Source organism: Erythrolamprus reginae, chromosome 2 (genome assembly GCF_031021105.1).
Source record: "Erythrolamprus reginae isolate rEryReg1 chromosome 2, rEryReg1.hap1, whole genome shotgun sequence".
NCBI classification, from domain to species: Eukaryota; Metazoa; Chordata; class Lepidosauria; order Squamata; family Dipsadidae; genus Erythrolamprus; species Erythrolamprus reginae.
Window position 1 is genome coordinate 223,519,404 of NC_091951.1, and position 72,089 is coordinate 223,591,492.

The window sequence follows — 72,089 nt, forward strand, 5'->3', positions numbered from 1 at the left end:
CATCCTTCAACTGAATTCTTTCCCTGACCTTAATGTTTTTGATTCAGGACATGGACTGGAATAAGGAAAAGGGGAGTATAGACACTTTTCTAGGGCTATAGTTTTGTTGGAGATCTCTCTCTTGCTCCCTTCTTTCCCCCTCTTCCCCCTCTCCAAATTTGCTTCCCCCAAAATAGATAGCAATCCCATTCACCATCTATCAAGCAAGCAGACACGAATTTGAGAATTGCAACATGAACAGCTCATAATCAAACATCTTAAAGGTTAATTTTAAAACGCTGCCTTCAATCTACTGGCTGGTCTTCATTACTATTGCTATCAGTAATATTTGGTCAGGAGCTCTGCCGGATCAGGCCTAGGAAGCATTCAGTCTCACACAACAGCCCACCAAATGGATCGCAGGAGCCTGTAAACAGAAGATGGAGAACAACCTCCTTTCGCATTGCTACTTGTGTGTCCCTGATTGGAATCATGCAGGCAATAACTTCTCCTCTTGTATTACCCGGATCAATAACTTTTCCAATCATTATGGGCCCAGCATCACACCATTATTTTCAAGTGTCATTAAGGTCTATATTTAGCTTGGGTAGCCCATGCATCTGCTATTCACGTGCAATGCCAATAAAGATATGGGTTATCTTTAGTTCTAGGGCTATTTTGCACAGTCTTCCAAAACAGCAAAGCTTCAATAAAATACAGGTTGACAATTTGGTGCTGACGTTTCCTACAACTTGGCCAAAAATTTGTTACATGCTCTAGTTCTCCTGCCTTTTCCACCTTCGTGCATGGGATATGGTTGCTGCCTGGTTTCCAGCAAGCCTTCTGCCGGCAGATTACCCACCCCGTGCTTCCTGTTAAATGCCACCTCCCACTATCCTCCCCGTTATTTCCAGATGGGAACTTTTTTGTGACTAGGGAAACAAGTCGCTCACAGGCTCCTGACTGAAGGGGGGAAGATGCAGGAAAACGAGGGGGGGGGGGGCAAGTCACAGAAATGGGGAAAGTGGGAGATGAACAAGGGAGCTTAATAAGGTTAATGAGGCCCTGCTTGCTCCTCTTCCTCGCCAAGTCTTAGGAAAAGGAAGGCAGTCAAAAAAAAAATGAAATTAAATGAAAAGGTTCCTCCCTTCGATCTCCTATTCCCCCAATGCCTTAGCCTTTGATCTCACCCTTCAAACAAAGTGCAACTGCCACTGGCCTCCAAGAAGTTGCTATGGCACAAGGCCTGGGCAGAGGGAGGTCTGAACTGAGAGAAAATTGAAAATTTGGGGTCCCGGTCCCCACCACCCCCTTTCTTCTTTTTCTTTTTGCGCTTTCCTGCAAAGAAGGGAGCAAAACCAGAGCAACAAGGAGGAAGGTTAAGTTAGGGACAGGAGAGGTTCGGGTCCTCATGGCAGACAGCCGGCTTCCTCGTTAGGGCTGGAGACAGGACCAAGTCCAAGAGGTGCCCCATCCCCAGCTTGGGCAGAAGGAAAGGGGGAGCCGCGAAGCACCCAAGAAGGCAAGAGACGAGCGGCAGGAAACAGTCGCCATGCACAGACCGCCGCGCCGGTCAAGGCCATCCCGCCGCCGCCGTCAGCCGCCCGTTCCCGCGCTCGGCGAGGCTGCCAAGGAAGCAGGCAGCCGAGAGCGAAGGGACCCATCTTACCTCTTGCCGTTGCCGCTGCCATGGCGACCGGAGCATCCTTGGCTGCTTTCTCCTGCCTGGAGCAACCTCGCTCGCTTTCTCCGTTCGCTCTGCGCGCCGCCTGCCGCTGACCGCCTCCCGCCCCGAAGCGACGGCGGACACGTCAGGGGCCGGGCGAGCGGTGGCCCGCGGCAGCCGGCGGGAGGACAAGCGGCGGGCGAGCAAAGGCAGCTGGGACTCTGCCCCCTCCTCCCACCCCTCAGCGACGGAGACGGGGAAAGGGCGCTCCTCCACCGGCGACGGCTTTAATGGCTGCGGCCCGGCCCCGCCGCCTCTGCCGGTGCGTGCGTGCGCCTGTCCCCGCTTCCTTCGCCTCCCTCCTCCCCACTGTCTCCCTCAGGAGGTGGCAGCTTTCCTGCTGTCCGTGGGCTGCTCGGGGATTTGGTCCCTCCGGGAAGAGCGGGAAAGGCAGCATCCCAGGCTGGGCCTGGCTCCTCCGTGGGGCCGACCCGGGCGGGCCAACAGGTGGTTCGCAACCTGCAGGTGGAAGAGGAAAAACGGGGAGGCTCGTGGGCATAGTTAAAAAGACTCGGGCTGGCTGCTGCACCTTGCCTGGAGTCTGCGGTAAAGAGCCCTGGTGTAAAGTTAGTGGGGATCCACGTGCTCTCTCTCTCTCTCTGCATCGTGATCTCAGTTCAGGCTTTATTTACCCCGTGTGGGGGGACGAAAGTAGCTGGGGAGGGGGAAACCGAAACACTTTTGGTTTGGAAGGGCTGCTTTTGGAAGTGTTTTTAATAGGAAAGTGAACCCAAGAACAAGGGGACACATTTGAGGTTAGTTGGGGGAAAGATCAGAAGCAACGTGAGAAAATATTATTTTACTGAAAGAGTAGTAGATGCTTGGAACAAACTTCCAGCAGACGTGGTTGGTAAATCCACAGTACAGTAACTGAATTTAAACATGCCTGGGATAAACATACTGTATATCCATCCTAAGATAAAATACAGGAAGTCGTATAAGGGCAGATTAGATGAATTATGAGGTCGTTTTCTGTGGTCAATCTTCTGTGTTTCCAGTCTTAGTTGCCTGCCTGTCCTCCTCCTTCGGTCCCAGGTGTTTTATTTTATTTATTTACTTTATCATATCTATATGCTGTTTTTCAGCTCTTCAGGACACTGTTATATGTCTCCTCAGAGTGTAAGCAAAAAAGCAGGAGACTTCTAGTAGGACAGGGGTCTCCAACCTTGGCAACTTTAAGTCTTGTGGACTTCAACTCCTAGAGTTCCTCAGCCAGCATTGCTGTGTTGAAGTCCACAAGTCTTAAAGTTGCCAAGGTTGGGGAGCCCTGCTCTAGGACATACATACTACTCAGCTAATCAAGATCTGTCTAGTTGTAGAACCGGAAATTGATAAAACTGGATTTCCTGTAGCGTAATACAAAGAATGGATCTTGCGTAGATTTGTGTGGCAATGATGTTTTGGAAAGTTCTAACTTTGTGGCCATCGACAGATAGAAGACAGATAGACTTCGCTTTCTTATGGTTAACTGAGATGGGTGACTGAAACGCAAGACTTAAGGAGCTATGCAGTGCATTGCTACAAGAGGAAGTGAGCATCTTCGTTAGGATGGTGTTTATAGGAATCTAAAATTTCATGCATACGTCCTGGGACTGCAATGAAATGTAGTCCATAAGAAAAGGCTTTAGGTGAATTATGGTTTTCAAATCATTCCAAGATTTATTTGCATCTGGAGCAGGCAGACACTTGTGGCATCCTATTGATAACCTGTTGCTCATCCTTCTAGCCCTTTTATTGTGATTGGAGTTTAATGCAGTTTACTATGGTAGTACAGTGGTACCCCTACCTAAGAATGCCTCTACTTACAACTTTTCTAGATAAGAACCGGGTGTTCAAGGTTTTTTTTTGCCTCTTCTCAAGAACCATTTTCTGCTTACAAACCCAAGCCTCCGAAACTGTAACCGGAAAAAGCAGGGAAAAGCCTCCGTGGGGTCTCTCTAGGAATCTCCTGGGAGGAAACAGGGCTGGAAAAGGTGGGGAGAAGCCTCTGTGGGGCCTCTCTAGGAATCTCCTGGAAGGAAACAGGGCTGGAAAAGGCGGGGAGAAGCCTCCGTGGGGCCTCTCTAGGAATCTCCTGGGAGGAAACAGGGCCTCCACCGTCCCTATGGTTTCCCCAATCGCACACATTATTTGCTTTTACATTGATTCTTATGGGAAAAATTGCTTCTTACAACCTGGTCACGGAATGAATTAAGTTCATAAGTTCATAAGTAGAGGTACCACTGTATTATGTTTAGGCAAAAATAAATAGCAAAATACATGACTGAAGCATTCAAAGTGCTTCATATATTTTATTTAAAGGGAGGAGTTGGGGACAATGATAAAAGATGGCCTTTCTTCAGTTGACTCATTCTATCATCTTCGTTTTTCCTGAGGTTCTTGGATGTGAAACCCCCCCCCCCCCAACCCATTTGGATGGGATAATCTCTAAAGATGTACTGTAATGACTTTTTTTCAAGGATTTGTTAACCAATTATAATGTTTCTGAACATTCTGGCATGTTACAGATCAGATTTGATAGAGCGATGCCACGCCTATCTTTCTCAGGACTTGAACTCTAGTCAGGCAGATTTCAGCTTGAACTATATACAGTAACCCTAATTTAGCCCTGAGTAATAAGCAGAGGCAATGAACAGATTCCAGTATTTTTATTTCCACTACAACGAAGTGGTACACCTAACAAATATTTGCACACATAATTCAGCTGATACAGTACAATAGCTATGTATAGTCTAATTTACAATTAAATGTAAACCTATATATATAACATTCAGTTATTTGGCCAACATGTCAATTTATAACTAGAAAATTAGCTAGAAAGTTACACGAAAGTGCAGATGTACATCTGTGCATAATAAGGAGTGATATGGGTGAATTCAGAGAAATTAAAGAAGCAGCTATAGAAAGTGCCCAAGCGGTAATAGTTTTAGGTTGGAAGGTTGCAACAAAATAGACAATACAAAATTGGTACCGGTACATGGTGGAACACATCCAGTTTGAAATTGTGCATACAAAGACGAATATGATTAATGAAAATAAAGTGAAAGAATTGATGGGAAGATGGGACAGGGTTAGAGGTTTTATGGTTAGTAGAATTCGAGACCAAGGTATAAAGAATAAACTGAAACTTCCCACAACATTGAAACTTCTGGTGGTTTTTATATTACAGTTGGCTCAGGTCCTGGTCTACAATAAATATTTCCATATTTTAACAGCACTTTTTATGTAGTGACAGGGCTGGCAGAGGATTTCTGCCTCATTGCTATTCTTTTGATCATTTATCTTCCACTGGCAGCCAAGGTGATTTGGTCTCCTCTCTCCCTTGCTATTCCTGGCAGCTCTGTGCTGCAGCTTCACCATTAACCTCCTTAGGTTTGTTTAGATGTTGTTCATTCTGCTTCCAGATTACAGATACACCAAAATAGAGACTGGGGATGAGAATGGATGGGATTAGGTGGAGGTGGGGAATTATCTGTCTACCATTATTTGAGCTTCCCCGTTGACCTGCCATAAAAGGTCTGGTCGGCTCAAATGGGGACCATTTAGGGCACATCTGTAACATTTAGGGCAGGGGGTCCCCAAACTTGGCAACTTTAAGACTTGTGGACTTCAATTTATTTATTTATTTATTTATTTATTTATTTATTTATTTAGTTAGTTAGTTAGTTAGTTAGTTAGCTAGCTAGCTAGTTAGTTAGTTAGTTAGTTAGTTAGTTAGTCCAATACACAATGAGAGTTTTAGTGGGTGTATATGTACTAGGGATTGGATGCTGTAGCCTAGAGCAGTGTTTCCTAACCTTGGCAACTTGAAGATATTTGGACTTCAACTCCCAGAATTCCCCAGCCAGCGAATGCTGGCTGGGGACTTCTGGGAGTTGAAGTCCAGATATCTTCAAGTTGCCAAGGTTGGGAAACACTGGCCTAGAGGATAATTCTCTGCCTTACAAGGGCAAAGGTTGCAGGTTCAAGTCACAGTGGGTATGGCTAGCTGATGAGGCCAAAATAAGGCTGAAATAGATCTATCCTAGTCTCCCTTAATTTTCAAATTCAGCAAAAAAACATGTGATATATATACACACACACACACACACACACACACACATATATACATACATACATACACACATAGTAAAATACATGATGAAGGTTATAGAGGAGGTACTCATAGTAAAATATATCTATGAAAGAATAGAAAAGAAGATATAGTAATAGAACATATCAATGAAAGAATAGAAGAAGAGATATAGGAATAGAGGAAAGGAATAGGAGATATGTGAGAGCAATAGGACAGGGGACGGAATTCTGGGAGTTGGAAGTCCACAAGCCTTAAAATTGCCAAGTTTGAAGGCCTCTGATTTAGGTACTGATGGTGTCTCAAAATATGTGACTTGGGAGGATGAAGTAGAGGTGCTCCCTAATTATATTTACTTGTCCCACCGGGAGGGGCATTTTGCCAATCCTGTCAGCCAGGGATTGTCTTTGGGTGGAACTCAAGAAAGGAACCTTTTCCGCCTTGACATTATCCCTCTGGAGATCTGATTCTCCCAATCCTGCTGACTTGTTGCAAAACCCTGAAGATAACAGTTTTGTCAGTGGGGCCTGGAGACATGGAATTGTGATGGAGCTGATAAGTAACTTTACAGATTGTTTTGATTAATGGGATTATGGCCTGCGAGTTTCATACTTTTGGTATGTTGTGGTTAGGTCTGGCCCAGCTCCTGCCCCAAGGAATGTGGAGGTGGAGGTGGGGGAGACATTCACATGCCGCAGACCTGTTTTGCTCCCAGTAGAATCTGCCGACGAAGTCTTCTCTGACCAAGGAAGCGTGAGTGACAGGGAAGAGGGGAGTTTGGCAGACAGCCCAGGAGGAGATCAGTCATCTGTATCATCCCTGGATTCTGAACAAGAATTAATGACACATCCACGCATGTGTAGAGTGATGCATAGGAGACAACAACTGAAGGATTATTACAAGAGAAAATGAGGCCACCTATGGTTGGGTGGGGCTGCTGAAATTAGTGCTACAGATAAAAGTGCAGCCTGGTGTTTTAGCCTCATGGCAGTTTATCTGATTCATTGTTTCGTCAAGATCGTGGTTTTTGCTGTTCAGGATTGTGTGTGTGAACTGTCTGGACTTTAGAATTGGACTCAATTTCCCAGTTATTGGGTGAGCAATTGGACTGCATTTAACCTGTGCTTTGTGTGTACCAGAAAATCCCTTTGACATTTAAAAAGGGAGCTGTTTCTGTTTTTCTGTTTATAAAAACTTTTGGGTTTTCCTTTTATTGTGTGGTGTGTGTCTTCCTGGACTAATTACCCCCTAATTATGGGTGGTTGAGACACGCGGCAGAACATTATAAATGCTTCCGTATCATTTTTTTAAAAAATTGTTTCATTGTCCTCTTTTTTGTTTGTATGTATATTTTGTATTGCAGGAATTTGCTCCTGACCAACTCAAGGTTGACTGAACCTTCCATCCTTCCAAGGTGGGTAAAATGAGGACTCATTGTTGGGAACAATATGCTGACTGAAAACTGCTTAGAGAGAGAGCTGTGAAGCACTGAGAAGCTGTGTATAAGGCTAGGTTTTAATGCTATATTTGTTTTAATTGTTTGTAAGCTTCCTAGAGTCATACATATGAGATGGGCATTTATATCAATTTGAAATAATAACTATATAAAGAAAGAAAGAAAAATTCAGTTTTGGAAGTGCCTGCAAGACTATAAAAAAAAAATAAAAGCATCTTTTTGGAAACAGAAATTTTCAATATTTTAATGTTAATGTTCCTTCTGGATTGTGAACTCAGTCTCCTATATTAATGCATCTATTTGCATGTAATGCCATGCCTAAATGGCAATGCTCTGTAACAAGGAAACTGTTTTTTGGCAGTGATTCCAAATTTATTTAGGGATCCTGACCATTAGAAGGAGAGATATATTTATGCAGCAAAATGCAGTTCTGGTTCCTTACTGCATCCCAGAGAACATTTGATCCACAAGTACATGGAAGTTCTCCATTGCTACTATTTGAATTTATATTAAAAATGGGCTGTAACAAGGAATTGCCACAGCTGTGACAAGTAAAGTTCTGCATCTGAAACTATTTAAGGAAATATATTGGCTTGGATCCAAGTAACAATTGAACAGAATTGGCGTTTCTCTTTCTTTTTAAAGAAGGGATGCTAGTCAACAGTCAGTTGCTTCTGGTTCGGCCCAGTTCTGTGAACCAATAGTGTTGGTGATGGGAGGCTCCACCCACCCACCCAGGATGCTCCACCCACCTGCCTGTGATGCTTCTGCGTTTGCATATGTGCTGAAGCATCACTCGCACGAGCATGGGGGCGAACCTGTAGCCAAGGGTTTTAGAACCCACTGCTGATGCTAATGTCTTATCCCAAACCACCTTTGAAACTTTCCTCACTATGAAATACATGCCAAATTTAAAAAAAACCACCTAGTAAACAAAAGTAACAGTAATAGAATCAGATTGGAAGGAGCCATTCATCCCTGATCAGTGCAGGAATTCCTGTTGAAGCCTCCAGATTAGGAAGGCAGCCTAGTCTTCCCCTGATCATAGTGGTAGTGATTTCTGACAGTCTCAAAATGGGTGAGCAGTGTGGTCGGGCGGTAGGAAAAGCAAGCAGGATGCTTGGCTGCATAGCTAGAGGTATAACAAGCAGGAAGAGGGAGATTGTGATCCCGCTATATAGAGCGCTGGTGAGACCACATTTGGAATACTGTATTCAGTTCTGGAGACCTCACCTACAAAAAGATATTGACAAAATTGAACGGGTTCAAAGACGGGCTACAAGAATGGTGGAAGGTCTTAAGCATAAAACGTATCAGGAAAGACTTAATGAACTCAATCTGTATAGTCTGGAGGACAGAAGGAAAAGGGGGGACATGATCGAAACATTTAAATACGTTAAAGGGTTAAATAAGGTTCAGGAGGGAAGTGCTTTTAATAGGAAAGTGAACACAACAACAAGGGGACACAATCTGAAGTTAGTTGGGGAAAAGATCAAAAGCAACATGAAAAAATATTATTTTACTGAAAGGGTAGTAGATGCTTGGAACAAACTTCCAGCAGACGTGGTTGGTAAATCCACAGTAACTGAATTTAAACATGCCTGGGATAAACATCTATCCATTGTAAGATAAAATACAGAAAATAGTATAAGGGCAGACTAGATGGACCATGAGGTCTTTTTCTGCGGTCAGTCTTCTATGTTTCTATGTTTCTATCATGGTCTGTGAAGGGGAGCCTGCTGTCTCTCTGCATAATTCGTGATTCTTTGGATATTGGTTTGCTTCTCCATGAAAATCCCACTTAAATAATTTTGGAGGGGAATCTGGCTAATTCTGATTTCTTGCTATTGGCTGAATATAAACAAATTCTGCAAGAAGCTATTCACTCTCCTTTCACCGGTACAGGAAAAGCATTTTGTATGGGAATGAAATGAGTTAGATTGAAAGGGAAGTCACATCTCATGTTCACAACTCATTACTGCAAACAAGAGGAGCAAATAGCCTTAAATGAAAGATGAGAAATATAAATAGCGGTACTTATGAGTCATTGGGGAAACAAGCATAAAAGGAGGAGCAAGATGGGCAGATGCCTCTTTTGCTGACAATTTAGACGATCTCATCACATATGTAAAGTGTATTTGTGCTGACTGCTGGGACGCCAAACAGCTCCCGGAATAAATGTTGGAATAAATGTGGGTTTATATCCCCAACACGTTGCACAGTGGATCTATTCATCTGGGGACGTTTAAATTTATTTCCTTGTTGATCTTGCTGCTTGGCTTTAAGCAAATCTTTCTCAGTCTCAATTCACTCTGCACTGAATAAGTTCCTAATGAGTCATTTTGCAAGGTTATTCTGAGTTTGCAAGAGAGGAGCACTGCGAAGTACTGTTCACAAAAAAGGTGCAATTAAAATGAATAATAATAATATTCTAATTATGCCCCAAGATTTCTTCCTGAATTTAAATGGTAAATGCATGTCACGAGCGGTTTTCACATTACTTGATTTAAACCCAAGAAACCGAGGATAATAAAATCAAATGAATGTAAACAAGCATTAACATCAATAGTAAACATATCGAAACAAGGGGGTGGAAGGTTGCTTGAGACCATAATGAATTGGCTTCTTAGGCTGAATTAAGGTTTGGGACTGGAGGTTTCTTTGTCCTTATGTGAACGGGTCTTAAGTTTACTATAAGGTTAGGAGTTAACTAAATCATCCCCTTGGTACAGCATCCATGAACATTTCTATCACTGTTTATGAATATTCTGCTAATATCTGTGTTTTACTTTACTTTCTAAAATTTGATTTAGGAAATATGTTTCCAAAGTGAGAAATACTGCTCCTTCCAGTCACCCCATATCCCAGTGTTTCCTAACCTTGGCAACTTGAAGATATTTGGACTTCAATTCCCAGAATTCCCCAGCCAGCGAATGCTGGCTGGGGAATTCTGGGAGTTGAAGTCCAGATGTCTTCAAGTTGCCAAGGTTGGGAAACACAGCCCTATCCTAATTTAACAGATTTAACAGAGTTAAAGGGGACTTGGAGCTTTTCTAGTCCAATAACTTACTCAGCCAGGAGACCCTATACCAGTGATGCTGAACCTTTTTCCCCTCGGATGCCGAAAGAGCATGGGCACGCTCTATCGCACATGTGCTAGTGCCCACACCCATAATTCAATGCCTGGTGAGGGCGAAAACAGCTTCCCCGGTCCCACAGAGGCCCTCTAGAGGCCAGAAATGGCCTGTTTCCCAAATTCTAATGGGCCCAGTAGGCTTGTCCTTCGCCCTCCCCGAGCTCCAAAGGCTTTCCTGGAGCCAGGGGAGGGTAAAACCATCCTCCCCCATCCCCCTGGAGGCTCTCTGGAGGCCAAAATCTCCCTCTCGGAGCCTCTGTGCGAGTCCAAAATTGGCTGACCAGCACGCACATGCACATTGGAGCTCAGCTAGAACAACAGCTCACGTGCCAGCAGATATGGCTTTGCCTGCCACCTGTGGCACCTGTGCCATAGGTTCGCCACCAGTGCTCTATACCATTCCAGACAAGTAGCTGCCTAGTCTTTTTTTTTAAGTCTATAGTATAGAGTGCCAACAACTTCTGAAGGCAAGCCTTTCCACTGGTTAATTGTTTCCACTTAATCCTAGGTTGCTTCTCTCCTTGATTAGTTTCCACCCTTTGTTTCTTGTTTTCTTGTCTTGCCTTTTGGTGCTTTGGAAAGTAGATTGATACACCCAGCCACCCCTTTGCATGTAAATCCCACATTGACGTAAAGGTGTCCTCAAGTTGAGCTCAAATTGTAATGACTCCATAGATACATCCATGAAGTTCATTTGGCTGAAGTGATTGGTGGCCACTTCCTTCCAGGTTCATTCTTTTTCCAGCTTCAAGCACATTCTTTAATGATTTCTCATTTGAGTATTTACCAGGCCTGAACTTGCTTGGGATTTGGTATGGGGACAGCCAAAATCTGAAAGGTGCTGAGACATAATATTAATTGCAGGTTATATATAACTGAACTTTGACAATACAGTGTTCCCTCGATTTTCGTGGGTTCGAATTTTGCGAAAAGTCTATACCACAGTTTTTCCTGCCTGATGACATCATATGTCATCGCCAAACTTTCGTCCGCCTTTAATAAATTTTTTTTTAATAAACTTTAATAAATAAACTACTCAAGACTCATTTATGCCACCAGGCATGGGGGAGTTAAGATATTCCTTTCCCCCTAGGCCATTACAAGTTATGCATGGTATGTTTGTGTGTATGTTTGGTTTTATTATAAGGGTTTTTAGTTGTTTTATTAATTGGATTTCTACATGCTGTTTTTATCATTGTTGTTAGCCACCCTGAGTCTGCGGAGAGGGGCGGCATACAAATCCAATAAATAATAATAATAATAATAATAATAATAATAATAATAATAATAGTAATAATAGTAATAATAGTAATAATAGTAATAATAGTAATAGTAATAAAAAATAAACATGGTGAGTAATAATCTAAATGGTGGCTAAGGGAATGGGAAATTTTAATTTAGGGGTTTAAAGTGTTAAGGGAAGGCATGTGATACTGTTCATAGCCAAAAATAGTGTATTTACTTCCGCATCGCTACTTCGTGGAAATTCGACTTTCGCGGGCGGTCTCGGAACGCATCCCCTGCAAAAATTGAGGGAACACTGTAATACTAAAGTAAACTTGTATGCAGTCATATTATTTCAAGCAAAAAGGACATTCAGCTAAGACAGGAGTGATCAACCTGTGGCTCTGGAGCCACATGTGGCTCTTTCATCCTTCTGCTGCGGTTCCCTCTTGCCTGTTGGTTCCACAATTGGTAGGTCTTTCTGTTAGGACAGGTAGAGGAAAAAGGACGCTGTGCTAGGAGGAGGGAACCGGTGGAGGAATTGAACAGGGGTCTTCCAGAATTGAACAGGGGTCTTCCAGAATTGAACAGGGGTCTTCCGGTTTGTAGCTCTTCGAGCGTTTAAGGTTGCTGTCCCCTAAGCTAAGACGATAATGGGCAAGGTTTCTGAGAAGCTTTAATGTGACTATAGCAATAATTATAATAATAATAATAATTTATTAGATTTGTATGCTGCCCCTCTCCGAAGACTCGGGGCGGCTCACAACAAGCGATAAAACAATATTGTACAGGCACAAATCTAATATTAAGAAAAAACTAAAAAACCCTATCAATTAAAAACCAAACAGCACATACATACCAAACATAAATTATAATAAGCTTGGGGGAAAGGTGTCTCAAATCCCCCAAGCTTGAATCTGTCCCTGATGAACTAGAAGAATGTATCAGAACTGTTTGGTTCTAGTCTGTTCCCTGCTTGACTTGTAATGGCGACTTCAAATGAAATCTGTGGTGGTAAGTTTCACTATCTGACCTAATAATTAGCTATGCAGCTTTAAAAAAAAAAAAAAAAAAATCTGTGATCAGTTCTACTGCAGGTTCCAACCCACCAAGATCCTGTTAATATCCCTCTCTGTGATGTCTCACACCTCACAAGGATTACTCCAGCATTCAATTTTGATATTTGTTTGGACTGGCAACTTGCCATCTTCTTCTTGTATTCTTCCCTAAAATGTTGATCAGCATGAAAAGATCATCCTTGTTCTATTAATTTGAACAGGTTTGCTCTACATGCCCTTATATTGCTTTTCCTATTTTCACTATATGTGAGAATGAAATCAGGAATTATATTTCTTTGGATGACATTTGTAAATAAAAGCCTAGGGGAGCTCCAGTCTTAGAAGTACAAATGGTTGGAGTGGTGAATGATACAAGGTAGAATTTAATTGAATAGGAAATGATGGAAACGTTTGCAGAAACACACAAATACAATAAAACGAGATGAAAATAGAAGTGTGAACTGTGCACTATAGGCATTTGGGTACTAGTGAATGACAACAGAGGATTGATTTTCTACTTCATGCTTCTATAGCACTCTACAAAGTAATAAAATATTTCTTCACATACTCCTCACCCCTGGTTTCTTTGAGTTTGTGATTGTGTGCTGATTGTTAAGAATCTCCTCACCTCATTTAGCTGGTATAGTTAAATGTACAGTGGTACCTCTACTTAAGAACTTAATTCGTTCTGTGACCAGGTTCTTAAGTAGAAGCAATTTTTCCCATAGGAATCAATGTAAAAGCAAATAATGCGTGCAAACCCATTAGGAAAGGAATAAAAGCTTGGAATTTGGGTGGGAGGAGGAGGAGGAGGAAGAGGAGGAGACAGTCGCTGCTGAAGGAAGAAGGTGAGGTGAGGGGAATCAAAAAAATCCAAAACTTTAAGGCTTAAAAAAAAAAGAGGGACTCGAGGCGGTGAGGAGGAGCACACACCTCCAATACACCCGGCGCAAGGCTGCCTCCCATACACTGCCTCCCATACACTGCCTTCCATACACTGGCGGCTGCTGCTGCTACCTGCTGCCTCTTCCTTCCCATGCTGAAGGGCTCCCCTCTCCTCTCGCTCGCTCGCTTTGTAGCAGGCATCATTCCTTCACTGTGGTGACTCCTTGGCTGCCATAGCAAAGGGAGCATTTCTTTTTTCTGGGCGCTGGCAGAGGTTTATTCCCTGTCCAAGCGCCCAGAGAAAGGAAAATGCTTCGTTCGCTCTGGACTGCCAAAGCCTCCTTAAGCGCCACCAAAAGGCTCCTCTGGCAGCCCAGATGGCCGAGATTAAAGGGGGAATGGAAGGAAATTGGCCGGGCCTTTGTGCCGCTCTAAAATTTCCTGGGAAATTATTCCGGGCTCAGGTTCTTAAGTAGAAAATGGTTTTTAAGAAGAAGCAAAAAAATCTTGAACACCCGGTTCTTATCTAGAAAAGTTCTTAAGTCGAGGCGTTCTTAAGTAGAGGTACCACTGTATATGATATATGCATTGAATTTGAGAAAATTTTGTTTACACTGCCATGCTCCCCGTTAGAAAGGGGAAACAGACCTTTTTTTTAATTAGTAAATGATATTATTGATTCTAACTATAATAGTCCTTGACATAACAATCATAAGGGACCTTGCCTTTTATGAATGTGTCATGACAGTCATATAGTGGACGACTAACATTGTTTTACACCTTTTTGTAGTGGTACTTAAGCCAATTATCGTGGTTATTAAGTGAACCAATAGTTTGCCGTGGCATGGTTTTGCTGAAAACCAGAAGTAGGTGTTGGTTTTTGGCAAAACTGCATTAAATATAGTCACATGACTTCAGGACACTGCACACAACTAAATACAGCTATGTTGCTGAGCACCTGAATTTTCATTACTTGTTCATGTAGGGGGCCTACATTGGATCCTTGGATCACAGTCATAATCCTCCCTTTTTGGCATCAGTTATAACTTTGAACAGTTGCTAAGCACCCAGTGGCTAGTATTAATATTGTACTGTGATTCCATAAACTATTGGGTACCAAAAAGATATTTTAGAATACAGTAGTTCCATCTTCAATCACAAAAGGAAGACATATTCTTTCTACTGTGAGATTTTCTCTTATTATTTCCTACTCTTCAAGCCACAAGCTGCTGGCACAGAAACTGTAATATAGAAGCAGATGGGACAGAGAAGTGTGAAAAGATTTGGGAGCTATATTCTGGAGGTTTTGAGAGAGCAGAAATTGGGCACGGGGGCATTTGGTGTTTTTTCCTGAGAATCACTAGCCTTAGAGAACAAAATTAGGTATGCTTGCTTGCTTGCTTGCTTGCTTGCTTGCTTGCTTGCTTGCTTGCTTGCTTGCTTGCTTGCTTGCTTGCTTGCTTGCTTGCTTGCTTGCTTGCTTGCTTGCTTGCTTGCTTGCTTGCTTGCTTGCTTATTTATTTATTTATTTATTTATTTATTTATTTATTTATTTATATACCGCTCACTCCAAAATAACGGCTAATAACAGAGGGGCTAATAACAGTCACAAATAACAGTCATAAATACAATAGTAAAAAGAACAATAAAATACTGTACATCAATAAAATCCACCATACAAAAACCCCTATAATATCATTTAAAAAACCATACATACTAGCCATCAATCCCAATTCCAGGTCTGCCGGGAAAGCCAGGTCTTAACAGCTTTCTGGAATACCAGTAGGGAGGAGATGGTATGGATCTCTGGGGGCAGTTGATTCCACAGGGTCGGAGCCACCACAGAGAAGGCTCTTCCCTGAGGTCCCGCCAACCGACATTATTTGGCGGATGGGACCTGAAGAAGGCCGGCTCTATGGGCCCTTCTGGCTTCAATGAGGTATGAGGGAGGAGATGGTCCTGTAAATAGTCCGGCCCTGAGCCATTTAGGGCTTTAAAGATGATAACCAACATCTTGAATTGCATTTGGAGATCGACTGGCAACCAATGCAGCTCACGTAAAGATGGAGTAATACGGACGTCCTTGGTACACCCGTAATTTCATGCGCCGCTGCATTTTGCCCCAGTTGAAGTCTCTGAACGCTCTTCAAGGATAGCCCCATATAGAGTGCTTTGCAATAGTCAAGACGAGAGGAGCGCCTCCTGGTCAAGGTAGGTCCGCAACTGGGGGACAAGACGAACTAGCGCAAAAGCCTCCCTAGCCACAGCTGAGAGATGTTGTTCTAACCTCAGCTGTGGATCTAGGCGGACACCTAAATTGCAAATCCTATCAGAGGGGGGAATTACTTCTCCCCCCCCAGGACCAAAGATGAGCAAATGGAATCATCTTTAGAACGAAGGACCCACAGCCACTCAGTCTTGTCAGGGTTGAGTTTTAACTGAAGCCAGAAATTGCAAGAAAATTTGTGATTAAATTTATTTACCTGGGTACAAGGCCATTGCAAGAAGGAGGGCTGCGTAGAAGGGATGAAAAATGTACATCCAAAGATTCACGTTAGTAAACTACAAAGGGGGTTATGAAGAGCTCCATCTAATCCTCAGCATGACAGATGAAAACCTGTGTTGATATCTGCAGATTAATGCCCTTTGAGACAATAATCCCAAGTGCATAAATGTATGCTGATAATTCTGAATTGGCTTTAATTCTGTGTGTGTGCTCAGAATTATACCCGATGAGACTGAATGTCTCAAGCGGGCACTCTAATGCCATTATGTAAGTGAAGTGCATCCATAGCAAGAATACTCAATGTGATTTTAGTTATCCAGTTTGGGCCAGGCCAATGATACAGGAGGCATATTTTTCTTCTGAGAAGACAGGCTTAAGTAATTGGGGAGTTAGAGCATAGGGGAAAAAAATACACTAAAAAGGGCATTCTTCAAAAATACCATCACACAGGGACCACTGCATTAAGGATAACTAATGTGCAAGCTCCCTCTTGGAAAACAAACCACTGATTGATATCAAGCTAAATACACTGGAGGGTTTATGTAGCCAGTCATAAAAGAGGATGACACTGCCGTTATGTTTTTCCTTGTTGTGATTAGTTGATATGCAGCCAACAGACAGATTGCTGAGCTGAACTACACTGATCTCTGGCGCAGAGCGGCTGCTAGGGGCATGGAAGGCTTCTGCTGCAGATGCTGTTTTTGACTTGGCCAGGGCACAGCAGGAGAGCTCCTAATGGTGCAAGCTATTGTCTAGGACTCTAGGGTGTGCTTGAACCCCTGCAGATGCTCCTCAGGGATCCTCCTCCAGAGGTCAAGATGTTGAGATCCACTCCAAAAGTGCCTTTGACCAATTAATTTCTGTTTCTGGGTGTTAACATTTTAACATTTATTCACCGCTCCAAATTGGACTGTAAAAAATACGACTTTAGTAATCGAGTTGTCGAAGCGTGGAACTCATTACCGGACTCCGTAGTATCTTCCCCTAGCCCACAACATTTTACCCTCAGACTATCCACAGTTGACCTCTTCAGATTCCCAAGAGGTCAGTAAGGGGCGTGCATAAGTGCACTAGCGTGCCTCCCATCCCCTGTCCTATTGTCTCTCCTATATCTCATATATCATATCTAATATTCTTCAATTCTATTCTTCTTATACTACTCTCATAATATCCTTCTATTCTCTAATTGATATATTCTATTCCTAAATTTTCACTTCTATTCTTTCTCTAATATATTTTACTCGAGTATAACCTCTATAACCTTCATTGTGTATTGTGCATTGGACTGAATGAATGAATGAATAAATAAATAAATAAATAAACACACAAACAAACAAACAAATAAATAAATTTAAGTTAGGCAAGATGCTGGGCTTATTGACCAGAAGATTGTCAAGCAAGAGGCACCACATGATGGGGTGAGCCCTTGTCACTTGCCCCAGATCCTGCCTACCTAGCAACTCCAAAGCATCCAAATGTGAATAGATAAATAGGTACCATATTGGTGAGAAGACAGCAGTGTTCCGTTTGCCTTAGGGTGTGGTGATACTGGTCACATGACCACAGAAACGTCTACACTGGCTCCCTCAGCTAATAAACAGAGATAAGCATCCCCTTAGAGTTGGACCCAGCAGGGCAAGGGAAATGTTTACCTTTTTAATTCTCAATTTTTAGACTCTTAACGGTGTTGAGCCATCAAGAAAAAGTGACATCCAATACAAATTTTGTTGGCCTTGTTGGCAAGCCTCTTCTGCCTTAGTGGAGGAAAATTCCTACTAGTCTGAGACAGGACAAATTATGAGTGTTCTAAACTTGTGTATGAAGGATTTGACAGGAGCTTCTAAAAACAGCAGCCAAGCATTTTGCAGGCAGCTTTCTATGGAAGCCAGCTGTCCCAATTTCTCTTGCACTTAGGCCAAAATGGTCAAAGAGACCAATCCCAGGAGTCGGAGAAGAAGCAGGGTGCCCGGAGAATCCTGAAATGGCCAAGAGGAACCAGGCAGAGAAGCCATCCATGGCTGGGTCAACAATGACCACACATTTGAGGAAGCGGCAGCCTGTTCGTATTATTTTGTCTTATATTTCGAAAATGAAAGGATATTTTTGGAAAATAGCTGCAAATAACAGTGAATAACAGAATAACACCGTTAAAAGGGACCTTAGAATTCTTCCAGTCCAATCCCTGTTAAAGTAGGAAACCTTGTATCATTTCAGACAAATGGTTGTCCAATTTATTCTTAAAAACCTCCAGTGATGCAGCACCCACAATTCTGAAGGCAAACAATTCCACTGATTAATTGTGCTCTCAGGAAATTTCTCCATTGTTCTGGGTTGCTATTCTCCTTAATTACCATAGTTTCCATCCATTGTTTTTTTGTCATACTCCAAATGCTTTGGAGAATAGGTTGACCCCCTCTTCCCTGTGGCAGCCCTTTAATAATAAATAATAATAATAATAATAATAATAATAATAATAATAATAATAATAATTTATTAGATTTGTATGCCGCCCCTCTCCGAAGACTTGGAGCGGCTCACAGCAAACAATATACAGTGTACAAATCCAATGTTTAAAAAAACAGTTTTAAAAAACCCATTATAATAAAAATCAATCATACAACCCAAACAAACCATACATAAACCATAATAGCTGAGGGGTATATCAATTTCTCTATGATTTCCCATTAGATATTAGACCACTGCTATCATGTCCTTCTTTTCAGTAGATTAGACATATCCAATTCCGGCAACTGTTATTGATATCAGATTAAAGAAATGAGAAATAAACAAAAGACTTTTAGCACATTATTATAACAGGGAATAACAGAATAACACAGTTGAAAAGACCTTGGAATTCTTCAACCCCTGTTCAAGCAGGAAACTATGGTTAGTTTCAGGGTTGAAGCTGCTAATTTAAGAAAAAAGAAATATTTTTTTTTTTAGAAAATAAAAGGATGGAAAAATGACACACTAGGTCATAAAACAAAGACCAAAAGAAATAGAACTCTACTAATATAATCTATAACAAGTGGAGAACAATGGCCTTTTTGTGACTTGTGGACTTCAGCTCCCAGAATTCTTTAGCTAGCCATGCTGGCTCAGGAATTCTGGGAGTTGAAGTCCACACGTCATAAAGAGGCTATCATTCCCCAGCTCTGGGCTATAATATCAAAATCTTGAAAGCCAGACAGGGTCTTTTTCGCCTCCCTCTTAATCCCAAGAGAGTCAAGGCAGGCCAATCTTGAGTTTCTCCCTCATTCACCTGTTGATTTTGTAATGGCTGCTGTATATTTTCTTCAAGGTGATCCTTATATTTCTCTATAGACAATCTTTTGGTGGTTAAGGTTGTAGTTTATTTCCTGAGAAGCCAAGGACTATAGAGAAGTAAGTAGAGCTCACTGGCCTCAAGTACTTGTTAGTGGGACCTTTCCTCCCCCTCCCATCTCAACATCTGTATAGTTACAGTGTTGGTGGCTACATTCCTCTAAGGCAGTGTTTCCCAACCATGGCAACTTGAAGATATTTGGACTTCAACTCCCAGAATTCCCCAGCCACCTGTTCTGGTGTCTTGGACTCAAATACAAATCAGAGGCCCAACAGTAATGGGGACTTTGAGCTTGTTATCCAGGATGGAGTAACTTGAGCAGGTTACATCAGTACAAGGTACCAGATCTGGAGTATTAAAAAAATAATAATAGTGTAATTAGATGACCACTTTTCTGTATCTCTTTGCTGCCATCTTATGGTTGATGTTGATGCAGTCTCACCTGTATCCGGTTAGATTTCCAATTCATGGAAAGTGATTATTTAAATAATCTGTTTTAATAAACTGTAACAGCTGGGGCTATTGAAATATACACCCTCCAGAAAGGGAGGACAACCTATCTTGTTTCCCAGCTGGATATGGCAATTCTTGGCGATGACTCAGCTCTGAAGCCTGTGGAGGTGCAAAAGCATGGTTTACATTTCTATGCAGGGATGGGACTTTGGCTTTCCTTCAAATGGAAGTGCAAGATGCCTGCTGTTCTCTTGGTCTCTCTCTCCCCTCTGTGGAGCATAAGACAGTTTTCTATTGAGTTTCTATGATAAGGCGGTGATCAGAAGGGCTGCGCTGCATCAGCAGTGTGAAGGGAGTTGGGGCTGATAGCTGGCATTCAAGAGTCGAGGTGGCGCAGTGGGTAGAATGCAGTACTGCAGGCCACTAAAGCTGACTGGTAGATCTGCAGGTCAGCGGTTCAAATCTCATCACTGGCTCAAGGTTGACTCAGCCTTCCATCCTTCTGAGGTGGGTAAAATGGGGACCCGGATTGTGGGGGCAATATGCTGGCTCTGTTGAAAAGTGCTATTGTTAACATGTTGTAAGCCGCCCTGAATCTAAGGAGAAGGGTGGCATAAAAATCAATCAATCAATCAACCAACCAACCAACCAACCAACCAACCAACCAACCAACCAACCAACCAACCCACCAACCAAATAGATAGATAGGTAGGTAGGTAGGTAGGTAGATAGATAGATAGATAGATAGATAGATAGGTAGGTAGGTAGATGGATGGATGGATGGATGGATAGATAGATTCTCTGTGGGAGCTCCCCTCTTCTAGAATATTGTACCTTCCCTCCCTTCAGGTGACCTTCCTCCCTTGGCACAGCTTTCCAGAAAGTTGTGGAGATCTGGATATTCTGGAAATCCTGGGGGCTTAAGTGGCGGTGGTGGTGGTGGGAGTTATCAAAACACAAATGCATTTATCACGATTTAATCTAATATGATCATTATCGGTTAGGGTAGAGTACAGTAGTGAGTTCTAAATCCCATCGCTACCGGTTTGCTTGTGAGCGTGTGCGAGCATGTGCAGGAGTGTCCCTGGTGGGTGGGCGGAGCCTCCCGCCACCCCCGCTACCAGTTCACAGAACTGGCCCAAACCAGGGGCAACTTACCCGCTGGTACAGCAGTCAAGATAACTTGATATTGCATTGGCTAGTTGCCATGGTCTTTTCTGTGTTATTTACAGTCTTTTAAATATTGAAGCAGCTCGATATGTTTAATAAATGAGTAATTTTAAAAAGTCTAATAGTTACAGCATCAGTCTAGAAAGAAAAAAAATCCAATAAAATAAAATAAAAACAATTAAATTAAATTCTGCCAATCTAGGCAGTTGCTTCTGGTATTTATGGCTACACCAGAACACAACCAGGTTTGAGATTCAGATAGGACGGCATCTTGTTGCAGGTTCCATTTCTGCCTTGACTATACTAAGGCTGCTGGGGTTGCATTTATGTAATAATCTCCCACCCTCTCTCTGTCTCTGTCTCTGTCTGTGTCTGTCTGTCTGTCTCTCTCTCTCTCTCTCCCCCCCTTCCTCCCCTCCCTCACACAGAGGGAATGAGGAAGGGAGGGAAGCCAGACTTTTATTTTATTTTTATTATTTTTATTCCTTTATCAGAAGAGTGTTTTTCTTTTGTAAAAAAAAAGCACCTTAAAACTCTAGAGCAGTGTTTCCCAACCATGGCAACTTGAAGATATTTGGACTTCAACTCCCAGAATGCTGGCTGGGGAATTCTGGGAGTTGAAGTCCAGATATCTTCAAGTTGCCAAGGTTGGGAAACACTGCTCTAGAGCAGTAGTTAGATGCTTGGCCCTTTTCCAGTATTGTCAGGCATTCTTGTCTCACACATTTCCAGGCTCCTGGTCTCTCACCTCCTTCTTACAGACGTGAAGCTGCTGTGGTGCCATATTATCATTGTATCATTATTTTAATACAAAGGAGAGGAATGGTGCCATGGTCGCAGAGTCCATTTGCGACATCTCAGCTGACACTGTTTGCAAAGGGATCTCACCAAACTAAACAGACCCTGCATTGGGGTTAGGATGGAGGCAGGTTATTGTGCTGATGGATCAACAGGAAGGATAACATGGTACTTTCACTGTTTTAAAAGTGGCTATGAAGATGGCACTTTGGGTGTGTGTCAGAGTATAAAGTAACATTCCTAAGGATTTGGGGGGTTGAAAACATGGACCCATCAGTCTCATCCATCAAATGATTTTCTTTCTGATGCAGTATAAGGGAAGGAATCATCTAGTACCCTACTTTCCAACTCTATTCCGGTATTGTTATGTACAAAAGTGGTTTAAAACTAGCATAATCCAAGTCTCTGTCTTTGGAATGGTTTGTGTTCTGTCGGGCTCTCTGGTAGAATCCTCCCAAAACTTCACAGGTACAAATTTCAGACACACACACGTTTGAAAATTCAAAACAATGTTCTTTATAATGAAAATTCACTTAAACCAAGCCCTCTTTTGGTATAGCAAAGAGCACTCATCTCCAAACAAACTGGTAATTTGTACAAGTCCCTTATCAGTTCTGTGATACTTAGCTTGCAGCTGTGAGGCAATTCACAGTCCTTCTTTAACAAAGTGAAACACACTTTGCTCTGGTTTAGTTTCAAAGCGGGGGAAAATCAGCACACAAAAAGTCAAAGTCAGTAAAGCAGTCACGAAACACAAGGATCAGATAATCCTCCACAATGGCCAAACCCACAGGCTGCTATTTATAGCAGCCTCACTAATTACCACAGCCCCACCCAACCACAGGTGGCCTCATTTTCTTTGATAATAATCTCTCAGTTGTTGTTGCCTATGCATTGCTCTCCGCATGTGTGGCTGTATCATTAACTCTTGTTCTGAATCCAAGGAGGAGCTAGATAATTGATCTCCTTCTGAGCTGTCTGCCACACTCTCCTCCTCCCTGTCACTCATGTCTTCTTGGTCAGAAGAGCCTTCATCATCAGATTCCACCGGGGGCAAAACAGGCCTGCAGCATGTGGATGTCTCCCCCACATCCACAGTCCTTGGGGCAGGAGCTGGGCCAGAACTAACCACAACAGGTTTGTGCTAATTAACCAGATGTAATTTGTCTAATGACTTTGGAAGGTTCTGTATATTTTGAAATATAAATGTATCAATCATGTAGACTGGTGATACTAAGTCCTCTACCTTTTCTATCTCTTGCTCTCTCTCCCTGCTTGTGATATTTCATAATTCATTTTTGTACTAACTGAACTGAGTGGTATGGTGCTTATTTTGATCTCTGTATAGCAGTGTTTCTGAACCTTGGCTACTTTAAGATATGTAGGACTTCCAGAATATTCCAGCCAAACTGGGATATGGACGAGAAAGGATGGATTAAAAAAAGATCCACAAATTCAGGAATGATGTGTTACTAGGAATAATTGATTTAAGCCACAATATTAGTAGTTCTAGGAGTTTTCAACTATAGTATTATTAGTCACCAAAAGTGTAACATCACCTGATTCTAGAAGATGGATGCTTGTATTAAAACTGAAAATTTAGTTTCTGAAGTGTTTAATTAGTATATTTGTATAACTTGCCTCAATGGGACAGCATTTGGATTATAATTATATATGACTGGCAATTTTCTTGGGGTTCATCTAATCTCAAACTGCAGCTCTGTAATAATAGACCAGCTACCTGGTTTAGCTGCTCTGAAATGGCATCTCGTGTCATGCAGCCAAATACTAAAAAAAAACCTAGGACACTAAGGTTTTTGAGGAATGTTTATTAACATTAAGATATGTACATATTGTAGCTCTTCATACCTTGAGATTTCAAATGTCATTATTCACAAGCATCAGTGGAATGGTTACATACACTTTTACTTCTCATTTTTGAAATCTTTAAAATAAACCGCCAAGCAACACAAAATTTTCCCTATGTTTACATTCAGTACTTTCGACTTAGAGCTGTGGTGGTGATGCATATCAAGAGATTAAAAAAGGGTTGGTATTTTTGCCAAGTCCCCAAACTTGGCAACTTTAAGACTTGTGGACTTCAACTCCCATAATTCCTTAGCCAAGATTCAAAGCCTTAAAACTTCACAGGTCTTAAAGTTGCCAAGTTTGGAGACCCCCTTGCTTTAAGGAATAAAACAAAACAGTGGAAAGAGCCAACGTAGATTGGAGAAAAGTTTCTAATAATTTTTGTATCTCATCAGTGAAATTCTCTACTCAGAAGCAACTTTCAGAATGCAAAACCTACCCTTTCTCCCCAGCCATCAGCAGCATTTTCCAACAGTAAAAAAGAATTTTCCTTTGAAATGCATTAAGCTATCAGCATCATAATTATAGCATGGCTGTTAATATACATTTAAAAATATTGCTTTTTTTAACGGATAGAATATTCTCTCAGAAAAGATTGTGAACTACACAATAAATGCAAACAAATATCTGTAGACATATACATGAATTAACCAGTGGAGCTGGGAGGAAAGATATTTTATTTCTAGGTCAGGAATTTTAAAAACAAACAATACATCTTTGTCCTTTTACAGTTGCAGTGGACAGAACTACAGATTGGTTCAAAGAACAGTTGGATAACTTAGAAGCAGTTATTAGAGTAACTCTTTTTGGTCAATTTATTTATTTATTTATTTATTTATTATTTAGATTTGTATGCCGCCCCTCTCCGCGAACTCGGGGCGGCTCACAACAAAAAATATAAACAATCGTACAAATCCAAATAAATTCAATAAATTTAAGTATTTAAAATAGTTTTTAAAAGAACCCCACTAAATTAACAAGCACACACACAAACATACCATACGTAAATTGTACGTGGCCGGGGGAGGTGTTTCAGTTCCCCCATGCCTGACGACAAAGATGGGTTTTAAGAACTTTACGGAAAGCAGGGAGAGTAGGGGCAGTTCTAATCTCCGGGGGGAGTTGGTTCCAGAGGGCCGGGGCCGCCACAGAGAAGGCTCTTCCCCTGGGGCCCGCCAACCGACATTGTTTAGTTGACAGGACCCGGAGAAGGCCCACTCTGTGGGACCTAATCGGTCGCTGGGATTCGTGCGGCAGAAGGCGGTCTCGGAGATATTCTGGTCCGATGCCATGAAGGGCTTTAAAGATCATAACCAACACTTTGAATTGTGACCGGAAATTGATCGGCAGCCAATGCAGACTGCGGAGTGATGGTGAAACATGGGCATACCTAGGTAAGCCCATGACTGCTCTCGCAGCTGCATTCTGCACGATCTGAAGTTTCCGAACACTTTTCAAAGGTAGCCCCATGTAGAGAGCGTTACAGTAGTCGAATCTCGAGGTGATGAGGGCGTGAGTGACTGTGAGCAATGAATCCCGGTCCAGATAGGGCCGCAACTGGTGCACCAGGCGAACCTGGGCAAACGCCCCCCTCGCCACAGCTGAGAGATGGTTTTCTAATGTGAGCTGTGGATCAAGGAGGACGCCCAAGTTGCGGACCCTCTCTGAGGGGGTCAATAATTCCCCCCTCAGGGTAATGGACGGACAGATGGAATTGTCCTTGGGAGGCAAAACCCACAGCCACTCCGTCTTATCCGGGTTGAGCTTGAGTCTGTTGACACCCATCCAGGTCCCAACAGCCTCCAGGCACCGGCACATCACTTCCACCGCTTCGTTGACTGGGCATGGGGTGGAGATGTAAAGCTGGGTATCATCGGCATATTGATGATACCTCACCCCATGTCCTTGGATGATCTCACCCAGCGGTTTCATGTAGATGTTAAATAGCAAGGGGGAGAGGACCGACCCCTGAGGCACCCCACAAGGGAGAGACCTCGAAGCCGACCTCTGACCCCCCACTAACACCGACTGCGACTGGCCAGAGAGGTAGGAGGAGAACCACTGAAGAACAGTGCCTCCCACCCCCAGCCCCTCCAACCGGTGCAGAAGGATACCATGGTCGATGGTATCGAAAGCTGCTGAGAGATCGAGGAGCACCAGGACAGAGGATAAACCCCTGTCCCGGGCCCGCCAGAGATCATCCATCAACGCGACCAAAGCGGTTTCCGTGCTGTAACCGGGCCTGAAACCCGACTGCTGGGGACCTAGATAATCAGCTTCTTCCAAGGACCGCTGGAGCTGGAGTGCCACCACCTTCTCGACAACCTTCCCCATAAAGGGAAGGTTGGAGACTGGACGATAGTTGTTAAGTACGGCTGGGTCCAGGGAGGGCTTCTTGAGGAGGGGGCGCACAAGCGCTTCTTTATAGAGTGATGGAAAAACTCCCCTCCCCAAGGAAGCGTTGGTAATCTCCTGGGCCCAGCTCCGTGTCACCTCCCTGCTGGCCGAGACCAACCAGGAGGGACACGGATCCAGTAGACAGGTGGCGGAACTCACAGCTCCAATGGCCTTGTCCACTTCATCAGGTGTCACCAGATCAAACTCTTCCCAGACAGGTGGACAAGTACGTGCCCCAGTCACCTCGATTGACTCGTTGTCAGTCGACTCTGTTTTACAATTGGAGTCGAGGTCGGCCCGGATCTGAGCGACTTTATCAGCGAAAAACGTGTTAAACTCCTCGGCACTACTCTGCAAGGGCTCCCCAACTCCCCCCTGGTTAAGAAGGGAGCGGGTCACCCTAAACAGAGCGGCCGGGCGGGATTCCGCTGATGCAATCAAGGCGGCATGGTACGCGCATCTTGCCGCCTTGAGCGCCACTTTGTAAGTCTTAATAAAAGCTCTTACAAGTGTTCGATCAGATTCAGACCTACTCTTCCTCCATCGCTTCTGTAGACGTCTCTTTTGGCGTTTCAACTCCCGGAGCTCCTCGTTGAACCATGGGGCTCTACGGGGTCTAGCGCCACGGAGAGGTCGCAAAGGCGCAATCCGGTCAAGAGCCTCCGCAGCAGCCGTATTCCAGGCCTCCGCAAGAGACTCCGCCGAACTGTGGATGAGTGCCTCTGGAATAACCCCAAGCGCCGTCTGAAAGCCCTCTGGGTCCATCAGGCGTCTGGGGCGGAACATCTTTATTGGTTCCGCCTCCCTGCGGGGAAGGATTGGAGCCAGGAAGTCGAGCCGTAGTAGGAAATGGTCTGACCATGACAAAGGCAATGCTTCTAAGCCCCTTAGTCTCAGACCATTACTCAATTGCTCGGAAAGGAATACCATGTCAGGTGCGTGCCCTCCCTCGTGAGTCGGACCCTGTACTACTTGAGTCAGGTCCATGGCTGTCATGGTGGCCATGAACTCCTGTGCCAACCCAGAGGTTTCGCCGAGTGACGGCAGATTGAAGTCCCCCAGGACAATGAGTCCGGGGAACTCCACCGCCAACCCAGCTACCTCCTTGAGTAGCACAGGCAGGGCTTTTGACACGCAGCTGGGAGGCAGGTACGTGAGAAATAAGCCCACCTGAACCCCTAAGTCCAACTTCAGCAAGAGAGACTCGCAACCCGCAATTTCCGGAGCAATGAGCCTACGCAGGCAAAGGCTCTCCCTGGCTATAATAGCCACTCCCCTTCCCTGGGGTCGAGGTTGATGCCATATCTGAAACCCGGCTGGGCAAATTTCAGAGAGAGGAACACCTCCCTCCGGGCCCAGCCAGGTTTCAGTAATACAAGCCAGGTCGGCCTCCTCATCCAGGATCAGGTCCCGGATGAGGAGAGCTTTATTTACCACCGACCTGGCATTAAGCAGCAGCAACCTGAGTCCAGGGCCAGAGTTACACTCATCACCAGTACCCAAGGTTGGGCTCACAGAGCCAGAACAAGGGACCGTTATTAAGCAACGGTCCGTCGTTCCCCTGGAACGGCTGGCTCTGTGGCCCCCGCCATATCTGCCTCTCCCCAGCAACACAGGGATATTCCGACCCTCCGCCACCCCAGAGATCGGTGCCCCTTCCCCTCCCGCCTCTCCGGCGTCAATATTTTCTGCAAATTCCAGAGTTTCAAAATACAGACTTGCCCAAATGATTACTGCACTATGAATATCAGGTAGAAAGTTAAGGCAACCCAGCAGTATTTGAATTCATGTCACTGTGCATTGTCAATTATTGTAAATGGTCAAGCCAGTTATTTTTTCAACACCTGTGTTTTCTCCTTCAGGTATGGTAGTAATCATTAGGTAGGTCCCTGTAAGATTGAAAAAAGAATTATCCAAAATTTAGGCTCAGTGGAAAACATGGGACTGTTTAAGATTTCCTTTAGATAAATGTACCGGTACTTGGTTTTGCAATATAAACCGCACCGTGGGATGCTTGCTGTTTTAAAAGGGCATGAATATGAATTTTTGAAGAATGATTGCTCATGAGACCTTTTATGAAATTGTATGGCTGTCTAATTTAGACATGATTTATTTCTGAATTTCTGTAGGTCTGCAAGCTTTATTTGATTTAACTGGTAGCCAATTCAAGTGTAATTTTAGCTGAATAACAAGCAGATGACAAATTTTAATTGGCAAAGCTGAAAGCTAAAGGCACAACAAGGTTTATTATTTTAAGGCATTTTGATTCTGGTTTGTGACTGCAAGAGGAAAGGAAGCTATTAGATACGATATTTCTTTCTAGTAAAGAATAACAACTGGTGTCTTGGATCTGCTGGATTGCAGGTCCAGATGGACTGATTCATTCCAGGACAGCTTAACCAAGAGCTTTCAAAAGAATATCCGCAATTGTTCCTCTTGGCCGGGCAATTGGACTCTTACCTTTGACACTGGCATGTCTTCTTGGCAAGCAAATGTTGCTTAATTTGGGCCATCCTCTTGGCTTGTTGCTGCCAAAAACATAGAAAAATAGAAGATTGAGGGCAGAAAAAGACCTCATGGTCCATCTAGTCTGCCCTTATACTATTTCCTGTATTTTATCTTAGGATGGATATGTGTTTATCCCAGGCATGTTTAAATTCAGTTACTGTGGATTTACCAACCACGTCTGCTGGACATTTGTTCCAAGTATCTACTATTCTTTCAGTAAAATAATACGTTCTCACATTGCTCCTGATCTTTCCCCCAACTAACTTCAGATTGTGTCCCCTTGTTCATGTGCTCACTTTCCTATTAAACACATTTCTCTCCTGAACCTTATTTAACCCTTTAACATATTTAAATGTTTTGATCATGTTCTGAATCCAAGGAGGAGCTAGATAATTGATCTCCTTCTGAGCTGTCTGCCACACTCTCCTCCTCCCTGTCACTCATGTCTCCTTGGTCAGAGGAGCCTTCATCAGCAGATTCCACCCGGGGCAAAACAGGCCTGCAGCATGTGGATGTCTCCCCCACATCCACAGTTCTTGGGGCAGGAGCTGGGCCAGAGCTAACCACAACAGATCATGTCCCCCCCTTATGAAGAAACTCACCTGTTTCTGCTTAATACGTTTACAAGTAGGTACACAGACACCAATAAGAATTAACAGCAGAAGCATTGCGCCAATTCCCGAGGCTGTTTTGATCAGTGAGAAACTACTATCTAACGTCTCATTTGAGAACTTTCCTGTGAGGAGGAAAAAAAAAAGAAGATTGGAAGTAGAGGAGAACAGAATGTGCACAAAAACAGCCAAGAACAAGATGCTAGTGTCACTTACTACTTTGGAACCTACCCAGAATATAGTCAATACTGATTTTCACGTTGTTGTTCACTTTGAAATCACACCTCCAGAGTCCTTCAGTCGTAGCTACGTGACAGAATTTATTCTCTGAAATGGGAGAGCCACATTTGGGTTCACTCGTGGAGTCATTTACATAAACCCAGCACAATTCGATCAGTGGAGGGGCGGAAGGGCTGATATGGCCACACAAGGTCACGTTGTCTTCTTTGGATCTGAGCGCAGGAGGGATAGCAGAGACTGCAAGAAAGATATATTAGGGAAACAGATTTTACAAGATCTAGGAAAGAATGTTCCTTTACGTGAAGAATATTTTCTCATATGATCTAAAGCAGTGTTTCCCAACCTTGGCCACTTTAAGATATTTGGACTTCAACTCCCCGAATTCCCCAGCCAGCGAATGCTGGCTGGGGAATTCTGGGAGTTGAAGTCCAGGTATCTTCAAGTTGCCATGGTTGGGAAACACTGATCTAAAGTACCAGGCTATTTATTCATGGAAAGAGAACAGAATAAATGGTATCAAAGGATTCAAACCCAGCATAAATCAGCAGTTATGCAAAGATGATTCAGTCTTCTCATATATTGACACCAAAATACGTAGCTGTTCAATTACATATTCAATTTTTGTAAGTCAGTTTCCAAAAAACATAAGTAGCTCAGAGAGTAATTATAGCAAATCCTTCAGGTGTTTCAGCCACAGTCCTGTGCAAGCTATATTGATTGAACCATCAAGTCAACTCTTCTTCTAATCTCATTGCCCCCATCCAAAGTCCAAAGTATTTAATAAAACTGAGGAAGGATCTTTATTTCTCAGCTAGAAGTTTCCCCAGCTCCAATATAGATTGCAAGCGCAGCCACCAAGGTCCTAGCACTGCTTAGAAGTCAGAAGGAGAGACAAAAACATCACAAGAGGTTCAGATAAGGGGAATTCTGAAGGCCCAATGATCATTGCAGATGTGAAGTCTCTTCTTTGCACACAGAGCTTGCAAAACCTGCTACCTTCCTACTCTAATGCCATATCTACTGTTTAAATTTGCATGGGATTTTATATGAAGGCAAAGGTTTATTTTCTTTCTTTTTTAAAGCACTGGCCATTTTAAGTCTACAATTTGATTATCTTCCTTAAGTTGTGTTATCTTTCTTCTGCAGTTCTTGCTAATTCCTGCACTATAAACCCACTCACAAGAAATATATATATTACTCGACTGATATATAGTGCTCATTTATATTATGGATATGCAGTTACTTTCAATGATGAAATACACTCATCATTTCCCATTTCCCCAAAGCAAGAAGTAACATTCTGTTCTAGCTTTTATATGCCCAGCAAAAGTAACTGCATATGTACCTTTTTAAAAAACCACACTTCAAAATTGCTGGCTGGAAGACAAAGATGCACGGATGCCACAGGTGGCATGCGAAACCGTATCTGTGGCACGTGAGCTGTTACCCTAGCTCAGCTCCAGTGTGCATCTGAGTGCCAGCCAGCTGATTTTCGGATCACCAGGAGGCTCTGGGAGGGCATTTTTGGCTTCCAGAGCATCCCTGGGTGTGGGGAGGGCATTTTTCCCTCCCCGGGCTCCAGAGAAGTCTCTGGAGCCTGGAGAGGGTGAAAAGCAGGCCTACTGGGCTTACCAGCCCATTGGGAAATGGGCTATTTCAGGCCCCAAAAGAATCTCAGAGGGTCTCTGGCATAGTTCCCTCTAAGCTTAAAAATCATCATCAACTCAGAGTTTTTCCAAACCTGCCCAGAAGCCGAGAGGGAAAGAGTGAGAGGGAAGGAGAGAGAGAGGAAGAGAGGAAGAGAGAGAAACAGGAAGGAAAAGAGAAAGAAAAAGAATGGGAGTAAGGAAGAGAGAAAGAAAATCAAAATCTAGTTTGAAACTAAATCAACTATTTAAGTGGCATTTTGATATTGATAGAGTTGCCCTATTATGAGCTCACTGTTATAGACACACAGTACAGCATTTTATTTTGAAATTCTCTGAGGCAAAACAGGGTGGGTTTTTTATTTGTTTGTTTGTTTATTTATTTATTATTTATTTATTTATTTATTATTTCTGTGCCGCCCAGTCCCAAAGGGACTGCCACTCAGACACTATACTTTTCCGCCCACCCACCCCCCAAAAATTAGAGGGAACACTGGTCTCTGGGGGGTCGGGGGAGGCCATTTTCACCGTGCAAAGGCATTGAGTTATGGGTGTGGGCACTTGCACATGCATGACAGCTCATGCACACATGTTTCGACACCTGAGGAAAAAAAGGTTTGCCATCACTGCCATAGCACATTGCCTCGGATGGCTTACATGTATAATAGAATGAATTTGCAAAAAGGGTGGGTGGGATTTTTCTAAATTTGGAAGAAACCTTTTAGGAATTTAGTTTAGTTTAGTTTAGTTTAGTTTAGTTTAGTTTAGTTTAGTTTAGTTTAGTTTAGTTTAGTTTAGTAATTTAATTTAATTTAATTTAATTTAATTTAATTTAATTTAATTTAATTTAATTTAATTTAATTTAATTTAATTTAATTTAATTTAATTTAATTTAATTTAATTTAATTTAATTTAATTTAATTTAATTTAATTTAATTTAATTTAATTTAATTTAATTTAATTTAATTTAATTTAATTTAATTTAATTTAATTTAATTTAATTTAATTTATTCTACTTGTATGATGCCCAATCCTGTAGGACTCAGGACGATTTACAACAATACAGAAACAATACAATAATAAAAAGAAGTCAAATATTAACAATAACTATAAAACCACATTATAAACCCATCTACTAAAATAACCCCCTGTAACAGCCCTAAATCCAATCTAACAACAACATACATACCAATTGAACATGATTCGTCTGTGCCTGATGTTAAGATTCACAGCCCCCAGACTTGTTGGCAAAGCCAGGTCTTGAAAGCTTTTTGAAAGACCAGTAGAGTGGAAGCAGAGCAAATATTGGAGCGTGGGGAGTTGGTTCCATAGAGCTGGGGCAGCTACAGAAAAGGCCTTTTCCCACGTTACTGCCAACCTACATTGCTTAGTCAACAACACCTGGAGGAGGCCGATTCTGTGTGATCTAATAGGTCTCTGGGAGGTTAGATGCTATGGTGCCAAGCCTGAAAGTTCCCTGGACGGTGCAAGGGGGAAATTACTTGTACAGCAGACCCATCCCTTGCCTATAGATTCACTAATGTGCAGTTTTGTGTGAAAGGATTTCTTAGATAATGTTTAGCTGTGGGTTCCTGAGGACACCCTGGAAAGGATCCTCACAGCTTGCCCAGGAAGCAAGACAAGAGGGAAGATCCTCCTCCAACCGCTGCCATATCCCACATGCGCGAAGGTTATAGAAGGCAAGGCTAGGAGTTCCCTTTCCTATAGAATCCTATAATGTCAATTCTTCATGCTGTCTCAGGGTAAATTGCTTGGGTCTCATTGATTCTCTCAGTTCTCCTCCGTTTCAGACATGTTGATATGTAAATTGTCACATTTCCCTCAAGCTGAGATACCAGTGAAAGGCCTCTTTTGTCCAAATTGTTCCAGGTTAACAGCAAGAACAGATTAAATAATAATGATCAACAAATAAGAGCTCTAGGCACCATCCTTATTCCTCGCTCAAAATGGATGGATGGAAATAAAAATGGATTTATCAACAAAAGGGTTTTTAAAAAAATACACTCCTGCTGATATAAAAAATGACTTGTGGGCTGCCATGCAGCCTTCAAAATGAAGATGAGGTCTTTTTAATATTTTTGAAGAGAAGTTTAAATGGAAAATATTGGCTGTTAAATAATATTGAAGTGCAAGAACCACCAGAGAACCACCAGCGGTTTGCTACTAGTTCGGACAAACCGGTCCAAACTGGGGGAAAAAACCACCTCTGATCTTCTTACTCAGGCAACTTGACTGAACTGACTCTTTTGTCAGTTCTAAAGTGACCTACTTCATTCCACCCTAGCTAATGGAAATGATTAATTTAAAAATAGTTGAGTTTTGAGAATATTAATAGTTGTGTTGGTATTTAAAGTCAATAGCCCCTATAATTAATCTAATAAACTGAAATTGCATATTACCATCAAATCAAGACACATTCCTACCTTTCACAACTATGAGGTTGATGTTTTTTCTCAAAATTCCATGTTTAAATCCAAGATGGCATTGGTACTGTCCAGCATCTTCAGAATGGACATTGGATATTTGTTGGATGGAGAAAGAACGATTGATGTTGCTTACATTATGCTCCTTCATGAGAATATTATTCTTAAGCCATTTCCAAGACTGGACTTTTGGAATCTCCGGATCTCTTTTGTCTTGCAAGTCAATGTTCAAAGGACAGGAAAGGCAGGTGTTGCTGTTGGTAGCGGCAAACTGGAACTCATCCGATGGATTGGAAAAACCTGATTTTATGTCCAGCCAAAATAGAAAGTAACATATGATCAGAATTGTGTGCATTGCTGCATTTTCACTGTCGAAAAAGACTATGGTCCTTTCCCCTCTACCGTAGTGAATTAAAGTGCTAACCTTGAGATGGCAGAAAACATTTGCTTCCCTCCGAGCTAATCCCTACTCTGTGGCTGATTCAGGTTACTGCTGAAAGGGATTTTCTTGTTTTGTGAATGTGACACTCACTGATGGAAAAGTCATCAAAATAAAGTACTGTACAGGGGAATTGTTTAAAAAAATCAACCCTTTTTTGGCGGTTTTGATTTTAGTAGATTCCTCTAGTTTCAATATCTGCTGCTTTGTCATATTTTTTGTTATCATTTTAGTTTTTTCCTTGTTGATTTTTAGTCCGGCAATCTCTCCAAATTTATTTATTTCATTAATTAGAATAGGTGTAGATTCTAAGGGGTCTTGTACAATGAACACCATGTCATCAGCAAATGCTTGGAGTTTATAGTGTTCACTTTTAATTTTTAGTCCTTGGATTTCCTTGTTGTGTCTTATTTTATTTAGTAGAACTTCTAGTGCGAAAATAAAAATCAGGGGGGCTAAGGGGCAACCCTGCTTCACTCCTTTTTTGATGTTTATTGTTTCTGTCATATCATTGTTTATCAGTATTTTGGCTGTTTGTATTGAGTTTTAATGAGTTCTGTAAATTTATTACCAAGTTGCATTGTGTTGTGAAGAATTGCCAGTATAAACTATCAAAGGCTTTCTGTAAGTCTACGAATAGGAATGCTACTGGTTTATCTATGTTTTTATCGTAGTATTCTAAAGAGTCCAAAATAATCCTTGTATTTGTTGCTATATTTCTTGCTGGAAGAAAGCCATTTTGGTCTGTGTGTATTCTAACAGTAAGTATTCTTTTAAATCTTTCAGCTATGATTATGCATATTCCCTTTATTTTTCTGTACCCTGTTTTTAATGTATATAACCAATAAATATATTTATTATTATTAAAAAAAAACCAATCCCTTCCCAGTTCAAGCTCCCTCGTTGTTTTTGGGATACCGCAAGCACCACTGAGAAGCATAACAATAATTATGCTTGGGCACACTGGAAAAAAGAGGTTCTGAGGTTTTTACTGCAACATTTTCACAAAAAACTATATCTGATAAAAACCACTATAGACAATGGGCTGTAGTAAACAGAGAACAATAGCATTCTCTCCTATGTTATATAAATGTGAGTTAACATAGGATGTAAATTCCAGGAAAACAAATCAGTGATGAAGTAACCTTATCTTGGAACAATGCAGTGATATTGGAAGCAGTTAGCAAAGCAAATTATGGTTGATGCTGAACTTTTTATGAGGAAAAACTTCAAGAGAACCCAAGTTTCAGGCTCTTTGAACCAAATTTAGTGACTTGGCTTACCTAACACTTTGACATTGTAAAAGAGGTTGATTTTATATTCAGAGATGCAACATTCCCATTTCCCATTATCCTGAACTGTAAGGTTTAATATCTGTAAGATATTCTTTCGTAGTTTCCATCGTGGCTCGTTCTCTGCTACTTCGGTCTTGTGGGGGTCAAACCATACAATTCCGGTTTCTTTGACAGGAGATAGTTGCATCTTTAGAGTGTCACCTTGCAGGAGGTATCCACTTTTAGATCCAGTAACTGTGAAAGAAAGAAGGCCCACTGGTAAATTTTCCTTCCCCTGCCTCTTCCCAGGGATAATTTATTTCTTTAATTACTCATTCAATAGCAAGAAGAAGAGATAGACAGAGAGAAAGGCAGATTACATGATGCATCATTCACCTGTCCACACTTCAATATCATAAGTAGCCACCTGCTGTTGACCCACGTGGCAGGTATATTGTCCTGGTTTTGCTTTTGTCAGTTCTAGAGAAAAAGTCTCCTCTTTCAATTTGTACATTACAGACGTTGTACCTTTAAAGAAAAAAAAGGATGGAATTAAACCTTAAATGCAAAGACTCATATCTCTTTTGATTGGCTGTAATGTGGAAGGGTTTGGCCAGTTTTACCTCTATATATGTGGCTGTTATATTTCTGTAGCAGAAGTTTTTCATTATATTTCCAGATCATTCGGAGATCGTTTCTGTCAGTTTTACAGTGAAGTAAGACAGACTTGTCAGCAGCAACATCTATCCTTTCACCTGTGGAAAAAGTTGCCCCTAGAAGAACTAGAACATAAAAAATAATGGAAGAATAAAGAAAATTAACAATGAGAAACAAATGAGATTTCATCAACAGTGAATCACTGTACTCAATCAATATATTGGCCTTTTATTTTATGTAATTCATTACATTTTAACGTAACTATTTACATTTTAAGTGTGTGCTGATTTGCTCTGGAGTTTTCAGAAAGTCTGTAATTCACACACACAAAGATTGTCACTGTACAAGGCATTTGTTTTGAGGGAGAAATGAAGAATAAATTAGTCTTCAGAAAAGGAAGAGAAATGTGTACATCATTATTTTTATAAGCTACCATAAAAGATGGTTATGTCTAGATTTTTAAACCAAAGGAGGGTAATTGGATTTAGTGGTGATGTAGCAAATCTGCTGGTTATGTAAAAATTCTGTTCTTCATTTGAGCATAGATATCAGTGATCAGAAAAGAATAGCCTTACTTCTAGGGTTCTAAAGGCCATAGAAAAATATTAAAAATTAGGGATGTGCTGCATTTTGGATGTGAAGTCCTAGAGGTGGTTCACAGTAGACGTGAACCCACACATCATATCAGTCAATGGCTGCTCTAAGAACCTGGCTTAGTGGTTAAGACATTGGGCTTGTCACCTGGAAAGCCATCAGCCCAGGTTTGAGACCTGAGCTTCACATGATGAAGTGAGCTCCCATCCTCACCGCAGCTCCTGCCAACCTAGCAGTTTGAAAGCATGCAAATGCGCTCTGTGATATCCCGCTGGCCACATGACTATGGAAACATCTTCAGATAAAACTAGATCAATGGCCTTGAAATGAGGATTCGCCTCCCCATAGTTAGCGGAGTAAAATTAGCAGAGTAAAAAAATTAGCGGAGTAAAAAAATTTAGCGGAGTAAATTAGCGGAGTAAAAAAATCCAGAGACTCCCAAGAAAATTGGAAGTTTGAGCTGCTGTGGCCTAGAGGTGGAGAGCTTGCCTCCCAATGAGGAGATTGTGAGTTCGATCCTAGGTGGAGGCAGATGTAGGGTCTCCTACTTGGACAGGGTGTTGGACTAGATCAGTGTTTCCCAACCTTGGCAACTTGAAGATAACTGAACTTCAACTCCCAGAATTCCCCAGCCAGTGTTTGGTCAAAAACTGTTTGGGTTTTTGCAGCTGTTTTATGTTTTTACATTCTGCATTGGGCTGCTTTATGAATATGAGTTTTATTTCTGTTCAGAATATCAGGAGAATACCAGCTGATATGCAGGCTTCTTATTAGACAAAGATTTAGAATGTTTCCAGGAGAAAACTAAACCTGAATTGGCCCAAACCAGTAGTGATTCACAGTTCTCTGTCTGGTCACTTCTTTCTCTTTCTGTCTCTGAAGTAATTGTTTTAGTTATGCTTCTAGTGAGGGCTGCATGTTGGTCTCATGATACTTCTCTCTCTCTCTCTCTCTCTCTCTCTCTCTCTCTCTCTCTCTCTCTCTCTCTCTCTCTCTCTCTCTCTCTCTCTGTGTGTGTGTAAAAGATAAACTTGCAAAAGAAGCAAACCTAAAAGAGATTTATAAGGATAGAATAGTGTTTCTAATTTATTTACAAAGGAAAATTCAAGAGAAAAACCAATAAACAATTAAATTAAGTAAACATAAAGGATAGTCCTTTACATTAAAGGTTGTCTAAGGCACTGTATCTTATGGCCACAGGTTTCCCACCTTAGCTTTAGAAGTTCTAAACTTCTATACAGATAATTCATGCTGGTTATCATAAGTACATTTCAGTATGTATGTGGATGAACTGTTAAGGCTCCCCCCCCCCTGCCACCAGCAAAATTGATGAGAAGAAAGGAAAATTATTAGGCTGGGAAAATGAGAGATCAAATGCAGTTCCATTGTGCCACAAATATATATTGTGACAAACTCACCCAGGTAAAGAACAAAGGCAGCAAGAATGCTGTTTAAAACCATATTCGCCAATGCGCCTTTTCACCCGGACAACTGACAGCTGCAATGAGTTCCTGGCAGAAAAAATAAAAATCATCGGGAAAAGTCAGCATGGTTTATTCTAAAAATACCTTGTAGAATTCAATATGTAGGGCAAAAGCAACTAGGAGAAGTTTATCTTCAACACTGAACAAAATTACAAGGTTAAAAACCTAAAGAATTTCAAATAAACTGCAAAAAGCTAAAGAAGTTTTTGATCTATGAAATTTACAAGTGAATTAAGAGGTCAGTTAAAAAAGATTTGGGAACTAACTATGAAAAATAAATAACTTCTTGTAGAAACCAGAGTTATTTTGTCTGCTTTGATTCATAACAAAGATAAACAACTTTATGGTTTTAGAAACTGAATATAAGAAGGGACTAAAGATACTAAAGTAGAAGGAGGGGAAAAGGCTGCTTTTGGTGTAGGTTAACTGGAACTTATAAATTGATACAAAACATAACTTTGGAAATATTAAAGGGATGTTTGAGGAAGGGAGTCAGAAATTAGTAGCTACAATATCAATAGCAGCAAAAATGAGGTGTGATGCTCTCTATTGATTATGTCCAAAATAGGTCTATGAGGGAATGGCAGGTATGGAAGAAATATTGTCTGACAAGACAAAGAAAATATCAAAAGTGAAAGCACAAATAGAGGACAAGAGAATGATTTGAAAAAAGGATACTTGGCTGGACATTCTCCCAGGGGAAGAGCCTTCTCTGTGGCGGCCCCGACTCTCTGGAACCAGCTTCCCCCGGAGATTAGAACTGCCCCCACCTTCCTTGCCTTTCGTAAACTCCTTAAAACCCACCTTTGCCGCCAGGCACGGGGGAATTGAGACATCTCTCCCAGGCCTATACAATTTATGTATGGTATGTCTGTGTGTACGTCTGCTTAATAACGGGTTTTTTAAAAATGTTTTTAAATTATTAGATTTGTCATGAATTGTTTTATTGATGTTGTGAGCCACCCCGAGTTTACGGAGCGGGGCGGCATACAAATCGAAATAATAATAATAATAATAATAATAATAATAATAATAATAATAGTTGAACTTTTAAAAATTAAAGGAGAAACTCAATAACAAATCAAGAGAGTGACCTGGAAAATATTTTCTTATTGGATCTGCAAAAGAGGCTTGTTAAACCCTTGAAGAAGTCTGGGCAATGGAATAAAGAATTGAAAAGAAATCAAAGCCTATGAGAATATTTGAATGAACCGAAGGCAGTTAGAGGAAATATAAAATAATTTGATTTAGATTGTAATAAAAATACCTAATAAAAATACTGTACACCAAATAAGCAAATGGTATTCAAAATATTGACCAGGTTCTGTAAGTCATCATACAATCACTGCATGGTATCTGCTAAAAATCCTTCCCTAAAAAGGGACCTTGTAGGTCATCTAGTCCAGCCTCCCACCCAGCAGACCTTACTCCGTTTTTGACAGATGGCAGGCAACTCCCCTTTGTCTTGTTTTCACCCTCCATGGCCTCCAGCAGCACTCTGCTGGCCAAAAACAGGCTGTGTGGAGGCCTTCTGAAGCCCCCACATGGCCCATTTTCAGACTCTTTGGCCTCCAGCAGCACTCTGCTGGCCAAAAATGGGCCATGTGGAGGCCGCACATTGTCCATTTTGGCCAGCAGAGGCCCCACTGATTTGTCTTTTGATATTTTCAGACCGTTTCCATGGGTTGGATTTAAGTATGCCACAGGCTGGATCCTGCAGGCCTTGAATTTGAGACCTTTATTCCAGAGTTTCAACATCTTTTTTACATTGTGGTCCAAAACTGGATTCAATACTGTAGGTATAGTCTTACTAAGGCTTTATAGAGTGGTATTAACACCTCCCTTGATCTGGATTTTATGCCTCTGTTAATGCAATTTAGGATTGCATTGCCTTTTTTGATTGCCACCGCACACTCTTGGATCATATTTTTAATTGGTTGTCCACTAAGACTTCAAGATCAACAACAACAACAGCAACAGTTACTGCTATTAAGCCTGGTTTCAACCAAGTCTATATGTGTGCTTTGATTTTTCGTGCCTAAGTAGAAGACTTTACTTTTCTCTACATTGAATTTCATTTTGTCAGGTAGGGTCCAGTGTTCAAGTCTGTTAAGAGCCACCTGGATCTTGAACCTATCATCTAGGGCAGTGTTTCCCAACCTTTTTTGAGCCGCGGCACATTATTCATATTTTCAAAATCTTGGGGAACACTGAATGGGGGGGGGCGCGGGGGGGCTAAAGAAAAGTTTGGACAAAAAAAAAATCTCTTCCTCCATTTCACTCTATTTCTCCCTCCCTCTTTCTCTCTCTTCCTTCCTTCCCTTCTTTCTCTCTCTCCATCCCTCTTTCTTTCTTCCTCTCTTTTTTGCTCTCTTTCTCTCTCCCTCCTTCCCTCCCTCTATGTCTTTCTCTCTCCCTTGCTCTCTCTCTGCCTCTCTTGCTATCTCTCTTTCATTCTCTCTCTTTCTGTCTCTCTTGCTATGTCTCTCTCTTTCTTTCTCTCTCTCTCTTTCTCTGTCTCTCTTGCTATCTCTTTCTCTGTCTCTCTCTGTGTCTTTCTCTGTCTCTCTTGCTATCTCTCTTTCTTTCTTGCTCTCTGTTTCTTTCTCTCTCTTTCTCTGTCTCTCTTGCTATCTCTCTCTCTTGCTATCTCTTTCTTTCTTTTTCTCTCTCTCTCTTGCTATGTCTCTCTCCCTCCCTTTTTCCTCCCTCCCTCTTTCCTTTCTATCTCTTTTCTTTCTATCTCTCCCTCCCTCTTTCCTCCCTCCCTCTTTCCTTTCTATCTCTTTTCTTTCTATCTCTTCCTCTTTCTTCCCTCCCTCTTTCCTTTCTATCTCTCCCTCCCTCTCCTTTCTATCTTTCTCTCCGTCCCTCAGCGGCGGCAAAGAAGAAGGAAGGTAGGCTGCAGAGGGCACCGAGGACAAGAGTGCTCCCTCGCTCCCTCGCCCTCTGACTTCCCTCCCTCGCTGCTGAAGGGACGAGCATGGGCACGAGCGCGCGCGCAGGCCGGCTGCAAGAAGGTTTTTTTTTGCTTTTTTCCCCTTCCTCCGCCTCACGTGAGAGAGAGAGAGAAAGAGCAGCGCCCTGTCGGTTCCGAGCGCAGCCAGGGAAAGCGGCCTCAAGCCGAGTGCGAACTGCGGGATGTGGCAAAGGACTCCTTGTCAACCAAAAAAGAGTGGGGGTTGCGAAGGCAAAGCCTGGGAGGCGAGGAAGGGAAGAGCGGGAGACCCCCAGACAGAACGGCTGAGGGGAAGGAAAGACGGAAGGAGGGAGGGATTGAGAAGCGAAGCCAGGGAGGGCTGAGAGAAAAGGGGAGTGGCGCGCACGAGAGAGGGGCGGGGCGGGTATTCCCGAAACGGACGGAGAAAGCCCTCTCTCGCAGCGAAAGCGCTCCCAGCCAGGGGGCTGCGAGAGAGGGCTTTCTCTGTCTGAGCCCACCCCGCCCCTATCGCAGCACCCTGGCTGGGAGCGCTTTCGTCCCGAGGAGCTGAAGCCGCAGCCGCAGCCACCGCGAGAGAAGTCACGCCCCAAGGCAGGGGGCGGAGGAGGAGGAGAGGGGGCAGATCGGGCGGGGAGCTTTGCGGCACACCTGACCGTGTCTCGCGGCACACTAGTGTGCCATGGCACACCGGTTGGGAAACGCTGATCTAGGGTGTTGACTATTTCTACCAGTTTAGTATCCTCTGCAAATATGGTAAGTTCCACTTCTATTCCCTAATCTAAGTCATTTATGAAGATATTGAAGAGTACTGGGCCTAGGACAGAACCTTGTACCATAGTACCCTATCACTTACTTCCCTCCGTGTAGATGTAATATCATTGAGGACTACTCTGAGTACGGTTTGCCAGTCAGTTACAAATCCATCTGATGAAGATGCTATCTATCCCACTTTTTTCCAGCTTACCAAGAAGTAGGTTGTGATCTACTTTGTCGAATGCCTTGCTGATGTTTAAATATATTATATCCACAGTATTTCACTGATGTATTAGTCACTGTGTTGGAGAATGAAATAAAATTGGTTCAGCATGATCTATTTTTAACAAACCTATGTTGACTTCTAGTTATTATTTTATTTGTTCCTAGATGTTGGCAGATCTGTTTTTAAATTATATTTTTCAGTATCTTCCTGGGTATTGATGTTAGGCTGATCAGTGTTTAGTTTCCTGGGTCTGTTTCCTCCCACTCCACTCTTTTTTGAAGATGGGAACCACATCAGCTCTTTTCCAGTCCTCTGGTAGTTCCCCGGTGATCCAGGATTTTTGGAAGATGCGTTCTAAAAAGACATCTGCCAACTCCTTCAGAACTCTATCCATTAGGTCCTAGTGATTTCTATTCATCAAGATCAGACCGGTGTTCTCTTAACATTTTTTGTTAGCTAGTTTAACTTTTATTTCTAGTCTGTCTTTTACAATTATGTTTTTGGTAGATTGGCCTAAAGTTTCTTTTTGCATGAAGATTGATGCAGAGCTAAACAGCTCAGCTTTCTCTCTGTTGCCTGTTACTTTCTTGCCGTCTTCTCTCTTTGGTTGACTGATTGTTTCTTGTTATTTACATGTTTATTATTTATATGTTTATATAAATCTTCGGAGTCTTCGGAGAGGGGCGGCATACAAATCTAAATAATAAATAAATAAATGTTATTCTGTCCTGTCCTGTCCCATCCCATCCTATCCTAAAAAGAAACTTTTTAAAAAATTATATTTGACTTTTCTTGCAAGTCTTTGTTCATTCTGAGCCTTTGTTTTCCTGACTTCATCTTTGCATATTCTGAGTATGTGTCCTTCTTAGGTGGTACTAAGCTGTCCTCAGTTATTGTTTATACTCCCTGTCTGTTAAGCAAAGTGGGAATAAGTGGCAAAAGTGCCCAGAAGAAGCCAAAGTCCTGGGAGAGGGTTACATAGCTGACAGCATTATTTTTATTTATTTTATTTTGTTTGTTTTGTCAAGTACATATTGGTGGTATACAAAGATATAATAATATTCATATATATGATACTAGTAAAAAAGAAACATTAGGTCAGGGGATGGAAAGCAGGCTGGTGCACTTATGCACGCCCCTTACTGACCTCTTAGGAATCGGGAGAGGTCAACAGTGGATAGTCTAAGGGTAAAGTTTGGGGGGTTAGGTGATGATACTACAGAGTCTGGTAGTGAGTTCCATGCATCAACTACTCGGTTACTAAAGTCGTATTTCCTGCAGTCAAATGCAGTGGTCATCTGCTGCCATTCTTGGGGTTCCTGGCATAAGGGGCCATGATTGTAATAACTGCTAACTTTCTTAATATTAATTCAATACATTCCTCTTTGAGATTTCACACTGGCTTCAACTTACTGTCTTTGAATTCCGAAGAACCTGTTGACAGCCAAATGGTCACCAGGTTGCCAAGATAGGCTTCCTTTCTGCTTGGGGAGGACTGAGGGAGACAATAAGCACGCTATAGTAGTGCTGCAAAAATACAGGTGACCACTAGATGGCAGGCAAGAGATACAGAAAATGTTTGACTCTCTTCCTTATCTGAAAGATTTGCTAGAGAATTTACACCATGCATTTTCTTAATGGAACACGTGAGTGGGTCCTACAACCTTAAGTCCAGAATGCAGATCCTCATGTTTGTGCTAGATCACAAACTTGGAGCAAGATAGATATCAGGAGTTGCACAAAGAGGAGGGAGTCAAACTATTCTCCAAAGCAGCTGAGTGTAGAACAAGAAGCAATGGGGAACTAATCAAGGAGAGAAGCAACTTGACATTTCTCCTTAGGAGAAATTTCCTGACAGAACAATTAATCAGTGGAACAAATTGCCCCCAGAAGTTGTAAATACTGTACTCCAAAACTGGAAGTTTTAAAGAAAGTATTAGACAACCATTTGTCTGAAGTGGTGTAGGGTTTTCCTGCCTAAGCAGGAAGTTGGACTAGAAGACCTCCAAGGTCCTTTCCAGCTTTGTTATTCTTATTTATTTATTTATTTATTTATTTATTTATTTATTTATTTATTTATTTATTTATTTATTTATTTTTATTTATTTTGTCCAATACAAATTGAAAGTTAAAGAGAAGACAAACATGTAGTAGTAAATATCAGGGAAGGGATAGAAGAAGAGATATGAGAATAGAATACTGTACATCAATGAAGAGTAGAGGAAGGATATATGAATGGGAGAAAAGATATATAAAATATAGGAGAGACAATTGGGCAGGGGATGGAAGGCACACTAGTGCACTTATGCTCGCCCCTTACTGACCTCTAAGGAATCTGGAGAAGTCAACCGTGGAAAGTCTAAGGGGAAAATGTTGGGGGTTGGGGGTTGACACCATGGAGTCTGGTAATGAGTTCCATGCTTCAACAACTCGATTGCTAAAGTCATATTTTTAACAGTCAAGTTTGGAGCGGTTGATATTAAGTTTGAACCTGTTGCGTGTTCTTGTGTTATTGCGGTTGAAGCTGAAGTAGTTGTTGACAGGCAGGATGTTGCAGCATATGATCTTGTGTGCAATACTTAGATCATGTTTAAGGCGTCGTAGTTCTAAGCTTTCTAGACCCAGGATTGTAAGTCTAGTTTCGTACGGTATTCTGTTTCGAGTGGCGGAGTGAAGGGCTCTTCTGGTGAAGTATCTTTGGACCTTTTCTAGGGTGTTGATGTCTGAAATTCAGTGTGGGTTCCATAAATAAAAGTTAAACTAGCTAGTGTGAGATTGCCAGAGCAGAAGCTACGTAGGATCAGGTTGACAATTTTAGAAGCCTTTTTGGCGATATTGTTGCAATGGGCTTTGGCACTTAGGTCATTTGATATTAGTATTCCAAGGTCTTTTACTGCGTGGGGGTTGTTTGTCAGATTTTGTTTATTTAGTTTGTATACGAGGTTCGGATTCTTTTTGCTGATGTGGAGAACAGATTCTATTCTATCCTGTCCTGTCCTATCATGACAGAGCATATGCAAACAGGCTAGTTTAATTTATATTTATATTTCGTTCACTTAAATTATATATCATACATATTCATGAACCCACTTTAAAACACGTGGCTCCCACCAAATTCTCCAAGCTATGCCAGCAAATCTGGAGAATGACATAATGGACAACCAATTGGGAGAGGTCAATTTACACTCTAATACAGTACAACGAAAAAAAGAGGAGATTTAACAGAGTGTGCAAACTAATATACAATATGCTTAATTTCACATGCTAGCAAAATAATGCTTAGCATCATCCAACACAGATTAGAGCTCTACATGGAAAAAGAGATACCAGATGTTCAAGCTGGCTTTAGAAAAGGCCGAGGAAAACATTAATGCTAATGCATGCTGGATAATTGAGAAAGCCAGAGAGTATATATATAAAAAATAAGTCACTATGTGTTTGTTTGATTGATTATAGATAGGCCTTTGGCTTTGTCAATCATGCCTAGTTCTAGATTATGATGAGAAAAGTGGGAACCCCAGAATATCTGATTGTTCTCATGAAAAAACAGACTTCTGCCAGACCCATCCTCGAATACAGCTCATCCGTTTGGAACCCATAACGCATCTCAGACATCAACACCCTTGAAAATGTCCAAAGATACTTCACCAGACGAGCCCTTCACTCCTCCACTTGAAACAGAATACCCAACAAGACTAGGCTTTCAATCCTGGGCCTAGAAAACCTAGAACTAAGACGCCTTAAACAAGATCTAAGTATTGCCCACAAGATCATATGCTGCAACGTCCTGCCTGTCGGCGACTACTTCAGCTTCAACCAAAACAACACAAGAGCACACAACAGATTTAAACTTAATATTAACTGCTCCAAACTTGACTGTAAAAATATGACTTCAGTAACTGAGTTGTCGAAGCGTGGAACTCATTACCAGACTCCATAGTGTCATCCCCAAACCCCCAACACTTTACCCTTAGATTATCTACGGTTGACCTATCCAGATTCCTAAGAAGTCAGTAAGGGGCGAGTACAAGTGCACTAGAGTGCCTTCCGTCCCCTGTCCTATTGCTCTCCTATATCTCCTATACCTTTCTTCTATTCCTATATCTCTTCTTCTATTCTTTCATTGATATGTTCTATTACTATATCTTCTTTTCTATTCTTTCTTAGATATATTTTACTATGAGAATCTCCTCTACAACCTTCATCATGTATTTTACTATGTGTGTGTATATATATATACCCACTAAACCCCTCATTGTGTATTGGACAAAATAAATAAATAAAACAAATAAATAAAATAAACACCGGGTGGGGAAAGGAGTATCACATATTCCCTGCTTTTCATTCAAACCATATGCTGAATATACTGTATTTTATGGGAAGCTGGACTGGAAAAAAATGAGTATGTTTTAAAATCAGAGGAAGAAAGATCCACACCTTGTGCTATGCTGATGATACTACCAATAACTGAAAATGCAAAGGATTTGCAAACCGTAGAACTAAAAGTCAACAAGCAGAGTGAAATAATAGGACTAAAATGGAATATAATGAAGAAAAAAAATATGTCCCCTAAGTGTAGAATTATTAATCATAGAACTGATAATGAAAATATCCAAGTGGTAGAGGTCTTCTGCCTTTTTAGGATCAACCATCAGCAGTAATGGAGCAAGCAGTGAAGATATACAGTGCAGATAAACACTAGGTTAGAGGAGCCATGAAGGCCCTGTAAAAGATACTCAAATACCATTATGTATTTATGCCTGCGGAGAACAGAATTGGGCAAACCATGATATTTCCTACTGGTATGACACTCTATAGAAGTGAATGTTGGATTTTAAATAAACAGAATAGGAAGAATAATGGTGCTTTTTAACTTTGCTGTTCGATAAGATTCTTCAGGGCACTATGGACAGCTAAGAAGACAAACCAATGGCTCACCAATAGCAAGAGCGATGGACTCTGTTACAATTGCAATGAGTGTACTCTTTGAAGACCCAAAAGGCCAAATTATGGGTAGATTGTCTAGGAGAAAAAATTGTCTATGGGGTACAGTAGGTGGGAGTCAGAAATGAGATAATAATAATAATAATAATAATAATAATAATAATAATAATTATTATTATTATTATTATTTATTAGATTTGTATGCCGCTCCTCTCCGAAGACTCGGGGTGGCTCACAACAGCAATAAAAAACAGTATAACAATGGGATAAATCTAATAATAAAATATATTTAAAAAACCCCAACAATTAAAAACCATACAGCACATACACACCAAACGTGAAATATAATAAGCTTGGGGGAGATGTCTTAGTTCCCCCATGCCTGGCAATATAGGTGGGTCTTAAGTAACTTGCGAAGGACAAGGAGGGTGGGGGCCGTTCTAATCTCAGGGGGGAGTTGGTTCCAGAGACCCAGGCCGCCACAGAGAAGGCTCTTTCCCTGGGCCCCGCCAAACGTCAATGGGACCCGGAGAAGGCCAACTCTGTGGGACCTTATCGGCCGCTGGGATTCGTGTGGTAGAAGGCGGTTCCGGAGGTATTCTGGTCCACTGCCATGTAGGGCTTTAAAGGTCATTACCAACACTTTGAATTATGACCAGAAACTGATCGGCAGCCAGTGCAGGCCGCGGAGTGTTGCAGAAACGTGGGCGAATCTAGGAAGCCCCACGATGGCTCTCGCGGTCACATTCTGCACGATCTGAAGTTTCCGAACACTTTTCAAAGGTAGCCCCATGTAGAGAGCATTGCAGTAATCGAACCTTGAGGTGATGAGGGCATGAGTGACTGTGAGCAATGACTCCCTGTCCAAATAGGGCCGCAACTGGTGCACCAGGCGAACCTGGGCAAACGCCCTCCTCGCCACAGCCAAAAGATGATGTTCCAATATCAGCTGTGGATCGAGGAGGACACCCAAGTTGCAAACCCTCTCTGAGGGAGTCAATAGTTCTCCCCCCAGGGTAATGGACGGACAGATGGAATTGTCCTTCTTGGGAGACAAGACCTACAGCCACTCCGTCTTGTCTGGGTTGAGGTTGAGTTTGTTGACACCCATCCAGGCCCCAACAGCCTCCAGGCACTGGTACATCACTTCCACTGCTTCGTTGACTGGACATGGGGTGGAGATGTATAGCTGGGTATCATCGGCGTATTGATGATACCTCACCCCATGCCCTTGGATGATCTCACCCAGCGGTTTCATGTAGATATTAAATAGCAGGGGGGAGAGGACCGACCCCTGAGGCACCCCACAAGGGAGAGACCCCACTAACACCGACTGCGACCGACCGGAGACGTAGGAGGAGAACCACTGAAGAACAGTGCCTCCCACTCCCAACCCCTCCAGTCGGCGCAGAAGGATGCCATGGTCGATGGTATCGAAAGCCGCTGAGAGGTCAAGAAGCACCAGGACAGAGGACCTGTGCCCGCCAGAGATCATCCATCAGCGTGACCAAAGCAGTTTCCGTGCTGTAGCCGGGCCTGAATCCAGACTGTTTACAATTAGATATTGATCATTTGGATAATGATTTATTTTATACTTTCTTGCTTTCAAAGGATAAACAAGCCACTCAGAACCTTTGGAGTATGACAGGCTCTAAATCAAATCAAAATAAATAAATATTGCTATGCATCTTACCATTTTCAAACTTAATTCAAAAATTTAATTCAAAAGTAGATAATATTATGTACTGTCTCACACATGGTTTCATCCAGGTCCAGCGTTTGAGTGGGCTAATGCTTAATTCCTATTGGTTGTTACATCTGACACCTCTCTATAAAAGGGCTAGCTGTCAGACGGCAAATTGCTGATTGTACAGAGAAGTTGCCAAGTCATGAAGTCCCTTTTAAAGTCTGCCATTATGAAATATTAGATGAAAGAGAACTTAAAACAACTACACAACTAGATAAAGAAGGAATAAAGATTGATTGGTGGCTATTCATGCAAATAAAAACAAGATTTGAGGAAGATAAAAAGAAAATAGGAATACAAAAAAGAAAATCAGAATTGGATCAGATATTAGGACAAAATTAAAAAATGATATCTAGAATATACAACTTCTTGTTAAAATATAAGATGCAAGATCACATCATAAAAGGGAACATCCTTGGCTGGCATAAAAATCTGGGATATAATATAAATTTCCATAATTGAGATGTAACATGGCATAAAAATTACAAACTGACCAAATCAGCTGCATACAAGGAAAACTTGTATAAAATGTATCATAGGTGGCACTTCCCACCAGCACGAATGGCCCAAACTTAAATCAAATTGCTGGAAATGTAAAGAAAAAACAGGGACCTATTTTCATATATGGTGGACATACATTAAGAAATTTTGGAACAAAATACAAAATTGGTTAAAGGAACTGACAAAATTGTAAATTAATAAAAAACCAGAAGCATTTCTGTTAGGAATAATTGATCAAAAGATGGGAAAAAACAGTACTCTACAACATTGCATATATTAACGGCAGCCAGAGTTACAATAGCATAATATTGGAAACAAAGAGAACTGCCAGATGACTATACACTAATAAAGAAAATTATGGATTGTGCAATTTTGTGACAAAATTATGGATATGTTGCCATTTAAAATAAACAATAAAGAAGACTGGAATACATTTTGTGAATGGTTAGAAACAAGAAAGGAACAAAACTAATATATAGTTATGAATTAAATATAAAATAAAAAGGATAAAGTTACTTAAGTAATAACATTTGAAAGATAAATTATGAACCATTTGATTTGTACTAATTGTGATATTGTAATATTGATTGATTTAAGGCGGTTGAAAGCAAAACAAACATGTATATAAATCAAATAACCGGGGGGAAAAACCTCTATTTCCTCATCCTCACAGTCTGATACTTCCTGAGGCTGGCAAGGAACACTCACAACAGCTTGGCAGTCTCCACTGTCGCCTGGCAGAACCTGAAGCTTGCCCTTCCGAGCCTGCAGAAGAGCCTCCTCCAAGAGACCCACATGAAACTCTCCAACTACCAAGGAAATCGCATTCCCGTCACCAGTTCCTGGTGAAGCTCAACTGTTTCAAGGGGCCTCTCCAGCTCACCAGGGTCAGTGGCAACCTTCCAAGCCTCTTGGGCCTGGATTGGTTTGACGCCCTTGGCCTGGGGGTGACCGGCATCATCTCAGTTGCCAACCATGAGGTTTATTATTATTATTATTATTATTATTATTATTATTATTATTATTATTATTTATTAGATTTGTATGCCGCCCCTCTCCGTAGATTCAGGGCGGCTCACAGCAATAGTAAAAAACAATATACAGTAACAAATCTAATAATTAAAAAACTAAAAAGAACCTTATTTAAAAGTAAAACATACACACAAACATACCATGCATAAAATATATAGGCCAGGGGAGATGTCTCAGTTCCCCCATGCCTGACGGCAGAGGTGGGTCTTAAGATGTTTACGAAAGGCAAGGAGGGTGGGGGCAATACTAATCTCTGGGGGCAGCTGGTTCCAAAGGGTCGGGGCCACCACAGAGAAGGCTCTTCCCTTGGGTCCTGCCAGACGACATTGTTTAGTCGATGGGACCCGGACAAGAAGGCGGTCCTGGAGATATTTTGGTCCGGTGCCATGAAGGGCTTTGTAGGTCATAACCAACAGTTTGAATTGTGACCGGAAACTGATCGGCAATCAATGCAGACTGCGGAGTGTTGGTGTAACATGGGCATACCTAGGGAAGCCCATGATTGCTCTCGCAGCTGCATTCTGCACAATCTGAAGTTTCCAAACACTTTTCAAAGGTAGCCCCATGTAGAGAGCGTTACAGTATGACCTCAATGACCTCTTCAAGTAGTTCTATGATGTTTTTAGCAAAGACATAGACAAGTATGTGGGTCCCCCTCTTTTGTTTAATCTGGACCCCAATGTAGCCCTTATCCATGGGGGTTTGCTACTGATTCCCCCTGGTATGGTGTAACGGTAGTGGCGGCGGTGGGAGGCTCCATCCACCTATCCGGATATCATCAAAAAATACTCTGCACGTGTGGAGAAGTGTGCATGCACAACTTGCAGTGTCTGCACACTCCTATTTCTGAACTTGTGGCAAAGGTAAGTAGAACCTACTACTGACTGACCCCTAATCTGAGGCAGGGCAAAATGTTGTATCAGATAGGACCCTGTCCTTTTTCAATTCAGCCTATGAACCAGGAGATAGCTACTGCCCAGATAGGGGGGAACCCAGTGGGGTAGCGAAAATGAAGCTCCATCCCAGAACACGCAATTTGCACTGAAAGATGTTGAAAGAAAATGCAGGGTGTCCTGTATAAGCCTCGCCCACAGTGTGGTGGTAAAAATTTTGGTAGCCCTTCACTGCTATGAACCATACTCCTACTATTGCATCTTCATAGCATAAGCCAGCCATTATCAATGTTATATAAAGCTCTCCATCACTGCTGTTGTTATGGTGATTGAGTAACTCTAGAAATGAGAGGCCAGGCGAAATAATGCCCGGTCGAAAATTGCCAATGGCGGGAACCAACTCGGCTCCCCCATCAGCTGGGGGCGTTCCCCGCGATAGCACGGGAATGCCCCAGAGCAATCAGTGGCCGCTCGGGCATTCTGGGAAAGCCGAGGGGCGGGGCGTGTGCCCTTTATCAGGGCTTGCTTGCCCCCCCTGGCTTCTCTTGCCCCCGAGCTTGCCACCAAATGGACACCCACCCACCCTCCGCTCAATCCAGGATGTTTTTATAGGTCGCCTGTTTTGGGGCCGAGTAGGAATTTTTGCAGTCTTATGGCATTTGCTACGGATTGTTTTTCACCTACTCCATCCTGGATGAGGGTAAGGATTTGTGGTTACGGGGTGCATCTGTATGTAAATAGGTTCTGATTCAACAATTGGATGTTTATATTCTTGGTCACTATATGGCAGAAACGGGGCAGAAAGGGTATCAGTAGCAACTGTGTGTTCTCCTTTGGGCATCTTTTGTAAGATGATTGGCACCCCCATTGCACAACTCAAGCTTCCTCCATGGACAGAGAGGTGTGAAGGGGGTGCCCTTGGGGCTCACCTACGTCATTTCCGGTTCCGGGTCATGCAAGGCGAGCCCTCCCACATGCTGGGCGTGGCTTTCGGGTCGGGAGTAGGCGGGGCATGCCTCACCCTGACCAGGCATGGAGTAGCTAGCGCCTATTTGAGTTGCCCAAGTATGTTGTGTTCAGGAAACTCCGCCCCATTCAGCGACCCCTGCAGGTCTTTCTGTTAATATTTAATAAAGTGACCCATTTTACCCAGCTTGGTGTCCGAGTGTTCATTTCCCGTCCAAGGCAATTAAAGCTACCAGTGGGGTAACATCTGACTATATATCCTTCAAACCTAGTGCCATGTACCCAAAATGTCAGCAGACGTATCAGATCTCAAGCACAGCTCTTTCACATTGCATGTAATATATTTCTTTTACCCGGAGAATACTTCTTTACCTGGAGAAATTAAACCTACAGGCTTCTTTGGTTCCTTTTGAAAGAAATTAAGAGGCATTAAGAGATGGGAGAATTTAGAGAAATAAAGCAAGCAGCGATAGAAAGCGCTCAGGCAGTAATAGTCCTGGGTTGGAAGGATGCGACAAAATGGACAATGCAAAATTGGTACCGGTACATGGTGGACCACATTCATTTTGAGATTATGGACAAAAGGATGAATTTGGTCAATGAAACTGACTTGCGACAACTGATAGGACGATAGGACAAGGTAAGACGATACATGGCGGGTAGAATCCAAGACCAAGCTATAAGAAACAAATTGGAATCACTCTATAATATGTAAAACGATATTTTGCTCTTGGGTTAATGGTTTATACAAGAAACACCCCCGATTGGTGGTGGGGTACGAACGATTGTCTGGTAGTGGGCACAATCACTGTGCACTTGTTATATGTTGTGAGTCTGTTTTATATTATAAAATCAATAAAAATATTTTTTTTAAAAACAGTAGGCATTAAGAGCCAGGATGGTACAGTATTGGTTAGAATGCAGTACTGCTGGCTAACTCAGTCCTTAACAGGAGTTTAATCCTGACTGGCTAAAGGTTAATTTAGTCTTCCATCATTTCGAGGTTGGTAAAATGAGGGCCCATATCATTGAGGGCAATAAGCTGACTCTGCAACCTGTTTAGAGTGGGCTGTAAAGACTGTGAAGCAGTATATAAGCACTGCTGCTATTTTATAATAAATAGCAATTTCTATTTTATGCGAAGGAAATATATACATTATATATACAATAAATATATATTATTGTATATTACAATAAAAGCTCTGATTATAATACTGAGAGATGTACTGCTAGCAAATGTCCCAGACAGCTAAATATAGGAAACAACAATGCAGTAGATAAATAGGAGTAGGAAAAAAATATAATAGCCATCACGAAAGTAAACAAAGATGAAACGTGCTGAACTGCCGAGGTTCAAGACAACAGTGAGATTTTTAAAAAAACTTTATTTGTTAGATATCTCTTTCAAATTCTGTAATATCAAAAATAGAGACTTTGCTCCTTAGAGACTTTTTGTGTGAAGCTAAAAAAGATGAACTTGTGACTTATAGATTTGATGATTAGAAAACATAGATTATTATTTTAAAAGTTATATGTAGTAACAAACGAGTAGGTGGTAAATTTCCGTCCACATAACCTTTGCTGAAGTTGAGAGAGGGAGGGAGGGAGAGGGAGAGAGAGAGAGAGGAGAGGAGAGGAGAGGAGAGAAGTACAAATATGCCCTTGAGAAGAAGGGGAGGGGGTGCTGGGAACCAGAACCAGAAGAGAAGTGGCAAATGCCAGGAATGCAGTGGCATCTTGAAGACAGCTCCACTAAAAAAGAACCAGTGATTGCAACAGAACAAGAAGCCAGCAAATGAACCAACTTCTCAGAACTCCTCTCCAGGAAAGGTGTTACCATCCACACAACCTCCAGACAGCAGGTCCTCACAAGGAGACCATCAGATTTAGAACTCAGGGAACCAAGAGATCACAGTCTTGCCCAAACCGCAGCCAGCACCTTCAAAAGGACACACAGTGCATATTCTACCTTTCTTAATCACTCCTGGAAATCGTTAACTTTTTTTTTCTTTTTCTTTTTGCGTATTAGTTAATCCATCATAAACCAATCCATTACACTTCATCTTGAAACTAATAACCTACTTTCCAACAAACAATTCGGTTTCAGGAAAAAAAAAAATCCTGCAATCTGCAACTCTTACACTGTAAAAACATATGAATTACCCAACTTGATCAGGGTAGATCAATAGATGCAATCTATATAGACTTTTGCAAAGCCTTTGACTCAGTAGTTCATGACAAATGTCTTCTGAAACTAAAATCCTCTGGCATCTCTGGACCTCTGCATGATTGGATTTCAGCGTTCCTGTCCAACAGACAACAAGTGGTCAAAATCAGTAATGCCATATCTAATCCTTCTCCAGTTAACAGTGGCGTCCCACAAGGCAGTGTTTTAGGACCTACTCTCTTTATACTCTACATAAACGATCTCTGTGACAATATTACAAGCAATTGTGTTCTCTTTGCTGATGACGTAGCTTCTTCTCTAGAAACACTGATTTATTAACCAGAGCATACAAAACATTCGTCAGACCTATTCTAGAATATAGCTCACCTGTGTGGAATCCACACTGTATATCAGATATTAATACAATTGAAGGAGTCCAGAAATACTTCACAAGAAGAGTCCTTCACTCCACCTCACGTAACAAATTACCCTACTCCTCCAGACTTCAAATACTAAATCTAGAAAATTTACAACTATGTCATCTCCGAACTGATTTAACTGTTGTTCATAAAATCATACATCATAATCTACTCCCTGTCAGTGACTACTTCACCTTTAACAACAACAACAACAACACAAGAGCATGTAATAGATACAAACTGAATGTAAATCGCTCCAAACTTGACTGCAGAAAATACGATTTCAGCAATAGAGTGGTCACCACCTGGAACTCATTACCTGACTCTGTTGTTGCTTCCCCCAACCCCAAAATCTTCAACCTTACATTATCTATAATTGACCTCTCCCCTTTTCTAAGAGGTCTGTAAGGGGCGTGTATAAGTGCACTTTTGTGCCTAATGTCTCTGTCCTACTGTCTTATTATCCTTTCTATTACTACATTCTACTTATGCCTAATAACCTACGTTCCAAACATCTACTACTCTTTCAGTAAAATAACATTTTCTCACATTGCTTCTGATCTTTCCCCCAACTAACCTCAGATTGTGCTCCCTTGATCTTGTGTTCACTTTCCTATTAAAAACACTTCCCTCTTGAACCTTATTTAACCCTTTAACATATTTAAATGTTTTGATCGCCGCTCTGAGTCTCCGGAGAGGGACGGCATACAAATCAAATAAATGAATAAATGAAAAGAAAATGACCATGTTCTCCCTTTCCCTTCTGTCCTCCAGACCAGTGTAAAGGTTACTTGCTTATTCAGTTCTTCTATTGTTCTAGCTAAAAGCAGAAGTTTAATTAGCAATTACGGGCTCACCTGCTTGTTTAGTATGAACTTTCTGTATGCTGTATATTAACCTGTTACTAGTTAGCTATCTTTGGACCAAGTCAATCATTGCGATTACATACACAAGAATTTTGTTATAAAAAATTAAACTGCAAATCCAAGAAAATCAGAGCGTCTCATCAGAAGCTGCTCACTCAGAGAGACCAAAAAAGGGCAAAGCATTGTTCCAGGAATCATGTCTCCATGTCAGTGATTTCAACACCTATAAAGTCCCAAAGATGGGATTGCCTTTGAATTTGGTGAGATGGAAAATAAAATGTAGAGTTCCTAGAAAGTCATTGTTTGTTTAGAAGGGTTGAATAAAATTACTTCTCTGCATTTACTTCTCTGTCCCTCCTTTACTCTCCCTTCCTCCCTGGCTGCCTTACACCCCCACTCGTCCTCTTTCTGGAGCCCGAGGTTTTATTGTAAAATCTACATACATGATAAACATGGTCAAGGACACTCGGCTGACAAGGATTTCTGTGGATTTCTTCTTTTTCACATTACTGTTTATGACATGATGAGTCTGCATTCTTTCCGCCATTCCCACTACACTAGTCTCAAATGATTAAATCAGAACAAATTCAGAATTGGTACAAATGAGATTGGATGTGCTCTCAAAAAAAAACATCTAATACTTACAGTTTTACCTAAAACCAATTATAGGGGGCTCACTTTTGTGGGCCAGACAATAATGCAGGGAAATATTATTATTATTATTATTATTATTATTATTATTATTATTATTATTATTATTTATTAGATTTGTATGCCACCCCTCTCCGCAGACTTGGGGCGGCTCACAACAGTGACAAAAACAATATATATTGACAAATCTAATAAATAAAATCTAAGATAACAATTATACATTTAAAAATCTAAAAGCAAGGAACCCCAATATAAAAAACATACATACAGTCATATCATGCACTAGAACTACATAGGCAGGGGGAGATGTCTCAGTTCCCCCACGCTTGACGACAGGGGTGGGTTTTAAGGAGTTTACGAAAGGCAACTAAGGTGGGGGCAATTCTAATCTCCGGGGGGAGTTGGTTCCAGAGGGCCAGGGACGCCACGGAGAAGGCTGTTCCCCTGGGCCCCGCCAAACGACATTTGCTATGAAAAGTTTGATGCATCTAAAGTTGCTCTTGAAAATGTAAGGGCAACTTTATTTATCTTTTTTTATCTCATGTCAATGAGTTGCTAGTGGTCCATCAGAGCAAAAAGATAGAAGAAAGAACTCAGATTCCAAGCTTTTGGCTTTAGGGACTAGAAATGTAGACTCTATCAAAGGTGATCTTTTGTAGTTAGTCTATAACTGCAATTAAAGCAGAATGCAGCTGCGAGAGCAATCATGGGCTTCCCTAGGTATGCTCATGTTACACCCACACTCCGCAGTCTGCATTGGTTGCTGATCAGTTTCCGGTCACAATTCAAAGTGTTGGTTATCACCTATAAAGCCCTTTGTTGTATCCTGGAATGGCTACCTTGTAACGCTGTAAATAGTTTGTTCCTCTTTTCCAGCGCTGTCTGAGCCCAAGCAGGAAGTCGCTCCTGATTGGCTCAGACGCGGCCGGCTCTAGCTTTGGCGGGAACCGCAAAAGTATAAAAGAAGCGGTTTCTCCCTGCAGAGCCAGTCGGTACTCGCTGAATTGTCACTTTACCTTGCTGAGCTGTCACTTGTTCTCTGAGCTGAATAAAAGTACCGATTGCTCAAAACCCTGTCTCTGGGTCTACTTCACTGGCGACGAACGAACGGAAGAAACTTCGCGTGCAACATGGACAAAATCCAGATCGGCCAGGCTCCAGAACTCTTCGATTCCGAGAAAATGACATGGGACGAGTACATGGCCACCTTCGAGATATTCCTCGAGGCGGCGGGAATGCAGGACGCCGGAGCCGATCGCAGACGGGCTATTTTTCTCAACTACTGCGGCGCAGAGATCCGTAGACTTGCCCAAACTCTCACCGAACCAGAACAAGCAAGAGCCACAGCGTGGGACGTCCTTCAACAGAAACTAGCGAGCCATTTCAAACCAACCAGACCAGCCATGGTTTACCGGCATCAATTTCACATGATGGCTCAGAGAGAAACCGAGTCGATAAGCCAATTCACAACGCGGCTTCGAACGGTACTTGCTCAATGCAAGTTTCAAGACCCGGAAGCTCGCCTCACCGACGCCTTGGTTTTCGGCATGAAGAGCAACACAGTGAGAAATAAACTCCTCACCGAAGAAGAGCCGACTCTACAAACCGTGATCAAATTAGCGCAAACCGCGGAAGCAGCCGACGCAGCGGCAAGAGAATTAAAAGAGCACGGAAGGCGAGAAATCATTGCCAGAATCGACGCCGAGTCTCCCAGCGCCATGGGAACAGACGACCGCAGCCAGCCAACTAGCAACGGGGACAACTGCCTCCTCCTGCAAGACCAGCCGAGACACCCTAGAGCTACTCACCCAGCCCCCTGCGCGGGCTGCCGGGGAAATCACCAGCGCCATCGATGCCCTTTCCGAGACGCTACTTGCCACCGTTGCAACCGGAGAGGCCACATCGCCATCGCATGCAGGGCAACGGCACCAGAAGAAACTTTTGCCACACAACAATACCAGCGACCTCAAAACCACCCCCCCCAATCGCGAGAAAGGAGACCGTTCCGCAACTCGGGTCAAAGGAATTACCCCACCGCTAACCGAGACTACAATAGAGGTAACTCTCAATTTTCCGTGAATAACACGGCAACCAAAAAGGGGGCTAAAATCGTTATCTCATTGTTACTAAATAACCAGCCTTGCTCAATGGAGCTGGATACGGGCTCGAGATATACCATCATGCCCTGGGAAAAATTTAAGCTATATATGCCTAATGTGTCTAAGGCTGACCTAATTCAAACCTCTTTGGTGATCAGAGACTTCCAAGGGGGGGTAATCTCGGTCCTGGGAACTGCAAATGTACCTATTGCATTTAAGAATGTTAAATGTACCCTTCCCATGCTTATTGTGACGGGGGCCAAACACTCCCTGCTAGGGCTAGCGTGGATGGAACCGTTGGGGATCGAAATTTCGGGTGTGTGTAATGTAAACTGTGATATTATGCCTAACTTTGTGAAAGAGTTCCCTGAAGTGTTCAGCCCCACCTTAGGATTGTATAAGGGACCCCCTATATCTTTCTCTATTGACCCCAAGGTCCCACCGGTTAGACTGAAACCTCGCAGGGTTCCCCTTCCGCTTCTCCCCAAGCTAGACATACAGCTGGACAAACTCATTAGTCAAGGTATCTTGGTCCCTGTGGAACAGGGGCCATGGGAAACTCCCATAGTGACACCCCTGAAGCCAGATGGCTCCTTAAGAGTTTGCGCTGATTACAAATCAACCCTGAATAAGGCACTCCAACACCACCCCTACCCCATTCCGGTTGTGCAACAACTCTTACACTCCCTGGGGGAGGGGAAAAGGTTCGCAAAGATCGACCTGGCGCAGGCTTACCAGCAACTTCCGGTCGATGAACAAACAGCAAACGCTCAAACGATTGTAACACACAGGGGGGCTTTCAAATGCACGAGGTTACAGTTTGGGGTAAGCATAGCCCCAGGAATATTCCAGAGCATCATGGAACGCCTATTGTCAGGGGTAAATGGGGCAATTCCATATTTTGATGACATCTTAATTGCAGGGGAAAACCAGGAACAAGTGAACAAAAGAATAAGGGAAGTACTTAAGAGGCTACAGGACAAAGGGTTACGAATCAAGCCTGATAAATGTGTCTGGGGAACTGACAGTATTGAATTCCTTGGGTATAAGATAGATAAAGAAGGTATCCACCCCACAACAGAGAAGCTGAGAGCAATTAGAGAAGCCCCAGAGCCACGAGATAAGAGTGAGTTGCAGGCATTTTTGGGCCTCCTTAATTTTTATTCCGTTTTTTTAAAGCAGAAGGCAACAGTAGCAGAGCCTCTCCATCGTTTACTCCAGAAGGAAGCCCGCTGGACATGGGGGAAAACTGAACGTGAAGCTTTTTGTCAAATAAAAAATTTATTAACGTCTAAGAGTGTAGTAGTCCAATATAGTGCTTCACTACCCATTAGGCTCACGTGCGACGCTTCGCCGTACGGCATAGGAGGAGTTTTAGCTCACGTTCTACCCAATAAGACAGAGGCCCCAATAGCATTTTTTTCAAGAACCATGACCAGCACGGAGAGGAATTATAGTCAATTAGACAAGGAGGCTCTAGCATTAGTGGCAGGGGTAAAGAAGTTTCACAATTACATTTTTGGAAGAAGCTTTGAGCTAGTCACTGACCACAAACCCCTACTAGGCCTGCTAGCCCCCAACAAGCCCACTCCACCTTTTATGTCTCCAAGACTAATCAGATGGGCCCTTTTCCTCTCAGGGTATCAGTATGAGCTCACCCACAAGGGGGGGAAGGAAATTAATCATGCAGACGGCCTCAGCAGATGCCCCATAGCAGACTTGGTAGAAGACCCTGTTCCTGCCACAGATGTGCTAATGATAGAACTCGAGGAAAACCCACTAACCACAGCAAAAGAGGTAGCTGCACACACGCAGCAAGACCAAATCCTTAAACAAGTGGTGAACTGTGTTCTAAAGGGATGGCAAAATGATATTGTTAAACCTGAATTGTGTGATTTTAAAAACAAAAGGCTTGAATTATCATATGTAAAAGGTTGTTTGCTGTGGGGGGATAGAGTGATCATCCCCAAACGCCTAAGGGAAAAGGTACTCAGAATGTTACACGTGGGCCATCCTGGGATTGTCAGGATGAAGAGCCTAGCAAGGGGGCATTTATGGTGGCCAGGGCTAGATGCTGATATTGAAAGTTGGGTTTCAAAGTGTGACCCGTGCCAAGAGTCAAGGCCCAGTCCCCCCAAAACAACTCCGGCTGAGTGGGAACAGCCTGCTGGCCCTTGGTCTAGGATCCACATTGATTTTGCTGGCCCAGTGGGGTCTCAGTACTTCCTAATAGTGGTTGATGCTTTCTCCAAATGGTTGGAAATAATAGCAATGAACAACATAACCACAAGTGCCACTATCAAGGTATTGAGCAGACTGTTTGCATCCCATGGTTGCCCTGATCTATTAGTGTCTGACAATGGACCACAGCTAACAGCCAGGCAATTCGAATTATTCCTAGATGGCCTAGGGGTCAGGCATGCCCTCATCTCGCCTTACTCGCCCTGGGCTAACGGGTTGGCAGAACGTTACGTAAGGGTGGCAAAGGAGGCATTGCACAGGTCAGGCCCTGGGGATGTGCAACAGAACTTGGACCAATTCTTATTAACCCAGCACATTACCCCTAACTCGCACACACATGTAAGCCCTGCAGAGTTATTGATGGGGAGAAAGTTGAGGTCACCATTAGACAGGTTAAATCCAAGGTTCTGTGTGAATAATAACCAAATGTGCATGAAACCAGAAAGAGAAATGTATTTGGGTCAAAATGTATATGTAAAATGTTTTGATGGAAATGTAAACTGGATGAAGGGGATTATTGTTAAGCAAAACGCACCCAAGACTTATATTGTTAAACTGGAGGATGGTCGTTTGTGGAAACGACACATAGACCACATTCGGAAACGAACTGAAAACCAATTGCAACAACCCGCTGACTTGGACTCTCTCCCTTCAACAGACTTTAGTACATTGCCCGAACTAAGAAACACGCAAAGAGACTTATCGGGCCAGGGGGAACCATCCAGCGACGCCGAGCCATCCTCGTCCTCCGAGGCCTTCGTTGGGCCCGCCAGGCCAAGTCCGCCGCACCGGGAGAGCAGCGGCGAGCCATCCTCCACAGTCAGTGGCGAAGGAGAAATTGGACTGCGCAGGTCAGCGCGAGAGCCTCGGAGGCCTCACCGATTGGACGACTTCGTCACATGGCTTTCTTGATGGATGAGTCCAACTATGAGGGGAGGGGTGTTGTATCCTGGAATGGCTACCTTGTAACGCTGTAAATAGTTTGTTCCTCTTTTCCAGCGCTGTCTGAGCCCAAGCAGGAAGTCGCTCCTGATTGGCTCAGACGCGGCCGGCTCTAGCTTTGGCGGGAACCGCAAAAGTATAAAAGAAGCGGTTTCTCCCTGCAGAGCCAGTCGGTACTCGCTGAATTGTCACTTTACCTTGCTGAGCTGTCACTTGTTCTCTGAGCTGAATAAAAGTACCGATTGCTCAAAACCCTGTCTCTGGGTCTACTTCACCCTTCATGGCACCAGACCAGGGAATCTATGAGACCGCCTTCTGCCGCATGAATCCCAGCGACCGGTTAGGTCCCACAGAGTGGGCCTTCTCCGGGTCCCGTCAACAAAACAAGTCTTGTGTGGCAAAAGGAACAATGTCTTACGTGAAAATGTTTGAGACTGTTAGCAGAGCATAATTTCTACACTATTGTTTTTCTTTCTCTTCCTTCCAAACTTAATTCACCTTCATTGTTTATCTTCTCATAAAATAATAGCATTGTATGAATGCTGTGAGATGCGAAACAGTACAACATTAATGACTGAATAAATACTTTTTAAAACATCAACAGGAAATAACAGTCTGTAAGGGCGAAAAACTGTGTGTGAAGAAACTATGCTTGTACAGATTTTATGAAGATTAAGTGATGATCAATGGTGCAAATTAATGAAGAAGTAGGAAAATATAGTGAGGGATTTACAGTAATAGTGAAACTTATTTTTCTATGTATTATTTATTTCCATATGTGATAAACATCACCTAGAATTCATAAATGTAGAACTGAAATATGTTTTGATAACTAAATAAAAGAGGTTACATTTTCTACTAAGCTGATCCTGTTGCTCCACATAGACAAAATAAATTCTATCTGAAACATGCTAAACTAGCACAATTGAAATGATGGGTCAGCACAGCCTTTTGTCCAATGTGCTGGTTTATCATATAGATCTCATTTTCAAGGAGACAGCATTAAAAGATATCTGTACATTTGCAGCACCTGAAGGCAGAATTTTATTATCTCTTGAAATGAACACAAAACTGTAAATCAGATGATAGCAATTTTTTCCATAAATGAGGGTAATGCACACAGCCTGTATCTTCCCATCTGGCTCTTCCTATTACTGTAGAGTTAAGGGCTAAGCAATCCAGAAATTGTACACCGCTCCCAAGATTCTGGACTGCCTCTCTTCTTACAAGCTAAATAAAATAAAATCTTCTTTTAATATACAAATAAATGCAAACTCGACTGCAGAAAATACAACTTCAGCAACAGAGTGATCAATGGCTGGAATTCACTACTCAACTCTGTGGTTTCTTCCCCAAACCCCAAAAACTTTAACCTTAGAGCAATTTGATTTTTAATAGGGGCAATTGGAACCTTATTTAAACCAAGTTAATGGCTTTTTTGGGCTTCCTCCACATGAATCACTTTCTGAATAGTAAGACTTATATGTCACGGTAGGGGGATGAGGATTTTAGAGATGCTTAGGTGGGGCAGAAGCAAAAAAAGTTGGGAACCACTGCCTTAGACTGTCTACTGTCAACCTCATTCCGTTCCTAAGAGGTCTGTAAGGGCCGTACATAAGCGCACCATCGTGCCTACCGTCCCTGTCCTACTGTCCTATTGTCCTAATTTATCTGTACTTAATTTGATTATGTTTATGTTTATACCTATACCTGCTGTCTTGTACATGTTTAACAAACAAACGAATGAATGAATGAGTAGCCCTCAACTTACAATCTTTCATTTAATGATCATTCAATGATACAACAGCACTGAAAAAGTGACTTATTTAGTCAGTTTGAATTAAACTAAAATTTAATTTAATTTACAATTTATTTAAAATTGTATTTAAATTTTTATTTAAAATTTATTTAAAATTAAGTTTAACATTTAAACTAAAGTTGAAATTTAGTAAGACTGTATTACTATTATTCTACTGTTCTTTACTAGTGTCTATCTCTCCCCACTATTGCTATAATCATGTTGCTGGCATCTTTCAATTATATTGTTTTTATTTGTTTCCTAGTACGATTTGATAGCTTATTAGTAACCTTGACTATCGCTAAGTGTTGTATCTTTTTATTCTTGATGAATGTATTTTATTCTCCTTATGTACACTGAGAGCATGTACTCCTAAGACAAATTCCTTGTGTGTCAAATCACACTTGGCCAATAAAGAATTCTATTCTATTCTATGACCGTTTTTCACACAACCATTGCAACATCCTCATGGTGATATGATGAAAATTCAGATGCTTGGTAACTGGCTTATATTTAAGACAACTGCAGAGTCCCAGGGTCAGGAGGTTACTTTTTATGAACTTCTGACAACTGCATTACAAATTTAACTGCAGTGTTTTATTTAACAATTGTGGCAAGAAAGCCCATAAAATGTGGCAAAGCTGTCTCACTTACCAATAGAAATGTTGGGTTAAATTGGGATTGTATGTCGAGCAGCTTACCTAAATACCTGTATGTATTTAGTATTTTTAAAAACAAGCCACTGTTTTAGGTTTAGAGGAAATGCTAAATAAATTATTTCTCATTTGTTTAATTACGGTAACTCATGCTAAGAAAAAAGCCAGGAAGAAGCAAATGTGCCATCACAAAAACTTTCACCAAAATCTTAGTTTATTTTTCCACACACAGATTTGAATCTTGGTTGTATCGGAATTCAGATAGATGCAGGTACACTAAAAGTTATAGCAGGAGTAAAGTTACATGTTGCACATGAGAAAAACAACATGGGTGGTTCAAAGAGAAACATAAAAGAAGCTTTGTTAGATCAAATCCGTACTACTGAATAACCAAGAAAAGATTGTTAATCAACAGAGTTAGACAATCCACTTTTAGTGCATTTTCAGAAACCCATAGAGGCATGCATCTGTGTGAGTTACAGAATAGAGGGGATCAGGAAAACTAAATGTGTCCATTCGATCTCTTCCCATCTTTGAGAGAATGCCTGCTCCTTTTCACTATTATGTGCAAGAATCATAGAACAAGGAGTACAGGATGCATACATTTTCAGTTTCTGTGGAAGTAAATGAAGTGTATATTTGCAGTCTCACTGCCTATCCCTAGCAGCTTAAAAGCTATGAGGATAATGGTGAGATACAGTAGAGCAGTGTTTCCCAACCTTGGCAACTTGAAGATATCTGGACTTCAACTCCCATTTGCTGGCTGGGGAATTCTAGGAGTTGAAGTCCAAATATCTTCAAGTTGCCAAGGTTGGGAAACACTGCAGTAGAGGAAAACCCTTAGACTGTCCACTGTTGACTTCACCTGATTCCTATGAGGTCAATAAGGAGTGTGAATAAGTGTACCAACGTGCCTACCGTCCCTGTCCTAATGTTCCCTCTTATCAGTACCCATCTTATGTATATATGTTACATCTATGTATACTGCTAAAAAAAAAATAAAGGGAACGCATCCTAGTTCTGAATGAATGAAATATTCTCACTGAATATTTCATTTGCACAACTATTCCATTTGCTCAAGAGCATGTGAAATTGACTGTCAATCAGTGTTGCTTCCTAAGTGGACAGTTTGATTTCACAGAGGTTTGATTTACTTGAGGTTATATTCTGTTTTTTTAAGTGTTCCCTTTATTTTTTTGAGCAGTGTACAGTGGCACCTGTACTTAAGAACGCCTCTACTAACAAACTTTTCTTGATAAGAACCAGATGTTCAAGATTTTTTTGCCTCTTCTCAAGAACCATTTCCCACTTACATACTCAAGCCTCCGAAAATGTAACCGGAAAAGGCAGGGAGAAGCCTCTGTGGGACCTCTCTAGGAATCTCCTGGGAGGAAACAGGACCGGAAAAGGCAAGGAGAAGCCTCTGTGGGACCTCTCTAGGAATCTCCTGGGAGGAAACAGGACCGGAAAAGGCAGGGAGAAGCCTCCGTGGGGCTTCTCTAGGAATCTCATGGGAGGAAACAGCGCCTCCACCCTCCCTGTGGTTTCCCCGATCGCACACATTATTTGCTTTTACGTTGATTCCTATGGGAATAAATTGCTTCTTCTTACAAACTTTTCTACTTAAGAACGTGGACACGTAGCGAATCAAGTTGGTAAGTAGAGGTACCACTGTATATTACAAATACGTACTTGACAAATAAATAAATAAAATAAATAAAGACAACCAGAGATTCTCTTTGTGGGGCTGTCTGATTAGATCACCCCAACACCTCCAATGGGTCAACTGTGCCTCTGACTGGGCCCTGTTAGAAGACAAAAAGACCTGCTTAACCTCATAAGCTAAGATAGGTATTCAAGACTTTTGTGGAGGAGGGAAAATCAGAAGAAAACTGATAGCAACTTTTCTGAGACGTTTTATTCAAACATACCGGTATATGTTTTTGTGAACTTTTAAGTGGCTAGGCTAATATGGAATTTAAATCAGATTGAAGGGGAAGAGAAAAGACAAGTTGATTATCCAGGTTACACATGAGACTGTTTAGAAACACCTTATCATTTAGCTATTGTAATGTACTAAAAAAAACCCTTTCTTTGTTGAATCCTTTTGAAATTACCAGACATCTTTTGATATATATGAATCCAACCATTTCCTGCTCAGTGAGGCTGTTAAAGTTCTGTTTCCCTTAAGCTGTTATTTTGAAGTCTGCCACAGAGTGTTCTGGGAGGTTAAAATGCCCTGATATTACTTTGTTCTTTTTTTTGAGCCCTCATGTCAAACTTATGTCCATCAATTCTTGTGCAAAATGTGTTCCATTTGTTGATTTTGAAATCCAAAAGGACATTAATACCTCACACTAGAGCAGTGCTACTCAATTATTTTCTGTTATGCCGCCCCCCAGGAAGAAGTAAACGTGTCGTGCCCACCCAACTCTCCGATCTGAGCCCCAATGGAATTTTAGTGAAAATATTTATTATTTTACTTCGTTATAAGCTGCAAGCAAACTATTGGCTGGGGAAGGCTGCTTTACCCATTTACCTGGGAGTAAGTCACAGTGAACTAAATTTTGGGTTAGGCAGGCATAGGCTACCGTGGTCACCAGACTGCCCATAAACCCCGCCTCTGCTGGGCACTCACAGCGAATGGTGTGGGAGGAGGCTTTAAGGCACTGTTTCCCAACCTTGGCAACTTGAAGATATCTGGACTTCAACTCCCAGAATTCCCCAGCCAGCGAAAGCTGGCTGGGGAATTCTGGGAGTTGAAGTCCAAATATCTTCAAGTTGCCAAGGTTGGGAAACAGTGCTCTACTTAAAACCCACCTCTGCCGCTAGGCATGGGGGAATTAAGATTTCTTCTCCCCCTAGGCCGTTACAATTGTATGCATGGTATGTTTGTATGTATGTTTGGTTTTGTATATTAAGGGGTTTTTAATTCGCTTTTAGTATTGGATTATTATTGTATATTGTTTATGATTGCTGTTAGCCACCTCGAGTTTTCGGAGAGGGGCGGCATATAAATCCAATAAAACTTGAAACTTGAAAACTGTTCCTTTTTTTTTTTTCTCCTGTGACAATTTTCTTCAGGTTGCATGGCTATCGGTAGGCAACTTTTGACCAGCCACTCAGGGCCTCAGAAAGTGTGGTGTCATAGGGGCTGTGGCTTGCCGATAAAGCATTTGAGTGGCTTGTGCTTTGAGATACAGGTGGCTACTATTCTGTTGTTCTCTTTCTGTAGTACGTCTTTTAATAAAGACGTAAAAGTAAAAGACCTTGGAATACTAATATCAAATGATCTAAGTGCCAAAGCCCACTGCAACAATATCGCCAAAAAGGCTTCTAGAGTTGTTAACCTGATCCTTCTGCTCTGGCAATCTCACACTACTCACCAGAGCCTACAAAACTTTTGCCAGACCCATCCTTGAATACAGTTCATCTATCTGGAACCCTTACCACATCTCGGACATCAACACCCTTGAAAATGTCCAAAGATACTTCACCAGAAGAGCCCTTCACTCCTCCACTCGAAACAGAATACCCTACGAAAGCAGACTATCAATCCTAGGTCTAGAAAGCTTAGAACTACGTCGCCTAAAACACGATCTAAGTATTGCCCACAAGATCATATGCTGCAACGTTCTACCTGTCACTGACTACTTCAGCTTCAATCGCAACAACACAAGAGCACGCAACAGATTCAAACTTAATATTAACCGCTCCAAACTTGACTGTAAAAAATATGACTTCAGCAGCCGAGTTGTCGAAGCGTGGAACTCATTACCTGACTCAGTAGTGTCAACCCCTAACCCCCAACATTTTTCCCTTAGACTATCCACGATTGACCTCTCCAGGTTCCTTGGTGGTCAGTAAGGGGCGTGCATAAGTGCACCAGTGTGCCTTCCGTCTCCTGTCCAAGTGTCTCTCCTTATCTCATTTATCTTTTCTTCCTTTCAAATATGTTCACCTATACTTTTATATCTTTTCTTCTATTCTTTTCTTTACTTATATTATTACATATCTTTCTCTTCAATGTGTATTATGTATTGGACTAGATAGATAGATAGATAGATAGATAGATAGATAGATAGATAGATAGATAGATAAATAAATAATAGGTCTTCCCTAGGAATTGATCTGGAACTATTGATTTACCCATTGCTCTCATTGGGTGGGCAGTTCAGTTTCCCTGATTGACTGGTTTAATTCCATCAATTGAGCATCTCTGTCAAGTGGATCAGAACGAACGCGGCAAAAGGTGTGGGATACCAAAAGGACTTAATTCCTCGTTGTCTTGGTTTATCTCCTTAGTGAAATCATAGTTTGACCTCCAGTTTGACAGTCTGAAATTTCAGAACAGCTTGCATTTGGTCTGACTCATTTGACCAGCTTGCCTCAGTGTGAACGCAGGCCACTAACTATTTCTTGAAGTCAGAAATGCATGACATCATCTTCTACTAATAGCCCACTGGGAATGCAAATAGTGACTCGCTTTTTCTGCAATGAGCCAGAAGTACTGTTTTCTGACTCAAGTAGAACTGTCCAATTTTCCTGCTGCCCTTCCTTTCACCATAGGCAATCCCTTGGCTTGGTTACTGGTGGATGAGCACTGCATAACTCCCATCAGTAGTTGCTGCCCTACAATTTTGTGTTACAAGTTAATTAGGGAAATGGTGGACAGCTAGATCCTTCCTTCCTTCCTTCCTTCCTTCCTTCCTTCCTTCCTTCCTTTTTTCATTGACCAAGAAGTTAAACTAGGGGTCTTTCTTTCTTTCTGTCTTTCTTTCTTTCTTTCTGTCTTTCTTTCTGTCTTCCTTTCTTTCTGTCTTTCTTTCCCTTCCTTTCTTCCTTCCTTCCCTTCTTTCTTTCTTTAAAAAAAGTGATATGCACAAGAGTTTTGCCGCAACCTCCTCTAGTCAAGTGATAGGAAAACACGATGAAACTGATTTTTTACTTTTTACTTTTAGCAGCGCCGGAAGTGTGTGGAAACAGGGGAATAATAATAATAATAATAATAATAATAATAATAATAATAACAACAACAACAACAATAACAACAACAACAACAAAACAACAACAACAACAACAACAGCAACAAAGAACAATAATTCTGTGGGACCTAATCGGCTGCTGGGATTCGTGCGGCAGAAGGCGGTCCCGTAGGTATTCTGGTCCAATACCATGAAGGGCTTGGATAATGCAATGCATCTATTGGGAGCTGCGGTTAATGTGAACCAGTCCAGAAAGAGGCACCTTAAGTTCATTTCTTGCCAGTTTACACACAGGAATTAAGCATCTCATGACTATAAGAAAGAAAAGTTCACAGCTTTGTAGTAGAAAAAAAATAGCTACACTTTCCAAGAATGATTGTCCTGTCAATATCATTCCAAGAACATAGCCCAGAATCATATAAGAAGTCATTAAAAAGAAAAATATCCAAGGATCAGCAGGTTTGCTATAGTATAATCAATATAATTCTCCTGTCAGAAAAGTACTGATTGAATTGTTCTTCTGCCCACAAATTCATTGGGGCAACTTGCAAGTTAAAAACTAGGTTAAAAGTCCTTCATGTATACGTCAAAAAAAGAGAACAAGAGACTTTCTGTTGAGACAGGTGTACATTGGGAGGAATGGCTTTCCTCTTAGAGTAGACTTATTTCATATTTTCTTCTTTGGCTGATATTGATTCCCCCAGAAAAAAAAGATCACAAAACAAAACAAAACAAAAAGTTTGGAGTCCACAGTTAGCTGTGCCAAGGAGCAAGGAGACTGAGGTTTTCTACTACCCCCTAACCATGGAAGCTCACAGAATTGTCTTATGATGGGGTGAGCTGAATTCTATACAGATTATTATTATTATTATTATTATTATTATTATTATTATTATTATTATTATTATCTAAATAAATAAATAAAATAAATAAATAAATAAATAAATATTATTATTTATTGGATTTGTATGCCGCCCCTCTCCGCAGACTCAGGGCGGCTAACAACAATGGTAAAAAACAACATGTAACAATCCAATTTAATAAAACAACTAAAAACCCTTATTATAAAAACCAAACATACACACAAACATACCATACATAACGTGTAATGGCCTAGGGGAAGGAATATCCTAACTCCCCCATGCCTGGCGACAAAGGTGGGTCTTGAGTAATTTGTGAAAGACAAGGAAGGTGGGGGCCATTCTAATCTCTGGGGGGGAGTTGATTCCAGAGGGCCGGGGCTGCCACAGAGAAGGCAGAGAAGATCCCCAATTTATGTGTCATTTAGTGGCCATTTGAAGTTGCAACGACACTGAAAAAAGTGACTTAGAGTCGTTTTTCGCACTTATGACTGTTGAGCATCTTCATGATCAAGTATTCGGCAATTGTCTCATATTTATCACAGTTGCACTGTCCCGGGGTCATATGATCAGCTTTTGGGATCTTCTGAAACGCAGTCAATAGGGAAGCCAAATTCACTAACAACCATGTTACTAACATACTAGTTACAATGGTTCATTTAACAACTGTAGCAGAAAAAAATGTAAAATGGGGCAAAATTCACTTAACAACTGCCTCGTTTCTCCTGGTGATTGTTTATGCATGTGATAAAAACTTCAATAAAAGTGAGGGCAATCATTTCTGTTCAGAAATTGCAGGCCTTTATTCCAGTTCAAAAATCTTTGGAATATCTTAAGGGCGGTCTTTAGTTTTTTGCTACTGAAACTTTTGTGATGTGCTCATGTTTTAAGGTTGGGTTTCATATGTAAAATTTATTTTAAGCAGTTAACAGATGTGGGCAAAAGAAGGTCAAGAATTTTTCTGTTAAAAAGATGGAGATTGGGAGAAATGCATTTTCACATATTGTGAATTTATCCCAAAATGTTTTCTTTTAGTTGAACTTTTTTCTCTTTCAGCCAAATGTTTTTTCGAGTCAAAATATTCTGAACAACCAAGCAAGGTCAAATTGTGTAAAGCAGTGTTTCCCAACCTTGGCAACTTGAAGATATCTGGACTTCAATTCCCAGAATTCCCCAGCCAGCATTCGCTGGCTGGGGAATTCTGGGAGTTGAAGTCCAAATATCTTCAAGTTGCCAAGGTTGGGAAACACTGGTGTAAAGAGTGAGATCAATAGGCAACAGGTCACAATCGAATCAAGCTGAGCAGCTGAATGTTAAAGAAGAAGAATTGCTTCTGTGTGGAGGTGCAAAGCAGAAGAACATATCATGACATTTAGAATCGGCTTCCTCAGGTTGTATGACACATATCATTTTTAAAATTCTTCTAATCGTCCAAGGTGTGTTTGGAATTGTTATGGGGGGGTTCTCGCATATTTCCTCTTTGATCATTTAAGTTAGGAAATACATTTTACTGCATTTATACATTTACTTTAATTGATTAATTAATTTATTCAAAAGAGGAAACACTATTTCTGCTTGTGCTATACTATCCTTTCATATGGATTACTGGAAATGTCTTATTTATTCAAGCACTATCATAGGTTTTCCCCCAGCTGCTGAGTTGAAAGGATCTCTACGCCTAAAACACAATTTAAGTATTGCCCATAAGATCATATCCTGCAACGTCCTACCGGTCAATGACTACTTCAGCTTCAACCGCAACTACACAAGAGCACGCAACAGATTCAAACTTAATATTAACCGCTCCAAACTTGACTGCAAAAAATATGACTTTAACAATCGAATTGTCGAAGCGTGGAACTCATTACTGGACTCAATAGTGTCAACCCCCAACCCCCAACATTTCTCCCTTAGACTCTCCACGATTGACCTCTCCAGGTTCCTAAGAGGCCAGTAAGGGGCGTACATAAGTGCACTAGTGTGCCTTTCCCCTGTCCAATTGTCTTTCCTTTATCTCATATATCATATATATTTTCTTCCTTTCATATATCTTCTCCTCTATTTTTACATATTATCTTTATATATATTACTTCATGTCTATTCTCTTCCATATGTATTGTGTATTGGACAAATGAATAAATAAAATAAATAAATAAATCTTTGAGTCAGCGGAAAGCTAACCTTTGACCTGCCTTGTAGCCTCTATTCCCAGGCACTGTCAGGGTCCTCGCTTCCTTACAAGGGAGCAAAGATGACAAGGCCTAATGGATTATATATACTGTACCTTAAAGGTCATTTTTGAATAGTGTCAGAAAAAGGAGAGGAGGGAACAATGGAAGAACTAAGGGTGATTTTTTCCGTGTCTCACAGCAACCGGGAATCAGATGAAGACAACATCATGAGGAACTTGCAAGAACAAAAGCTATCGCCAAGACTGTAGTTAAGTGCGAG

At 41.7% G+C, this 72,089-nt stretch overlaps 1 protein-coding gene across 1 annotated transcript; it reads right to left on the bottom strand.

Annotated features, from left to right (window-relative positions):
* Positions 1-24,303: 24,303 nt before the first annotated feature.
* Positions 24,304-39,709, bottom strand: CD4 (CD4 molecule). The gene is made up of 9 exons (XM_070736819.1): positions 39,427-39,709; positions 35,840-35,998; positions 35,613-35,744; positions 35,226-35,471; positions 33,504-33,803; positions 29,405-29,650; positions 29,165-29,298; positions 28,515-28,582; positions 24,304-27,943 (listed from the first exon to the last, which is right to left on the bottom strand). The coding sequence occupies exons 1-9, from the start codon at positions 39,707-39,709 to the stop codon at positions 27,913-27,915; spliced, it is 1,599 nt and encodes a 532-aa protein (XP_070592920.1). The 3' UTR covers positions 24,304-27,912.
* Positions 39,710-72,089: the final 32,380 nt, after the last annotated feature.

What these genes read in the sequence shown, in the direction of transcription:
- CD4 (XM_070736819.1), bottom strand. Translation starts at nt 39,709, where the DNA reads ATGTTGAAACTCTGGAATAAAGGTCTCAAATTCAAGGCCTGCAGGATC. An exon ending in GCTGCTGGAGGCCATGGAGG is followed by an intron (nt 35,999 to 39,426) that starts GTGAAAACAAGA and finishes TTTATGTTCTAG; the next exon opens with TTCTTCTAGGGGCAACTTTT. An exon ending in CAACCTCATAGTTGTGAAAG is followed by an intron (nt 29,651 to 33,503) that starts GTAGGAATGTGT and finishes TCTTTCTTGCAG; the next exon opens with TCTCTGCTATCCCTCCTGCG.